The sequence below is a fragment of the Bos taurus genome, chromosome 14 (genome assembly GCF_002263795.3).
Source record: "Bos taurus isolate L1 Dominette 01449 registration number 42190680 breed Hereford chromosome 14, ARS-UCD2.0, whole genome shotgun sequence".
NCBI lineage: Eukaryota > Metazoa > Chordata > Mammalia > Artiodactyla > Bovidae > Bos > Bos taurus.
The window spans coordinates 12,714,983-12,787,071 of record NC_037341.1 but is presented as its reverse complement, the minus strand read 5'-3'; the positions used below and the strand labels follow the sequence as shown (position 1 = coordinate 12,787,071).

At 44.9% G+C, this 72,089-nt stretch overlaps 1 long non-coding RNA gene across 2 annotated transcripts; it reads right to left on the bottom strand.

Moving 5' to 3' along the window:
* Nucleotides 1-36,125: 36,125 nt before the first annotated feature.
* LOC132342184 (uncharacterized) lies at nt 36,126-66,173 on the bottom strand. Of its 2 annotated transcripts, none has more exons than XR_009490455.1 (3): nt 64,959-66,173; nt 39,179-39,457; nt 36,126-37,413 (listed from the first exon to the last, which is right to left on the bottom strand). It is a non-coding gene; the product is annotated as an uncharacterized lncRNA (long non-coding RNA). The 2 variants fall into 2 exon arrangements; XR_009490454.1 differs by having other exon boundaries at nt 65,435-66,173.
* Between the last annotated feature and the right edge of the window lie 5,916 nt (nt 66,174-72,089).

Genomic DNA, 72,089 nt, shown 5'->3' with positions numbered 1-72,089 from the left:
TCCAGTTGCAGACGCCAAAGCTGTATCTTCTATGAATGGCTCTGTGGCCCTGGAAAGGGGTTAACTGTTTAGCCTAGATTCTTTAACACGTGTTCACTAGATTAGTTAATTCCAGAAATTGACTCCTCAGTGATTAAAACAGGGTGGGGGAAGAGTGGAACTGATTTGGCTATGGCTTCCAGCCACTTGGTGGTGATTTGACTAGGTTAACACAGGCTGCAGCACAGAGATCTGGCCCCATGACAGGCTCCACAAGCTGCAGACATTCTGAGTCTCAAACTCCTTGCCAAAACCCTTGTTTTCCTGCCAAAGCAGAGAAACAAGAGGCTCTGGTTCTCAGCTGCTTGGTCTTCCGAAGGAGCCCAGAGTCCCTGCTCCTGACCACACAGTGTTTTTTTCTGTTGTCCCTGTGAATTGGGAGGCAAACTCCCCTGTGAAATCTGAAGCCAGAATCCACTAGGAAGTGAAAAAGTCAGACTCTTCAAACGGTCTCAGTGATGATGTTGCATTTTGCCTTCCCCATGAGCACCCTATGGAATGCTGCTGCCAAAAAAAATAAAAAACAACACTCAAACCAAATTCCCCTTCCTTTGCACTTTCCACCTGTTCATTCTTCTAATAGGCAGTTTGCAAATAATCTTATTACAGTCCCCCTATGAGATAATAAGGGCTTCTCACATGGCTCCAGTGGTAAAGAACCTGCCTGCAAAAGCAAGAGACATAAGAGACACGGGTTCGATCCCTGAGTTGGGAAGATCCCCTGGAAGAGGGCATGGCAACCCATTCCAGAATTCTTGCCTGGAGAATCCCATGGACAGAGGAGACTGGCAGGCTACAGTCCATGGGGTCACAAAGAGTTGGACACGACTGAAGCAACTTAGCACATATGCACATGAGATAATAAAGACATCTTTATCTTTTCCCCATTTCTTTCTCCCCCACCTCCTTTCCCTAGTACCCAGTTGAATATCAGACACATTCAAACATTCATTTACTCAGTAAGTATTGGTGAAACACCTGTTGTGTGCCAGACACAGCCCTTTACCCCCTGTGCAGGCTTAGAAACGGACACACAGATGGTGATCTACCAAGTGATCATTGTAGAGACCAAACTTATTTAGAATGCAGTTACACAAGTGAAGTAGTTGACAGATAAAATGTTAGCAAAACGCCAGCGGGCCATGGCCTTCTCATATGTCCTGAGTAAAATGTGTGATCCAATAGGAAAGCTGATATTGGTACTTTCCATCTTCATCATGAAAGGAATCGTAGCGTTCACTTAGTTCATTGGATTACATCTCTGGATCTCCTGGTGATTCCCAAGTACTACCAGGGTTAAAAATTATTCATCTAATCCAACCTCTCATCCATAACGCATGTCCCTGATGGGGCTTCCCATGGCCCTTTTTATAGAGAACCCAACTGCCTCACCATGGTGTACATGTGTCCTACACGATCTTGCCGCTGCCTGGTTTCATCTCCAACGGCCCCGTCCCTCTGCTCACTAAGTCAACCACACTGGCCTCTCTTCCTACTTGAGCCCATCAGTCTGGACCTTTGCCCTTGCTGGTCCTTCTGATCATCCAGGACTTAGCTCACAGTTTATCTCCTCAGAGATACTTTCTCTGACCGTGTGCTGTAAAGTATGATTCATTCCACACACACACAAGCACATACAACATACAGGCACACAGAAACACGCACACAGTCATCCTCATACACCCTCTTCTTTTACTCTTTACACCCTCTCTTGTAACACCCATCTCCAGCTGCAACTATCTTCATATCTATTTATTCAATTCCTTCTTGACGGTCTCCACCGTGAGAAGGGAAACTGCATGAAAAACTGCATGAGGAACACCACAAGAAACTGCATGAAAGCAAGGATCTTATGTCTTTTTCGGCATTGCATCCATGTATCAACCACATAGAAGATGCTTAAGAAGTACTAGTTAAATGAATGGATCGATCAACAAATCATTCCTTGAGCTGGAAGAGGGGGCTCCCTGGGCTGCTCCTTGCACACTTTCTTGCACATTCTAGACAGAAGCTTTTCTCTCCCACCCAAGGTAATCTCGCTTCCTTGTGGACCAGTTGAAATTGTTAGAAAAGTTTTCCCAACACCAAGCTGACACGTGCCTCCCTCTCACCTCCAGCCACTGCTGGAACTTAACTCCCTATAGCTGGTTCCCCCACCACATAACAGTCCCTCAAATATTTGAAGACTGTTAACTGTCCTCCCAGCCTTCTATTGTCCAGGTAAACGTCCTCTGGGAGATGTTGTCAAGAAATGCAGCCGTGTTTGCCCTCGATGACTGCGCCTATAAAACACTTCAGTTTCCTTCATCGGTCAATGGCCTGAGTTTTTATTTTTCAGAACAGCTGCCGATACATGCCAGGATGGGGCCGACACTTGCATTTTCCCATCTCAGAACTGTCACTGGTAAGGGTTCAGGTGTCCTCTTCAGAGGTCCCTGAGAAATATGCCTCTGGCTGTGTCAATTTTTATGAGAGGTTTTGGGGACTTCTAACAGAAAAACAAAGAGAAGGGTGTGGAGCAGAGAAGCCCCTGCAGGAAGCCCCAGCATTGTGGGTGTAGTGAAAGGAGAGTAGGATATGTTTTCCTTCACCCTTTATCTTGATCTTCTCCACCAGCCTTCCCATCTTCCTTCCCAAAAAGCACACACACCCCACCACTGCCGATCATCTATCAGCACTTTCCATTCAGCTCCAAAGCTTTATTTCCTTTACAGCATATGGCTCTGTTTACCTATTTGGTCTCTTGTTTGCTGTCTGTTCCCTTAACTAGAACAGAAGCTCTATGAGCATAGGGACCTCACCTGTCTGATGGAGCAAGGTATCACCAGGCCTGGAGTGGTGCCTGGTGCAACATCAGTGCTTCATAAGCAAAGAAAGAAGGAACGGAAGAATGCATAAGGGGTGGTGAGACCTTAGACACGTCACCTACGTTCTCTGAGCCTCAGTGTCCTCTTCTGTAGAATGGAGAGAAGGGACAGTAATTCCCTCCTCATCAAGCTTTTGTCAGGATCAACTCAGACGATGTCTGGAAATCCATCACCAGCTAATAACTTCATCAATGCTCATGTTTGTTGTGCTGTATTGCTCACACAGGGCTGGTCCTCTAGCACAGAAAATCAGTGGTTGATCTTTGAATGTGATTTGAAGAGCCCGATTGCCCAGAAAAGTTTGCTTTTCTAGTTTGACTGTCTGAAAACCCCACCATTAGCATTCTTTTCGGTAAAGGCAGCGTGTTTCCACTGAAACAGAAATTCTTCCCTCAGTTTGAAGACGGGAGGGTAGAGATAATGCAGGAGGACATAGCTTTCTTTCTCTTCATCTCTGCTTCTACCTTTCAGCTCCCAAGTCTTGCTAATTTTTGCAGCACTTCAAAGTCGGGAGCCTGGATTCCTTTCACTGCCAACTGTTCTTTAAATGGAGGAATCGCCCTGACTATCATCCACCTATCTTTCCAGCCTGGCTTACTTGGGAGGCTTTTTTCCATCTGGCTCTCAGTCCCCTCGCAACACACATTCCATGCGAGAGGAACCTCACCATGCAAGTGTTTCCTGCTGCAGTCCTGCCAAAAGAAAACCGGACTCCAAAGATGGGACTGCAGGCAGAGCTCTGGCCCAGACAGGTCAGGCAGGATTATCACCGTCTGGAAGCAGAGGCGGGGTATACCCCGTGCTTTCAACGGTGGCGGAAAGAGGAAAATGTGGAAGAAGCATTAAATCAACTCCCCAGGGGGACGCCCACACCCCAGTCCACCCAGCTGCCTGCCCTTCCCACAGCCGTCCTGCCTTCTCCCGCCTTCCGACCTCTTTGTGATCCAAGCATCCAAGGCCAGTCACTTTAACAAGCAAGGGTCCAGCTCCTGCTCTGATCTGGAAGTGCCGGGATGGTGTTCTCCAAGACCTCAGAGTCAAGCAAGAGGAACGGAAGAAAATGGCAGGCAGAAAGCAGGGCAGTGCAGCTATTCCTGGGGCAGAGATGTTCAGAGGATGAAAACTGAGGAGGGTGAGGCAGGAGGGTCTCAGAAAGTTCAAGGATGCTTATGACAAGAGGGATGAACTGAGTCTTAAAGAACAATGTGTGCTGTGCTAAGTCACTTCAGTTGTGTTCGACTCTTTGCAATCCCATGGACTGTAGCCCAACAGGCTCCTCTGTCCATGGGATCCTCCAGGCAAGAATACTGGAGTGGGTTGCCATGTCCTCCTCCAGGGGATCTTCCTGACCCAGGGATCAAACCCATGTCTCCTGTGTCTCCTGCTTTGGGAAACGGGCTCTTTACCATTAGCATCACCCGGGAAGCTCCAAATGTGCACCAACCCAGGACAGATGGGAAGAAGGGCGCTGCAGCCCCAGGGAATAGAATGTGCAAAATGAGAGCAGGATGTCTTCAGGGAAGTGAATGAGGCTGGTTTGGCTGAGAGAAGGGTAAGTATGAGGTGACAGCCAAGAGGGGCTGGGAAAAGCCACTAGGATCAGACGAGAAAAGCTTAGAAAGGTATGCTGAGAGGTTTGGGCTTATGTCATAAAGCAAAGTGGTGTGTCCCCTGGATCCTATAAAGGAAGTCACTGAAGGAATTTAAAATTGACCCGTGCTGCATTTAGACAAATTATCCAGCTGTAGTTTGGAGGATGGATTCTGAGGAAGGAGGTTTGATGGAAGAGTGGGAAAAAGGAAGGAGCTGTAATTAAAAAAAAAAAAAACAAAACACCTGAATGATGGTGACAATTACAATTAGGCAGTGGCTGCTGAGGGAAGGGGAAGAGCTGAGCTAAGAGCATCTTCAGAGTCAGATGGACTGGGATCCTTATCCTGGCAGTGCTTTGCCCACTGGTATGGCTCTGAGTGAGGCAACTAGCTTTCAACCCAGTCATTTTATCTGGAAAAAGAAGATGATAATACCCATCTTGCCAGATTCTGAAGATCTGAACTGCAAGTGCCAAATGTCCAGAACAGTCAGGCACACAGGAGGTCCTTGACATGCACTAGCTTTTATGTTTATCCCAACTGTTGAGGAATAGAAGACCACAATGCTGCATTGTTAATCATCTACTTTGGCGATGCCAAGTGCAGGGGTTATGGGCTACCCAACGTTGTGTGAGTCTTGGAACATCATCTGTCCTTATGAGGTGTGGGCAATTTATAAATAAAGGCACTGACTTAATAAGGGACCTGAGCCACCGACAGCCCATAGACATTCTGCCTGCCTGGCCTGGGACCAGAAACAACAGAGACCCAAAGAGCACAACAAAGTGTTGGGTGCAGCTCTTGACCTCAAGAAGTTTCTGGTCTCTTTGGGGAGATAAATCAGAAACCCATGAAACCACTGAAGAACAACGTCTCTTTTCAGTTCTTATCGTGGACTTCTTTATAGCCTTTGTCCCTCGTGACCTTGCCCTCCTTCCTGAAACTTACTTCACCCTTAATTTCCAGGGAACCACTCTTAATGCTGATGCATTTTTTTTTCCGTCCTCTTTTCCTAGTTCTTCTTCCGTCTGCTTTTAATGGTTGGTATTCTCTGGGGTCCTTCGGTCTTCTTTTCTTCTCACTGCACACAGCTTCCTACCCTATTCACAGCTACACATCCATGGGCAGCTACCTGGACCTCCGTACTGAGGTTAGAATGGAACTACTACCCCACCTTCTAGGTGATGATACTTGGGCACCCTACACATATGCCGGACACAATATTTCCAAGGCTGACCCATTGTTTTTCCCTCAAACCTGCTCCTCCTTCAGGCCTCCTGGCTTCATGACTTTACTGTCCACTTAGCTGCCCAAGTTTTCTTGACCAAGTGGTAGAGAGCACAAACTTGTGTTTAATTTGGTTAAAACACAAGTACTAGGACTAGGTTATCTGGGTTTAGTTCCCAGCTCTCCTTTCCTGATTTGCTCTGTGATCTGTAAGTTAGTAAACATCTCTGTCTCAATTTTGTCACCTTTAAATGAACACTGTAGTAGAACCTATCTGGTAGAATTGTTGAGAGGACAAAATGAGTTAACATCTATATAAAGTGCATTACAAACTGGTACACAGGGAGTGAAATATCAAGATTTACAATTATTATTACTGTCCTCAACATCATCTTAGATTCCCCCTACTCCTTCAAACCTCTACAAAGTGATTGACTCTCACCTCCAGCAAATGCATCCTGTTCAGATTCTCACTTCTGCAGTCAAAGTGCTGCTGTCTGTGTTCAGGTCTTCTTTATCTACTGCGTGTGTGTATGCTAAGTCAACTCAGTAGTGTCCAACTCTTTGCAACCTTGTGGACTGTAGCCCACCAGGCTCCCCTGTCCCTGGAATTCTTCAAGCAAGAATACTGGAGTGGCTTGCATTTCCTACTCCAGGGATCTTCTCAACCCAGGGATCGAACCCACATCTCTTAAGTCTCCTGCATTGGCAGGTGGGCTCTTTACCACTAGTGCCGCCTGGGAAGCCCCACTTTACCTACTGCAGGAGTTGTCAAAGTAGCTGCAACTCATCCCACACCTACCCAGTGATGGGCCTTAGGGCTTGAGGTCCAGGTGTCATCTCACGAAGCTATTGTCAAGACCTTCTAACTCTCAGGTTCTCTGGTTCTAGAGCCTGATGTCCAATCCAGGTAAGCATGGGTCAGTGTCGAGTCAGAAAAGCCCCCTCTGCTTTCCCCCAACGCCACCACTTAAATCCACTCTCCTATAAGCATTCTTCCTACTTTGCTTTTCTTCCTCCAGCCCTTTCTTTTTCCCTGGTCCTTTTCATTCTAAAGACCAGTGGGAAAAAGAAAGCAATCAGATCTTTTGACTCCCTCTTGCTCTCCCCAAGGCACCACTCCTTCTGAGTTGATAAGGCTGAGAACGGTCGAGCCACAGATAAGACTTCAGCTCCCCAGCAGCCTCCACTCCCTTGGCTCAGCTTTGAAGTTCCCCAAACACTGCCCCTGTAACCTGATTGTGTTATCTTGGAAGCCAAGGTAAGGGAGCCAGAATGACTTTATGGCTTCCCGTAAGCAGTCTTCCCCGGAGCCATGATTTCTTATAATGGGAGGGAAAGGAACTGGGGGCTGAGGATTGGGGAGGGAAGACCAGCAGCTTCTTAGCAATTAGAGTACTGGCTGGCCTGGACTAGGGCTTACCTGGTGGCTCAGTCAGTAAAGAATCTGCCTGCAATACTGGAGACCGCCTGTAATGTAGGAGACCCAGGTTCTGTCCCTGGGTCTGGAAGATCCCCTGGTGAAGGAAATGGCTACCTACTCCAGTATTCTTGCCTGGGAAATCCCGTGGACAGAGGAAATCATCAGGCTGCAGTTCACAGGGTCACAAGGGTTGGACATGACTCAGTGACTAAGCCACCACCACTACCTGGCAGGGAGTAGGGGCCTATGAGGGTTTAGAGAGTGGAAGAGAGGCAGGTAGCAAATACTCAATTGACGTCAGAGCAGCGGTTTTCAATCAGGATGACTGCACTCTCCTAGGGAAATTTGGCAAAGTCTGAGACATACCATTACAGCTTGGGGGATGCATGTCACTAGCATCTGGTGGGTAGAAGCAGGGAATTCTTCTAAACATTCCACAAAGTATGGAACAGCATCCCTCATCAAATACTTCTCAGGCTCAGAATGGAATAGTGTGGAGGTTCAGAAACCCTGCTTTAGAGATTGGAGGAAAAAGAAAAGGAAAGAGAGAAAGGAAACACAGAGATCTCACTTTTACTGCTCCCTTTTTAAAATTAGAGTGGGATTTTGGACGTCTTAAGAATGCAGATACTTGAAGATTAAAACAAGAGAACAAAAATGCCAGGGTAACTTGCCTTTATATTAGTAGAAAGATCTCTGTGCTTACACTCCATTGGTCAAAATTAGGCACCTGGCCACACCCAACTGCCCAAAGCCTAGGACAGGGAACCTAGCTGTGTGCTCCAAAGAAGGAGCAAATGCATTGGCATGAGGCCATGGCAGGTTCTGTCACAAGGGTTTGGTGCTCTGTATGGGGTCCTTGACTTTCAGAGTGACTTGGTGAGAGTCTGCCAAACACTCCTGTGGCCTCGAGAGGAGATCTGGCTGGCCCAGTCAGGATTCCAGCCAGTAGATAGAGGTCAAGGTCAGATTCCATAAGACTGGAGCTGGGATCCAGAGGAGCAAGCAAGCCAAAGGCTACTGGGTGGGGGAAAACTGAATTTGAATCTTGCAAAGACCAGAGTCCAGAGGGAGGAATTAAAGTTGAGTGGCAAAGCCAGAAAATCAAAAGACAGGAAGAAGAAGAGGAAGAAGAACAGGGAGAGGAAGGGGAGGTGGAGAAGAAAAAGGGTAGAAATTGGGAGAAGAAATGAGAGCCATTCCTAAGGGAAAAGGGGGGAAGGATGCAAGCACAATGAGCCCCAACTCTAATGGAGGTTCCTGGGCCATATTTAGAGGCCAGTGGCTGTATAGTGGGGACACAGGTTGGATTGGCTCAAAAATCTAGGACCAAGAACTTTCTGGAAGAGTGAGGAGAGGAGAACATAGTTGACTATCATGGTCTGAATTGTATCTTTCTCCAAATTCATATATTGAGGTCCAGACCCCCAGTCCCTCAGACAGTGACCTTATTTGGATGTAGGGTCATGCTATATGCATTAGTTAATTTAAAATGAGGTCATAGTGGAGTTGGTTGGACCACTAGTGCAATCTGACTGGTATCTTTATACAAAGGGGAAATTGAAACTCAGACACACATGTGGCAGGAACGTCATGTCAAGATGAAGGCAGAGATCAGGGTGAGACTTCTATAAGGCAAGGAATGCTAATGATGGCCAGCAAATCACAAATCACCAAAAGCTAGGTTGCGAGGCATGGAACAGTCTTCCTCACAACACTTAGGAGGAGCCAAACCTGACAACACCTTGATCTTGTACTTTTAGCCTCCAGACCTGTAAGAATATAATTTTTTTGTTTTCAGCCACCCAGCTTGCAGAACTTTGTTCCACCAATCCCGGCAAACAAATGCCTACGATGTTGCAGAGGGAGCGTCCAGGGAGTGCCGTGTATGCGCTAAGTCACTTCAGTCGTGTTCCACTCTTGCAACCCCATGGACTGTAGCCTGCCAGGCGCCTCTGTCCCTGGGATTTTCCAGGCAACAATACTGGAGTGGGTTGCCATTTCCTTCTCCTGGGGATCTTCCTGACCCAGGGATTGAACCCACGTTTCTTAAGTCTCCTGCATTGGCATGTGGGTTCTTTACCACTAGCGCCACCTGGGAAGCCCCACGGGAGTGCAGAGGAGGTGAACTCTGCCCAGAGTGGACACCATCTCTAGCCATCCTGGGACAGTATAGGACAAAAGAATGCTGGGGCAGAACCAAAGCAGGGCCACCTATTGCCACTGACTGTTACACTCTCTTTTCTATCAATTCACTTTCAGAATAGACTGTGCTCCCCGGATGTGCCTGGCTCCAAGGATCTAAGGAAAGAACACAGCTGGTGCTGTGACATCATCTTGCCAGGCGCATCCCCACTGAAGGAAAGCTGGCGTCTTCATAAAAGTTGTCATCTGAGCGTCTGAGTCAGCAGTGGTAAGCAGGAGGACAAGTACCAAATATAAAGAGGGGCTGAGTGAGTGGAAGGGAGATCAGAGGAGAGGGAACTGGCTGTGCCCAAGGCTGGAGGAAATGGGGACTGACCTGAGCCTTGAAGGTTGAGTTCATCAGGAAAACAGAGAATAGAGAGAGAAAATTCCAGTGCTGTGGACCTCTCTGTAGTACTCCTGCCACACATGGTACCACTTCTTCCTCCATCTCTGTTGTAACTATAACAACAGAGGATGCTGAACAAGCCGGCTTCATGGGGTGCAAGCTGAAAGTAACGTCATCATGCTCTCACTGTCCCTTTAAAGTATATTCAGGGACCTTCTGGTGGTGCAGAGCTAAGACTCCACACTCCCAATGCAACAGGTGACCCAGGTTCGATCCTTGGTCAGGGGCCTAGATCCCACAGGCCGCAACTAAGACCCAGCCCAGGCAGATAAATATATAAAAAACAAACTTAAAATGTATTCAGCTGGGGAAGGCAATCATGCTCTAGAAGAAAAACGTATACAACCCAATGAGTTCTCTGGTCACTCTTAGTTCATAAAAATGGATGTCCCTTTACACCACCAGAGTCTGTATTCAGATATTGGAATGTCTTGTCATACAAGGATTTTTACTCCAAATTGATTCCAAGTTAAATCATGTCTCCTTCCCGAGGTAAGGTTTGTGCTAGATGAGAAGCTTAGACCTGGGGTTCTCATTTTCTTCCATCAACCTGCTAAGAGGTTTCTTTCCCTCCAACCCCCACCACCCATCCAGAATCAGAGGAAGGGGAGGAAGGGAGGTAAGAAATGTGTGAAAATTCTTGCTTGTCTGGTGTTGCTGTAAACTGGCTTCATGCTATCTGAGCCTAGCAGATATTTAACTCTGACTTGTTTTCTTAAGGGATGCTTTTGTGAGTCCTTTGGTCCCAATTGCTGAGGAACCCTGGCTCATACCTCCCCCTTGATGCTGGAGATGGAGTGCTTTAGTTCCAGCTAATGGATTGTTCCTTCCACATGTCCCAGGAATATGGCCATAGTGTCAACTGAGATCCTAGGTAGCCTTCGGGAACAGAATCAGCTACGATCTCACAGCAGCTCTCTTGCGCATGTACCCCAGTCTGGTCCATGAAAACAGTCACGCTCCCTTATTGCTGACAACTCCCAGAGAGTCAGTCTTGGGTCCAGTGCAACCTCTAACTTCTAATCACTCTTCTGGTGGTCCTGCCATAGACCCCCTCCAACGATATAAGGTGAGGCAAAGCATCTTGCCCCTATCATTTCAGAGCATCACAGAGCTCAGCAAGCAAGCTGTTCCTGCTTCCTTCCCATTAAATCATCTCTTCTCACAACACCTTCATACCCTGATGTGGGTCAGGGGCTTAAGAGATAGCTAACTGACTCTTCACTGCACACTTTTTATAAATTCTTTGGATGGTGCATTTCAGCACATCATGATGTATCAGAATCTATTACCTTAGGGTCTCAACCAAAACATCCATGTTAATGTCCTCCTATAACTCTTCACTCTTCTGTAAATTCCCCACAAGCAAAGTCCCCATCTTTTCATCTTTGTAGCCCAGCCCCAGACACACAATTCAAGAGTCATTAGTTGAATGAATGAACTGATGGATATTGGAGACTTCTACAAAGCATGTTCCTCAAACATTAAGACAGCAACCTGGCTGAAGGAGAGAGTTTGCTTAGGAAGGATCAGGAGCTACGTTGGAAAGATTCAAAAATATTTGGAGCATAGAAAACTATAGATTGGAGACTGGAAAGCAGAGCAGGAAAAGCATGAACTTCAGGAACAAATGAATGCAACTGGACACAGCTCTGTTGCTGAGGTTAACTGTATACCGAAGGCAAGTTACCTAACTTCTGTGACTCTCAGTATTCTCATTGCAAAATAAATACTACTGTTCCTATCTGGTAAGGTTGATACGAAGTTTCATGGAAACAGTGGGTGCAAAGCACCTGCTGCGGGGCTTATCACAATAAATGATTGACATATGGTCATAATAACAATTTAAAAGCCATCTTTGAGTGCTTGCTATGGGTCAGAGACTGTGTCAAATGCTTTTCAGGCAGTATTTATTTAATCCTTATACAATACCCACAAGACAGGGAGCATGTTAGCCTGATTCTAGCATGAGGAATTGAAGTTCAGCACCTTGCTCAAAGTCACCAAGCTAGTGAGAAGCAGACTTGGGATTCAGAGGCACATGTCTCCTTCTGCAGAGCTGGCTGTCTGTCAGCCTGACTTCCTCATGCATCTTTAACTAAGGATCACTGCATGTCTCCCATTTAGAGACTCGAGGAAACACGTGAGAAATGGAGCCACATCTTAAGGCACAGACATGCTTCCGCCCCTACCCTAAAAGCAATTATGAATTCTCTTCTTTTAATTAAGAACAGATCAGTGATGTTGAGAAGGAAATGGCACCCCACTCCAGTACTCTTGTCTGGAAAATCCCATGGACGGAGGGGCCTGGTAGGCTGCAGTCCATAGGGTCGCTAAGAGTCGGACACGACTGAGCGACTTCACTTTCACTTTTCACTTTCATGCATTGGAGAAGGAAATGGCAACCCACTCCACTGTTCTTGCCTGGAGAATCCCAGGGACTGGGGAGCCTGGTGGGCTGCCGTCTATGGGGTCCCACAGAGTCAGACACGACTGAAGTGACTTAGCAGCAGCAGTGATGTTAGGACCAAAATACGTGTTGAAACTCTCTAAAGACAAGGGACAATAATAGTGTGATTGAACCACACCCTGTGGATAGTGGCCCCTGGAGAGGGTCAGGTGAGAAAAATGGGTTAAAATACTTGGAAATCTGTGAAGTGCTTTTAAAGAGGGAGGCAGAAGCTTTCCAGAAGATTTGGGAGAGCGAGGTGACTCTCCTGCAGGCTTGAGTCCAACTCTCCCATCAAGATGTTTCTCCCATTGAAAGTAGAAGTTAACACTAAGGAGAAAATGAAAGGCCAGGAGAGGGGAGAATATTGTGAGATTCCCTTTCCATGCCTGCTATGCCCCAGTCACTGTTCTAGCTGTAGAGAATACAGCTATCATTAAAAAAGCAATCTCTGCCTCAGGGGATTTATAATATAGTGGGTGCAGATAGGTAGATAGGTAATAAATACACATCAGGTTCTGTTAACCTCTGCGGGGGGAAAAAAAGTGATGAAAAGACACAGAGGAAACTTAAATGTATATTACTGAGTGAAAGAAGCCAGTCTGTAAAGATTACACCATATGATTCCAACTATATGCCATTCTGGAAAAAGTAAAACTATGCAGACCATAAAGAGATTACTAGTTGCCAGGGGATGGGGGTAAAGGAAGAGATGAATAGATGGAGCACAGAGGATTCTTAGGACAGTGAAACTACCCTGTATGATCCTATGATGGTGGATACATGGCATTATATATTTCTCTACATTCACAGAATGTATAACATGTACAGGGAACTCTAATGTAAACTTGGACTTTGGGTTATAATGATATACCAATATAGATGATATACCAATATATAATGATATACCAATATATTTAGATGTAATAAAAGTACCACTCTGGTGAGGAATGTTGATAATGGGAGAGGCTGTGTGTGATGGGAAATCTCTATACCTTCTTCTTACTTTTACCATGAGTCTAAAACTGCTATAAAATAGATGGGTGAACGGATGGATAGATAATAGATAGGTGGGTGGATAGATAGGTAGGTAGATAGAGCTGGAAAAGAGACTGAGCATGACAAAGAAAATAGGAAGTTCTTTCTTTTCAGGTGGGTGTTCATGGGAGACCTGCCTGACAGAGTGACATTTGAACAGAGATGCGTGAGACAGGGTGCTCAGGGCTGGTGCACTGGGATGACCGTGAGGGATGGGATAGGGAGGGAGGTGGGAGGCAGATTCAGGATGGGAAACACATGTACACCCGTGGCTGATTCATGTCAATGTATGGCAAAAACCATTACAATATTATAAAGTAATTAGCCTCCAATTAAAATAAATTAATTAATTTAAAAAAAAAAGAAAGAAGCCACCCACATGGAAATCCAAGGGAAAAGTACTCGAAGCAGAAGGAACTGTAAATGCAAGGCCCTAAGGAAAAGCAAGGAGACTGTGTGCAGAGTGAGAGCAGGAAAGAACCAGGAGTGATGAGATCAGAGGTGCAGCTGCAAGGGGTGTCCATCAACCCTGTAAACCACCAAAAAACTTTGGATTTTTCTCTGAGTGAGACAAGATGTTCTTGGAGGATTTTGAGCTAAGGGGTATGATAACTGAACATTTGTTTTTAAAATGTCATTCGGAGAATAGGCCACAAAGGGAGACAAATGGAAGCAGGGGGAGGAGTAAAGAGGTCACTGTAATAGATGAGGCAAGAGAGGAAGGTGGCTTAGACAGGGTGGTAACATCGAGGTGTGATAATTGGTCAGATTCTTTATGTATTTTAAAGACAGAACCTCTGAAATTTACTAATGGATCCAATGTAAAGAGAAGAAAAGTCAAGGATGACTCTAGATCGCCAAAGTGATCACTTGGAAGAAGGAGATAGTCATTGGCTAAGAAAGGAAGACTGGAGCAGGTATGGTCTTGGGAAAGATGGGGAGTTCAGTGTTGAACATACTATGTTTGAGATGCCCATTAGGCCAGTAGTTGGATGTATAAAAGTCAGCAATCCAGAGGAGAGATTCAGGTTTGAGATAACAATTCAGGGGTCATAAACATACAGATGACATTTTAAAATGTGCAACAAAGAGAAGAGAACACAGACGAGGCCAGAGCTCTGCTGAGGCCCTCTAACACTTAAAGCTCTGGAAGGCAAGGGGGAACTTACAAAGTGAGACTGAGAGCAGCCTCGGAGGCGGAGGAGGACCCAAGGAGATGGGGGTTCCAAGTGAAGAGAGGATTCCACAAAGAGAGAAGAGTCAGCTGTCACTGATGGCAAGCGAGGCCACTTTAAAGATGGAAGATAAAGCTGAGGCTGAGGGTGCTGAATCAATAACTGGATTGAACAATGCGGAGGCCACTGGTGATGTTGATAGAAGCTGGATTTAGGGGAATCATGTAACCAAGTTCTGCTTGGAATAAGTTCAGAGGGACTAAGAAGAGAGGAAATAGTGACAGTAAGTCTAGACAACTCTTTTGAGAATTTTTCCACAAAGGTTTATAGAGAAATGTGGTGGTTGCTGGTGGGCATCCAAAGTCAAGGGCAAACTTCAGTGTCTTTTCATTCCATTTTCCAAAGACAATAATTGGAGAAAAAAAAACAAAACATTAATTTCTAAGGGCTAGAAATGCTCTACCGATTGATCCATGCTGACTATTTAATTATCTAGGGGTCTAGACGAATGAGACAGTTCCCTGGATGAGACACACTGGACTGCCCATATTTATAAAGACCAAAGAGGTCATGTTGAAAGTGTCGCATGCTGAGGTGGGCACAACACCAATTATCTACAATATTCCTAAAGCGGAAGGCAGGAGCCCAGTTTTCCTTTGTTTTTTGAATGGAGCGAATATATAGGACTAGGAAACTATTAAGATCAAAATTCTGAAATTTTTATCAAATCATTGTTTAAAAAGAAACATTCTCCTCACCAATCTCCAGGCCTAAAACTAGACAAAGGGTGGACTCATTGAGTCTAAAAGCATCATTTAACATATATACACCATTATGTATAAAATAGATAACTATTGAGAACTTCCTGTATAGACGTCTACTCAGTGATCTGTGGTGACCTAAATGGGAAGGAAATCCAAAAAAGAGGGGATACATGTTTGAGTATAGCTGACTCACTTTTCTGTACACCAGAAACGAATGCAACGTTGTAAAGCAACCATACGCCAATACAAATTAAACAGATAAATAAATGTCTTTTACATTTACATCTGCTAACACATTAAAGCCACACAACAGCCTGGTGAGGTAGATTAACTGTTGCCCTGCATCTGCTGTGTAACAAGCAAGCCCCAGTGCAGGGATAAGATCACAGCTATTTTACTATACAAACAGAATCTGTGGGTCAGGACACACAGGGCGTAGGGTGGGATATGGCTTGTCTCTGCTCTTTATTGTCTGTAGCCTCAGGTGGGAAGATGCGTAGGGGCAACTCAAGGAGCTGGGGACTGTACTCATCTGAGGCTTATTCATTCGCAGGTCTGGCTGCTGGGCTGGGAGGACTCAAAGGTTGTGGACCGGAGGCCTCTTCAAACAGGCATTCTCATCGTTCTTGGTTTTCTTATATGCATCTCAGAGCTCCACAAACAAAAGTCCCACCAAATGAGACTGAAACTGCTTGACCTTTTAAATCCCATCTCGGAAATTATAGCCTCACTTCTTTTTTTTTTAAGTTATTTACTTTTTAACTGAGGGATAATTGCTTTCCAGAATTATGCTGTTTTCTGTCAAACATCAACAGAATGAGCCGTCACAGCCTCACTTCTGATGCACTGTGTTGGTCAAAGCCGTTATCCAATTCATCCAAATTCAATTCCCCCAATTCAATTAAACTCTGCCCAAATTCAAAGGGAGGAGACACAGACCTCTCAAAGAACTTGCAGCCATGTTTTGAAATGACCACACTCTATTTTTGCAGAGGGAGGAGAATTAACACCAGGTGCTTAAGTAACTTGCCCAAGGTCATAGATCTGGGTTAAGTCTATCTGAACTACGCACCGTACTCCTTCCTGATCTCCTCGTACAAAGCAGCAATCCCAGCCCTCTCCCCAAGATTTACCCTGGTTGCATCACTTTTTTTTTCTCCATAGCACTAATCACCCCAGACATGACCTATGATCACGGGGACTTTGTCTCATTTACTCTTACATTCCTGTCTACCAAGACAGTGTCTGGCATGTCTTTTAAAAATGATGCTTTAAAAAAAAGAGAGAGAAAAAAAATCTTTATATTTTACCAATACCAAATATTTAAGGAAACTCTAAAATTCCCAAGAGGTCAATCTTTCAAAATTAAGTTTTGCTCAACCACAAGCCTTAAAGATAAAGATTATAAGCCCTTCAAACACTCTAAGCTTTATCTCTATAGACTCCTGGACTCATAATACCGGAAGGCTGCATATTTATGGGACATACTTTTTACTACTGATAAAGAAACATAGTTAATTAGTTCAGTTGCTCAGTCGTGTCTGACTCTTTGCGACCCCATGAATTGCAGCATGCCAGGCCTCCCTATCCATCACCAACTCCTGGAATTCACTCAAACTCACGTCCATCGAGTCAGTGATGCCATCCAGCCATCTCATCCTCTGTCATCCCCTTCTCCTCCTGCCCCCAATCCCTCCCAGCATCAGAGTCTTTTCCAATGAGTTAACTCTTCACATGAGGTGGCCAAAGTACTGGAGTTTCAGCTTTAGCATCTTTCCTTCCAAAGAAATCCCAGGGCTGATCTCCTTTAGAATAGACTGGTTGGATCTCCTTGCAGTCCAAGGGACTCTCAAGAGTCTTCTCCAACACCACAGTTCAAAACCATCAATTCTTCGGCGCTCAGCCTTCTTCACAGTCCAACTCTTACATCCATACATGACTACTGGAAAAACCATAGCCTTGACTAGATGGACCTTTGTTGGCAAAGTAATGTCTGCTTTTGAACATGCTATCTAGGTTGGTCATAACTTTCCTTCCAAGGAGTAAGCGTCTTTTAATTGCATGGCTGCAGTCACCATCCGCAGTGATTTTGGAGCCCCCCAAAATAAAGTCTGACACTGTTTCCACTGTTTCCCCATCTATTTACCATGAAGTGATGGGACCAGATGCCATGATCTTCATTTTCTGAATGTTGAGCTTTAAGCCAACCTTTTCACTCTCCTATTTCACTGTCATCAAGAGGCTTTTTAGTTCTTCTTCACTTTCTGCCATAAGGGTGGTGTCATCTGCGTATCTGAGGTTATTGATATTTCTCCCGGCAATCTTGTTTCCAGCCTGTGCTTCTTCATAGAAGCCACCAAAACAGAGACCAGTTTGGTTAGCCTTTCTAAGAGCCTGTGGTTCTCTTCTACCTGCTAGATCATTTGCTGAGACCCTGTGACCCTGAGACCCTCTCATCCCTTCCCTGCATCCAGCATCAGTCTCTCATCTGTCCAACTCAGACCCAGTCATCCCCAAGTCCTTATAGTCCCCCAGAGATATCATGTTTCACCTTTACCAGAATGTGTTTCCCTCCACTCTTCCTTGCTTTCCTGGCTCAAATGAAGCATAGTCTTCCACAGTGGGCTGAATGGTGCCCCCAAAAAATGTTAGTTCCTAAACCCTGCAACCTGTGACTGTTACCTTGTCTGATTAAAAAAAAAAAAAATGCAGATGGGGATTAAAGGGAAGATTTGGAGAAGAAAGGATTAGCCTGATTTATTCACGTGGGCTCTTCAATGCCATGATGAGTATGCTTAGAAGAGAGAGACAAAGGGAGAACAGATACATAAAGAAGAGGAAGTGGCCACTTGAGCCCAGAGGAGCAAATCGGAGTCATGTGTTAACAGTAAAACAAACAAACAAACAAAATAGCAGCCACTAGAAGCTAGAAGAGGCAAGGAGGGATCCACCCCCGGGACCTCTGAAAGGAGCCTGGCTGACGACACCTTGATTTCAGCTCGGAGCACTTGATTTCCAACCTCTGGCTTCCCAAACTGTGGACCTCCAATCACAGCTCTGCCAGCCCCCAGCAGTTAGTTACCTTCGGCTCAGACTCCAGACACTGAGAAGTAAAGACAAGCCATCCCTTCTGTGTTCCTGCTCAGATTCCTGACCTGCAAAATCTCTGAGCCTAGTGAGATGGTTGCTTTATCCCCCTAGGTCCAGAGACAATCTGTAACTCAGTTTATAAGTCACGAGAACATGCTGCTACTACTACTCAATGCCCTCTGTTTCCCCCCAGTGACATGAGTGCCTAGATTAGCTAAATATTCTACTGTAAAAAATCCAGAGCGTTTCTTCTGATTTTTAAATTTTAGTGACTAGCCAAAACTTTTTCTAAAATTCAGTGGAAGCCAGAGAAATTCCATCTGCACTTCCCAATTGGCCCATGAGTCACCGGTTTGCGAACTCTTAAAGGAAATGACAATCCACTCCAGTGTTCTTGCCTGGAGAATCCCAGGGACAAGGGAGCCTGGTGGACTTCCGACTATGGGGTCGCACAGAGTTGGACACGACTGAAGCAACTTAGCAGCAGCAGCAAACTGTAATTAAGTACTACCTGTCATTCCCCCAGAGATTTGTAAGCTCATGAATGTTTATCTTCATGTCCCTCCCACTTTACAGCCTGAAGATGAGGTTAACCAGGGACTTGACCTCCAAGCCCTGGATGACGTCAGGAGACCTAACCAGCAACCCAACCTAGGGCTTCCCTTCTCTTCCCTTAACTGACAAGTGGGGGCACAAGTATCGACCTTCACTGCTTCGTGGGCTGCTGTGAGGTTAGTTATAAACAAGCATGTGTGTATAAAGAAGCAATTTGTAATGGATGATGTGCTAAGTACTTTTAATGGGTGCATGGTGGATCCCAAAAAGACGTGTCCTAATCCCCAGAATCAGTAAATGTGACCTTGTTTGGAGAAAAGATTTTGCAGAGATCAACCAGGCCCTAAATCTATTGAGAAGTGTCCTTATGAGAGACACAAAGGGAAACATACATGCGCACAGGAAAAGCCCACATGAAAATGAAGACAGAGATAAAACATGCAGCCACAAGCCAAGGAAAGAGAGAGACCACTGGAAACTAGAAGAGACAAGGAATGAAACCTCTCCCTGGAGGTTCCGGAAGGATCACAACCCTGCCGATACCCTGATTTCAAACTTCTGGGCTCCCGAGCTGTGAGAGAATAAATTTCTGTTGTTTTAAGTCACTGTTTGTGGTCATCATTACAACATCTTTTTAGAATACTAATACAGAACATAGCAGAATGGTCATGGCCTCACTATGGATTCCTTTGAGTGTTGCATCTTGTGGGCACTTTGTAATCCATTGGTCATCTGTCTGGCCACCCTAGCTCAAGGAGACTCCTCCCTGAAGTCACCCATCTGGTCATTAATCAGTAATGCCTTGTGAAATCACATCCGTTCTGGGAGGAATTACTCAAATCATGCATTGTTGTTCAGTATTATATTTTCTCTCCTAGTGAGAAGCTCCTGGAGGTGGTGAGTCATATAACACAAGAGACATCCTAGAAAAGTGGTCCCCAAACCACGCTCATCAGAACTGCCTGGAACAGGTCCTAGAAATGCTGAACCTCAGACCCTATCCTAGACTTAGTGAGTCAACTGCCAGAGGTGGGTAGGATAAGAGAGGGGATTGAGAATCAGTAGTTTGAATAAGCTCCCTAAGTACCTGCTATGCTCACTAAAATTTGAAAAACACTAACATGGGAAGGCGGAGAAGGCAATGGCAACCCACTCCAGTACTCTTGCCTGGAAAATCCCATGGATGGAGCAGCCTGGTTGGCTGCAGCCCATGGGATCGCTAAGAGTCAGACACAACTGAGCAGCTTCACTTTCACTTTTCACTTTCATGCATTGGAGAAGGAAATGGCAACCCACTCCAGTGTTCTTGCCTGGAGAATCCCAGGGACGGGGGAGCCTGGTAGGCTGCCATCTATGGGGTCTCACAGAGTCAGACACGACTGAAGCAACTTAGCAGCAGCAGCAGGAACATGGGAAGGAGCTATCATGGCCTTCAGTCAGATAGCCTGGGGCTGATTTCTAGCCCTGCTCATCACTATCCATAAAAGCTTAGGCTCTCAGGGACTTCTCTGGTGGCCCAGTGGTTAAGACTCCATGCTTCCAACACAGGGAGTCCAGGTTCAATCCCTGGTTGATGAGTTAAGATCCCACCTACCTCATGGCCGGAAAAATAAAACTTAAAACGGAAGCAATATTGTAACAAACTCAACAAAGACTTTAAAAATGGCCTACAACAACCAAAAAAAAAAAAAAAATCTTAAAAAATAAAAGTCTAAGGGTCAGTTTACTCCTCTGTAAAATAGAGATAGCCAGGACGGCCCATCGAAGGGTTGTGCTTGCATAAATCATGCATGCAAATTTCCTAGTGCAGGTGTTTAATAAACTCCAGATATTGTTAGCCATGATGGGGGTGGCGATGATGACCCTTCCCCCGCTAAGCAAATAGTCTGAGGTCGCCCATATTTAATACCAGGTGAGCCTCCTGAGTGGTCCCCTCCATTCAAATCCACCATTCGCCATCATGAGTCATTCACTGAAAGTTCTAATCTGATCCCATTTAACTGATTAAATTCGTATCACATTCTCCAAGAAAGAGGATGAATATAGTGATGATTCAAATCTCTCTCTTTTTTTATATCTTCTAAGACTACTATAAGTCTTTGGTATATGTTGCTGTGCTTAGTCGCTCCAACTCTTTGCGACCTCAGGAACTGTAGCCTGCCAGACTCCTCTGTCCATGGAGAGTCTCCAGGCGAGGGTACTGGAGTGGGTTGGCATGCCCTCCTCCAGGGGATCTTCTCAACCCTCAGTATATGTTCTTAAGGGTAAAAGAAGAACATCTTGACTCTGTCAGTCTTTTGCTTCAAGTCGTCTGTCTGAGCATAGCACACAGTAGCCCATGCGACCCCTTCAAACCACTTCCCCCATCTCATCTCATTCTGCCTTCTTCCTTGAAACATTTGCAACTTCTAAACCTGCTACAATCTCAACCCCCCGTGCCTTTCTGCCTTCTCTCCCCTCTACCTCTGATGCCCTCCTCCTTCCCTAGCCCTCGTCCATTCATCTGTAGCATTCGTATTCACTTTGCAGGGCTCAACTAAACCGTCACGTCCTCTCTGAAGCCTTTCCTGATTTCCCTATATTACTCCAATCATCCCCATAACTGAGCTCTTCTTTCCTTCTCTGTTCCACCCTCTTTCCAGTACGCACACTACATAGAACCTAGGGTCTCGGTTCTATTGCATAGAACCTAGGATCCCAGGCTAAAACCACAGACTACCTGTCTTTAAATCCTAGGACCATGACTTAGTAGTTAGTTGCGTGACCTAATCTTTCTGGGCCTCTGTTCCCTGATCCATACAATCTGAATTGTTGCAAACCTTCAATGAAGTGACTCTTGGTAATCATTGAACATGGTGCCTGACACATAGTAAGTAACTAGAAATATTTACCACTCTGGCTATTATACTTTGGCTTCATCTAAAAATATAAGTAAAGTCACCTCTTTCTTTTGCTTTCCAGACACCCACAGAATAGTTTTAAAGACCATCAGTGATTCAATGTGTGAGTCATAGAAGCCTGGGCTTGGAAGGAACCTCAGGGATCATTTGCTCCAACTCACTTTTAACCACAGTAGGTCAACATCACTGTCACTCAGGGTAGAAGCCAGAGGGCTCTGTTTACCTGACTGACGGGCCCAAGACAAAACAAAACACCCTGCGAACTTCACCGCCACAACTTCCTTGAGAAACAGGTGTGGAGCAAGGACTCAGAGCCCCAGTTTCTAAATGAAGAAACTGAGTCATGGTAAGGTGACCAGCAAAAGGTCACACAGTCAGCCAGGAGGGCCAGTTCCTAGAGAACCTCCTCCACCTATCAGTTGACAATCTCAAGACGAGGAAGTTGTTTGGGTCACAAATAATGTTCTTGTGGGAAACGAATGTGAGGAGATAAACATGAGGTTATGAGAACCAGAGCAGTAAGGGAACATTCTGGGTTGTTCTTTATTGAACATTTGCTTTCATTCCAGAAAAGCCTTGTAATGAGAATAGGCGAGGAAGCAACTCGGAAAGCAGTGTGGGCTCAGAGGAAATAGGGAAGAGTTATCATTAGACAGAGCTCTGCCTCAATCCCCACACTGCCTGGCACTGGATGGATGGATTTGGCCCCATCCTGCATGCTCTTAGAGCTTCATCTTCATCTGTAGGATGGCAGTAACGGTAATGCCTCCCTTATGGGGTTGTCAGTAGAATCTTGGATGATATATCTAGAACCCTTGACACATAATAGGGGCTCTAAAAATAGCTACTATTGCTGTGATTGGGGGTGTTAGGACACCTGTAAATGTAAACTCTTTAGAAGGAGGTGGAAAGTGCTTGAAAAGACTGATGAGTGTTAGTGTTAGGGAGTTAGTACGTCCAGGAAGTAAATATTTGTGGAGCACCAGCTATGTGCCAGGAACTGTTCTAGAACCCTACAAGTGTGCCTTCACATTTGTAACCTCCTCCCCAGGTACCATGCCTAGGAAGCAGTCAATAAATATTTGTTACTTATTGCATAAGTTGAAGGTATGAATTGAATGAACCATTCATTCATATAATCCTCACAGATCTACTAAATAAATATTATCATTTGCACCTTAAACATTTAAAGAACAGAAGCCTGGAGCAGAGAACCCACTTCTCCAAAGTCAGATAGTAAGCAGAGGAATTGGCCAGGTAAGGCCTCTTTCAAAAGTGTTTTTAACTAAAACCTCTGGTGGCTCAGACAGTAAACAATCTGTGTGCAATGTGAGAGACCCAGGTTTGATCCCTGGGTCAGGAAGATCCCCTGGAGAAGGGAATGGCTATCCATTCCCAAATTCTTGCCTGGACAATTCCATGGACAGAGGATCCTGACAGGCTATCATCCATGGGATCGCACAGTTGAATACAACTGATTGACTTTCACCTTCAGAAGGTGAGATGGATATAGCTAAGGCAAGAGTACAAGGAAAGAATTGTAGGTAGAGGAAACAGCCCACGTGAAGGCTGTGAGGTAAGCTGGAGACCAGCATGTTGGAGGAGCAAAGAAAATGCCAGTGCATCCCGAGCACAAGGAGTGTGGTCTAAGATGAGTTTGGAGGACTTCTCTCATGGTCCAGTGGTTAAAAATCTGCCTTGCAATGTAGGGGACACAGGTTCGATCCCTGGTGGGGGACTAAGATCCCACAGGCCACGGGGCAACTAAGCCCATGAACCACAACTACTGAGTCCTTGTGCTGCAGTTACTGTGGCCCAAGCACCCTAGAGCCCAGGCTCCGCAACAAGAGAATAGCCCCTGCTCACCATGACTAGAGAAAGCCACACACCGCAATGTAGAGCCCGTGAGCCACTACAAAGACCCAGCATAGCCAAAAATAAAAAATAGTAAGATGATTTGGGGGAGCAAGGTGGAGCTCAGAGCAAGTAGGAGATTATGAGCTTCGGTCAAGACTTTTGGATTTCATTCTAGGCACAAAGGGAAGCCTTGTCTTTAAAGCAGAGAAGAGACATGATTCAAAGCTCATCTTGGTGTTGATTAGAGAATGGCCAGGATGAGAGCCAGGAATAGACTCCAGCAGGTTGTCAGAGCAGAAGCCCAGCCAAGCACTGCTGTGGCTGGTCCCAGGTTGAAGGAGTAGAGATAAAGTGGACAATCGGGAGGAAGCCTTGGATAGTGTACCCAGTAGATCATGCTGATGGTTGGTGTGAATGGTTATGGGAAAGTGAAAAAGGAAACACAATCCTCTGGCCTAAGCCATTTTGTGAGACTCTAAAGTCTAAATGAAACGCAGATGGAGGGAAGATTAAAAGCCTCATTGGGGCATGTTAGGTTGAAAGGCTTGTGAGACACCCAAGTGGAGGTGATGTGATGAAACCTAAGGGTTAGCTGGAGACATGCCTTAGAAAGTTCTTCACATAGGGATGATATTTAAAGCTGTGGCAATCCATGAAACCACCTGGGTTTGGAGTGGAGGACAGGGGAGTTCAATATAGCATAAGAAGTGGACCAAACCCTGGGGAGCTTTCCTGGTGGCTTAGATGGTAAAGAACCTGCCCACAATGCAGGAGACCCAGGTTCAATCACTGGGTCGGGAAGGTACCATGGAGAAGGAAATGGCCACCCACTCCAGTATTCTCACCTGGAGAATTTCATGGACAGAGAAGCCTGGCAGGCTACAGTCCATGGGCTCAGAGTTGAACTTGACTGAGCAACACTTTCACTTTCAAATCCTGGGGAACCATAACAGGTAGAGTCTGGGAGGAGTGAGAGAAGGAAAATAAGAAGCAATTAATCACCAAGGAGGAAAACCAAGAGGGTCTGGGATGCTTCAGAAACCAGGGCCAGTAAGAACAGCCATCATCAAAAAGCCTACAAATAAACACTGGAGAGGATGTGGAGAAAAGGGAACCCTCCTGTACTGTTGGTGGGAATGTCAACTGGTATAGCCGCTATGAAAGAGGATCTGGAAATTCCTTTTAAAAAATTAACAATAGAGTTACCAAATGATCCAGCAGTCTCATCCTTGGGCATCTATCTGCAAAAGACAGAACTGTAATTCAAAAAGATTCATGCACCCCAATGGTCATAGTAGCAGTACTGTTTACAATTGCCGAGACATGGAAGCAGCCTAAATGTCCATCAACAGACGAATGGGTAAAGAAGATGTGGCATGTGTATACAATGGAATATTAGTCATAAAAAAGGGGAATATTGCCATTTGCCACAATAAGGATGGACCTAGAAATATCGTACCAAGTGAAGTAAGTCAGAAAAACAAATGTTAGACGATATTACTTATTTATGAAATAAAAAAATACAAATGAACTCATTACCAAAACAGAAGCAGACTCACAGACATAGAAAACAAACTTATGATTACCAAAGGGGAAAGGGTAGAAGGATAAACTAGGAGTGTGAGATTAACAAGGAAAAACAAGAAAGAAACCAGGAGAAACACTGGCACGGACTCAAAGGACACAGAAGCCTAGAATCAGAAGGTCAGGTCAACTCGCTCAACTGCCTTGTTGTCATATGGGAATCTGCAGTGCAGATAGGGGAAACGGCTTGTCCGAGATCACACAATTAGATAACCTCAGAAGAACTTTCTAACAATGATAACTATCACCCTGTAGTGAAATAGACTCTCTCTCCTCAGGCAGTGGACCCTTTGCCACAAAGAGAAGCGTCCCATGTCTACAGGGTAAGAGGTGGTGGTGATTTCTCTCCATTTTAAGGTTGTTAAATAAGTGACTCTCAAGTATAACTGGAAAGCCAGAGGTTTCTTGCAATGAATGAAAACTTCAAGATCCATAAATGCAAATAAATGACCTCTATTGATGAGCAATAGAATATTTGCCCAAATCTGTTTGCGAAAAGCATGTACCACAGAAGTTTCTGGCTGAGGCTAACGATGCCAGGAAAGAGATAAAAGGTATTAGCAGGCTTCCTTGTGGTTGTCATAGCAGAGATGGTTGGATGACATCACCAATTCAATGGACATGAACTTGGGCAAACTCTGGGAGATGGTGAGGGACAGGGAGGCCTGGTGTCTGCAGCCCATGGGGTCACAAAGAGTTGGACACAACTTGGCAACTGAACAGCAACCATAGGATTGTCCCCTCTGTTGGGGAATCTCTGGACCTGTACTATGACTGAAAAGTATCAAGAGCTTAGACATGGAAGACTGTGCATCTCCAGTGTCCCATGAACTCCAGAGGGGAATCCCAGATCCCACCACTCCTGGGAGCCCTGGTGCACCCTCCCCACCAGGGTTCACGGGCTGGGGCTCTGCAGGCATCTGGGGGAGAGAGCATGTTGCCTCTGTAAACCTTATCTTCCTAGCTTCGTCATCAGACAAGCCGGTGAGGCAACCCAACGTTTGGAGGGAAGCAGGTGAAGATAAGGCCACTGAAAGAACCCTCAGAAGTAAACCCCTCAAAAAAACCTTAGAACATTTTAGCCAAGGGCTTGGGGGGTGGAGAGGACTAAGCACCTCTCTCACTCTTCTTGCTTTTGTCACCACGTCTCTAGCCTTCCAACAGGTTTTCTCTTTTGCTCCATCTCTTCTCTCTCCTCCTCCTCCATTTCCTTCTCTTAGGATCCTGTGCTCATGTCATCTGGCTGCTCTGTGTAGTCCCAGGAACTAGGAGTAGTAGTTTCTGATATGACAAAGGTGATTTGGTCCCTGAAACTTAAAATAATGAGGCAAAGGTGGGTGTGAATAAGACATATAAACACTCTTGACACTATGTATAAAATAGGTAACTGATGAGAACCTATTGTATAGCTCAAGGAACTCTATTCAATGCCTTAACCTAAAGAGAAGAAAATTTTAAAAAGAGGGGATATAAGTTTAAGTATAGCTGATCTACTTGCTGAAGAGTAGAAAAGGACACAACATTGTAAAGCAACTCTGCTCCAATAAAAATTATTTTTTAAAAAAACTGTTTAACTGTGCAGGGGATGAAAGAACCAGAGAGAAACCACACGGGGCAGTGATTCTATTTTCTCACAAAGTAACAATACAGGATGAGGAAGCTGAATAAGAGCTACAGAGGAGAATAAAGAGTGAGAGTGGGCCGAGGTCACCACGAGGACTGTTAGAGGGCACCTGGCACCAGCTGAGTCACGATGCTGGGGAAGTGTGGTGGCACCAATCAGCCTAGTCGTGTATTTTGCTCAATAGTGCTCAGAAGTCAGGGTACAGGAGGCTGTACCCTGATCACAGATGGTCAGGCTGGGAGTTTCACTCAACAGTAGTGGCAGAAAACCAAGGAAGCAAAGGTGTTATGCAGAGAATCCTTCTGATAATCAACCAAGTGGTCCAGGTTGAGTGGGCAAGCAGCCAAGGTGGGAGCCACTGACTGACCGAGAGGAAAATGGAGGAGAAACCCGAAAGGGGCCAGACATTTGGAAGCCAGAGTCAGAGGAAGAGAGGCTGACGGTGAAGGTTTCAGAGCTGGAGCCCTTTGGCGCTAACGTGAGATGAGGTATGACTATGGGGTCGGGATGGAGCAGGTGTGAAGGCCACTGAGGTCAACAAGGTCAAGGAATGAGGAAGCAGTGATGCTGAAGGCACTGTTTCATTGCCACTGAGGTCAGTTGTGATGATGGGAAAAGTGAGATGAAAGGAAAGACTCTGAGCCAGGACCAGTCACCAGTGAATGGCGGGGAAGGGGCAACAGCAGTTAGAGGCTGGTGTGAGCCTCCAAGGAGAAGGCAGCATGATAGGGGAAGGAGCAGCAGAAGTCTGAAAGTAACAATGGGGAGCAACGAGGGAGCTGGCCCACCGCTATGAACCGCCCCCCCGCCCCCACTGGGTGATGGGTTCATGCAGGATTACTATGCGATTAGTCTCTCTGTTTTTTAATTCATTGGAAGTCTTCCATAATAAAAAGTTGGTGGAAAATGGATTTTGATGGGATAAGACCAACAGGAAGATATTTTAATGGGCATACATAAATTCTATGTTTGAGCTCAGAGTGGGAGAGGGAAACCAGGTTTCAAGAATTCCCATGACTATGGTCTGGAAATTATTTGGCCCCAAATCAAAGGGTCAGTAAAGTGAGGCATCTGTTACAAAAGTCAATCCCCCTTTTGGCCAAGATCCCAACAGGATCCTCTGGGTCTAGGTTTGCTAAAGCATGTTTGGGGTAGTATGCTCAATTCTGGACCCAGAACTTACAGGGGACATTGTCAAACTCAAAGCTACTTACTGCCAAGTTCAGCCTGGAGAAAAGAAGACTTGGTTAAGGACACGTAAGGACATAGTGGCAGAAGGAGGCAGCTTTGGGCTACGTAAAGGGATTTTTTTTTCCACATCAGGAAGTAATCTGGGACATCACAGTGCTGCTTGACAGTTTCCACTCTATCATCCCTAAGAACAAAGGAGAATAAATATATCCCTGGAGGTAGCAGCACAGACTAGAAATGTCTCAGAAATGTGTCTGGTCTTTAAAAACCATGTGGATTTGCATTCTATTCAATCTTGAAATGGCAAAGATGGTGATCTAGAACCTTGCCTTCACCATGCAGCTTCCTCTGCCACTGGCTCATGATCCCATAATGGGATGTAAGTGGTGATTTACCCCAGGGTTAGATTCATAGAAGTGTAGACAGAGCTCCTGCCCCTTCCCATCTCTGTGCTCTTGAGCACATGAGTTAACCTCTTTGAATCTCAGTTTTACTCTTCTGTAGATGAGATTCTTCATTCAAATGTCACCGGGTTTAATGAATGGATGAAAGATACCCGATGGAACAATTACTAGGGTTCTTCATTGAGCACTTACTGTGAATTCTGTATAGTCAGTTCTGCTACAGCACTTTTTTGGAAACATGAATTTGTCTCAGCACAACTGATGTATCAGAGAACCACCGGAGCGTGGGGCAGAGTCTGTTTTCTTATGTGAGATTTAACATAAGCAGCTGGATACACCCAGCTGAACCAGGCTATGTTGGAGTGCGACAAACATCTGCCAGTGATCTCAGTTGCAAATGCAGGGTGTGTGTGATGAGCTACACCTGTGCACATCTGGTATAACAACTTTCCTCTTGACTTCAAATAAGCCTCCTATCACTGCTCCATGGTAACTCACAAACGGCAGGGCTTCTGACACCCACTTAACCAAGTAAACTCTAGGTCTCTCTTAAGATAAAGTATCCTACTTATTGGGGCTTCCCAGGTTGCCCAGTGGTAGGGAATCTGCCTGCGAATGCAGGAGACATGCAGGAGACACAAGTTCGAAACCTGAGTCAGGAAGATCCCCTGGAGAAATAAATGACAACTTGTTCTGTATTCTTGCTGGGATAATTCCATGGACAGTGGAGTCTGGCAGGCTACAGTCCATTGGGTCTCAGAGAGTCAGACATGACTGCGCACACACACCCTATTTATTTTTATTTTTTTACAGTATCTAAGCAGTTCTTAGCCATTTAACGTGTAAAACTGTATTAACCGTTTTATTAGGTTTGTATATCTATCTATGTATTTTTGAGTGTTTTCCCTTAATCCTATTTTCCCACAGGCCCTGTGGTTTTCATTGTGTGATTTTTTGCATAGCACAGTGATTTTTAGGAATGCGTATGTCGTGTTACAACAAAGCTGGCTGTACTAAGCAATTTGCATGCTTTCCATTTCCACTAACTCAATGAGATGGATGCTATTATTGTCTTCACATTGTAGGTACTCAGTAAATGACAGCTGCTGGTATTACTAATAATAACATGAAGTACATCCAGGATTGTTAAAAAGCGCCCTTGCCAGCTGTCGTGGCACTTCCCCTTATTGATGGTCAAGCACTTGAATGATCAATGATGAATGATAATTTGGATGTCGTGGGCTCTTCCATTGCTCAGTCTCCAGTTTTGGAGCTCTCTGACCAAGGAGCCCTAATCAGAGGCCTCGCTGAGCCAGCCCCTTGGCTGCCACTCACCCAACAGACAGGTCAGGCAAGTCCATAGCCTGGCGGCTCTCTCTTGTTCAGGCCTGAGAAATGTCTTCCTAATCTATGCCTTCCTCTGTGATTCAGAACTTGAAAGATCAACTTGATCAATTTGTTGCAAGACCTTATTGCAAATCTGTCAAATACTTTCCATAAAATCTGCATGATTACTTGTTGCCCAGATGTCTGAAACATCTGTCACTTCCTGCCCTGTGTTCTCTGTGAAATGAAGACCCAAAGTGAGCCACTGGAAGATTCATGCGGGGGACCAGGGTCTGCTCCAGAAACCCGCCCAGGACCTGTAATTCTCAGTGTTTATGTCTACCGGCTACCCTTCTGTATGGCTCTGTTGGAATAAGTAACCTCTTGAAATCAAAAGCTAAGAAGATCGTCTGTTCATCAGTCAATACATTTGATTGAGAGCCTCCTTCATGCCAGGCTCCATGCAGGGTCCTGGGAATGGAGCTCAAGCAGCACAGCTGACACTGTCTACCCACCTGCAGCATACAGTCTAAGGAGCTCATAGGAATAATTCAGCACAGTCTACATATGTTAGGCATGTTTTCAATTTACACTGTAGGAAGGATGCCCACAACTCTTCTCTTCACTCAGATTTCTAGGGCAAAAAATTGCAAGTTTTAACTGTCAGATTTGTAGTTTTTCAGATGTATTACCTTGAATAAATATTTGGGTTATTCCATCTAAGCCTCTGTTTTCTCATCTGTGAGATGAGCCTATAGTGAAGTGCTGCTGTTTGAATTACAAAGTATATGGTATACGAAGCATCCTGCAGGGCTTCCCTGGTGGGGAATCCACTTGCAATGCAGGAGAGCCAGGTTCGATCCCTGGGAAGATTCCCTAGAGAAGGGAATGGCAGCCCACTCCAGTATTCTTGCCTGGAGAATCCCATGGACAGAGGAACCTGGTGGACTCCATGGAATCGCAGAGTCGGACATGAGTGAGCGACTAAGCACGCAGGTGCAAAGCATCCAGCACCATATTAGATGACATTGCAAACATATTAGTTTTCCTCCTCTTTCAACACAGTTGGCCCTCATCCTTTAGGGTAGCAGACAATTAGCACAGCGGCCTCCAAGCCGCATTTTCTGAATGTTCATCATGAAGGAGGGCTTCCCTTAGACTGGGAGCCTCAACCCAGCACTGTTTCTTGTGGATTGGGATTCAGAACAAGGAAGTAGCCTCAGGTTACATTTAGGAAAAGCAATTGGCCAAAACATCATGGCCTGAGATAGCCTTCCCACTCTTCAGCCTCCCCAGCTGGACCCCGGAAGAGCCTACAGTGTTCTGGATGTGATGAAAATCAACCAGTGGCTTGGACGGGAAACAAAGAAACAGAGGGACTTCCCCGGTGGTTGGACCTCTGCGCTTCCACTGCAAGGGGGTGCAGGTTCCATCCCTGGTCAGGGAACTAAGATCCCGCATTCCACACAGCACAGCCACAAAGAAAAAAAAAAGAAAGAAGGAAAGAATTTCACGATGGTGACAGCAGAACATTAAATCAAGTGTGGGACTTCTTTTAAAAAAGAGAGAGAGACAGAAAAAACAAATGAAAAGAAAGAAGCAACAGAAGCCATGGCTCTCCCCCTTCCCCATCTGCTTTTGTTCCTCTGAAACTTGAGTTCTCTTCACCCTTCTTAAATGGTTATTTTAATCTGTGAATCCACTTCTTACCTGTTTGCCACAGAAACGTTTAGTTGCTGACTCATTTTTCGCCAGGGGCTAAAGAGAGAATGAATCTGATAGCCATCAAGTTCACAAAAGATTTTGTTTTTGTTTTTCCCTTATGAAATAAATGATACCTTATTTTCCCAACATTGTCAGGAAATAAGTTGTGAGAAATTAACACCTGTTACTTACAAGCTGCGACTTTAGGTTTGCATCTAGGTCCGCCAACATGGGAGAAAATTCCAACAGCAGCGTCATCCCACTTCAGTCACTTTTCCTGAGGACTTACCAGTTCTGCATTAGAAGATACTGAGTGCACTATGTTCTAGAAACTTTCCGTACATTATCTGTAAGCTCTCCACAACCCTTGGGAATAAGAATGATTATTTTCAGCTTACAAACAAGGAAATTGAGGTCCAGAGAGGTTGAGACCAAAAAAGAAAAAAACGCTTACCAGCTCACTTCCTGGAACGAGTCAAGAAAGAGATGGCGTTTCTTGACTCTTTTGGGTCCCCAAAGAATTTGGGTCTAGCCCTCCCAACTATGTTCATATGATTAAACTCATTGAAATTGTGTTCAACAATCCATTTCGTCTCTTGTTAAATGCCCGTTTTTCTCCTAGTCAGCAATCTACATGGGTAAGGACGGTGTTTGTTTTGCGCATTTGGTCAACAACTATGTGAGCCCCCTGGACACCAAACTCTGGTCTCATTGCTGGGGGGTCAGTGGTGACCATGGTGGGGTTGTGTCCTCGAGACATTGCAGTCCAGCACTGAATGCTACAGCCCCAGCTCCCAGACCAGAACCTGGCGCACTGTAGGCTTTCAGTAAATACCCTTCAATTCATAAATGCCTGGAAGTCAGGTTCCCTGCTTGAGTCCTCATGTGCACACACCTTCACCAACGTGCCTCTTGGTGTGTCCTTCGCAGTCTTTTGTGATCTGACTACTTCCTCCTGCTTCATTCTCACCTTTTACAGCCCAGTAGTGCCAAAGCAAACAAACCTTAATCAAACAAGTCTCTCTCACATCTCTCTGCCTTTGACCATGCCATTCCCTCTGCATGGACTGCAAAACCCATCTGATCAAAAGTCCACCTAAAGCCACCTCCTCTCCGAAGCTTCCCCTGACCCTATGTTGCAGACCAAGCTTACTCCCCTATGCCCTCCTGAAGCGCCTGGTTTGCAGCTGCATTCAGGTGTGTATCACACTGTGCTGGCATCAATTACTGCTTTGCTACTTTTGCAACCAGGCTGTGAGTTCTTGGTGGATAGAAGGGCTCCACATGTTCCTCACTTTTGCATCATCTTGCATGTATTAGAGATAGTGGTTCAGTTGTGTCCGACTTTGCAACCCATGGACTGTAGCCTGACGGGCTCCTCTGTCCATGGAATTCTCCAGGCCAGAATACTGGAGTGGGTAGCCTTGCCCTTCTCCAGAGAATCTTCCCAACCCAAGGATTAAACACAGGTCTCCTGCATTGCAGGCAGATTGCTTACCGTCTGAGCCCATGGAAACCCTGGATGTATTAGAGAGCTTCCAATTATAATAGCCAGTGCAACTAAGTGGTGGAACAATGAAGACATTTCACAAAATAAGAAGCCTTGCAATAAGAGACAGCTTAATTCAAACTCTCAATGAACCCTTTAGGATCTTCTCCAAAGACCCTCTCTGTCTTCCCTATCAGAAATAGATCTCCTTATCATTACAGGATGGTGGTCAGAGCTTTGGCATCACACGAGAACACAGCAATGCCTGCAAGGGAAAATGTGGAGAAGGGGAAATACCACCCCCACACATGGATGTCTCTAAGACTGATAACTTTCTCAGTTATCCAAGCAGATTTCCCCTTATTTATAGGCCATAAATATGTCACATATGCATATCGAAACCAGTCTCTGGCCAGAACAAGACCACTCTGATGGCTGAAATAATTTTTTTCTCTCCTTCTGAAAGGTGAGTGAACAAGATTAGGGCTCTGCTAATAGGGAAGAAGGGATGGGAATGGATTAAGTTGGCACACCAGTACATGTCTGAAACACCCTTTATGACTCTTTACTATACAGATTCACTATTCTTTTAAATAACTCAGGTATGCTGGCTACAATGAAACTCTTGCTTATGGTGGCATTCATTTAGTCGTGAAGTCATGTCTGACTCTTTGCAACCCCATGGACTGCAGCCCACCAGGCTCCTCTGTCCATGGGATTTCCCAGGCAAGAATATTGGAGTGGGTTTCCATTTCCTTCTCCAGGGGATCTTCCTGCCCAGGGATGGAGCCTGCATCTACTGCACTGGCAGGAAGATTCTGAGCCATCAGGGAAGTCCATTTGCCTATAGTAGACTTAGGTAAGAACTGGCTGGTTTATTGGAGAAAGCTACCCAGTCCCTTCTAGTTAGCCTCCTCTATGCAGGCCCAACTCCATCTAGGTCCTATGGCTTGCTCTGGATTTGTGCTGTGAACTTATTTGTTTGTTAAGCAGAACTGTGTTGAGTTCCATCCTTGCTCATGAACAAGGTATTGGGGACTCAGGAAATAAAGTCACAGACTTGTCCTCAAGTAGCTCTGTCTATTGCTCAGTCTCATTTGATTTTCCCTCCAAATTATGAGATAGGCAGTGGAGAAGGAAATGGCAACCCACTCTAGTATTCTTAGGGGCAGGGAGTAATTGTGGATGACTTGGAGAAGAGAATAACAGCAGTGTGTAGGGTTATAAGAATGGGCTTGGAAGCCAGATCAACCTGAATTTGAGTTCAGCTCTGCCAGTGATTAGCAGGGTGATCTTGGGGGTGTTAGATAAACTCTAATCCTCAGTCCTTTTATCTGTAAAATGGGAATAATGGTGTCTACCTCATCAGGTTCTGGCAAAGATTTAATGAGATAACTCTTAGATTCTTAGGACAATACTTAATATAGTCAAATCCACAGTGAATGGCACATATAATCACGCCAGAGTTTACTTTGCAAACTAAATCTCATGAGCGCTTCTGATTCTTACCCCTCCTCACACCATTCTGACCTTCTTTGGCAAGTCTGCATCTCCTGGCCTAAAAGAGACTACTGGGTCCTCGGTGAAGTGAAGGAAGAAAAACAAAGGAAAAGATAACAAGCGACAGGTGTGACAAGCTGTTTCTTTGGGAGCTGCTTAATCATAGACAGGTCAACCCTAGTGACATATGCAAATGGCATGCCCAGGACAAGTAAATATACCTTGGCCTCCTGGTATCCAAATCTGGCTTTGGAAGGAGAAAAAAATTCTTTCAGAATTCAAAAAAAAAAAAAAAAAAAAAAATGAGGAAGTGGAGGCTTGCAAGGGGAAGGTTAGTATGGAAGCCTCCATATTCTCTGCTACCAGCCTAGGTTATGGGGAGGACAGGCCATTCTCACCCTCTCTACTCAAGGAGGAAAAGCAGCCTTGTTATCACAAGTTCTAATTGTTAGGGGCCCTGGCTGTGTGCTTCTCCTTCCTCTTTGATGAAGGGGGCTGGTTTCAGCAACATGAACTCATGCACTTGCAAACCACATCAAGGTCATTAGCAATGGAGAGGTTGTCTCACCATGTTCAGTGATGACCCATTGAATCTTTGGGGTAAGAAACCATGTAAGAAGCATCTTAGGGAGCCCTGGGACTCAGAGAGAAAGAGCAGGAGGTTCAGAGGAGGGGCTCTGCTTCTCTTGAGAGTGTCTGCATGAGGTTCTGCGTGTCAGGAGTCACTGAAGCCTCTGCAGAGCTATTTATCTTTCTGTGCCCTGCTGCTATGCGTGTGCTCAGTCATGGCTGACTCTTTGAGACCCCATAGACTGTAGCCCACCAGGCTCTTCTGTCCAGGGGATTTTTCAGGCAAGAATACTGGAGTGGGTAGCCATTCCCTTCTTCAGGGGATCCTCCTGACCCAGGAATTGAACCCTTGCCTCCTGTGTTTCCTACATTGCAGGTGGATTCTTTATTCACTGAACCATCAAGGAAGCCCCCTATCCTGCTTCTGCTGCTGCTGCTGCTGCTGCTAAGTCTCTTCAGTCATGTCCGACTCTGTGCGACCCCAGAGACAGCAGCCCGCCAGGCTCCCCCGCCCCTGGGATTCTCCAGGCAAGAACACTGGAGTGGGTTGCCATTTCCTTCTCCAATGCATGCAAGTGAAAAGTGAAAGTGAAGTCACTCAGTTGTGTCCGACCCTCAGCAACCCCACGGACCGCAGCTTTCCAGGCTCCTCCGTCCATGGGATTTTCCAGGCCTGCTTCTAATTCTGTCCAAATCCAGAAGACAAGGAATCTCTGCAACAGAGGCATTGCCTAAATGCTTACTGTGTGCAGAGCCCTGGGCTAAATCCTTAGAGTCTACTGTCTACCTGCAACCCCATGAGGTGGCTGCTGCTATTGCTCCCATTTTCCAAATAAGGAATTGAGGTTTCAAGAGTTGAAATAATTTGCTCTAGAATGTATATGTAGTGAGTATCAAAGCTATGATTCAAAGCCAGTCCATTTGACTCTTGCCTGGTGACTCAGACTGTAAAGAATCTGCCTGCAGTGTGGGAGACCCAGGTTCAATCCCCGGGTCAGGAAGATCCCCTGGAGAAGGAAATGCAACTCACTCCAGTATTCTTGCCTGGAGAATCCCATGGACATAGGCGCCTGGGGGGTACAGTCCCTGGGGTCACAAAGAGTTAGACACAACTGAGCAACTAACACACATACTTGTTGCACTATAAGGACTTGTGTGGTGGAGCCAAGGAGAGCACCAGCTGTGAAACCTGAGAAACTGTAGGAAATGCATCTCTTTCCCTGGGACCAGATAAGTCCGCGATCTGAAGGTAGCCCATCAAGTCACGTGGCTCATATGAAGAGACCCAAATCACCAGCAAGAGGAACAGATGGATAAGAAGCAGCATCCTCCCAAGTCGTCCTCATCCCTGCTCTATTTGCCATCTTCTGCAGTATCACCTCTGTCCCTCGCCAGCAGCTACAGTTGATACCATAGCCATAATAGCATCCACCAAGATCACTTAGGCAGGCCCCACCAGGACTGACACAGATCATAAGAAATACAGAGTCTCAGGTTCTAGAAGGGGCAAGAGGGGTGGGATCTAGACAAACAAACACAGAGATGCTCACAAGACAAAAGATAACCCTCTAGTTGCCATTCATCCCAATCTCTGTACTTAACAAGTGAACTTTCATCTGTATGAGATGTTCTTTTCACCTCCCCTTTATTACACTATACCTCTATCTCCCCCATTGGACGGAAAAAGTGTGTATTACAGGGAGTATGTTTTATTCATCTTCAGGTGCCTTGAACCCAACCCATTGTAGTACCTAGTGAGTGCTCTGTAACTACACAAATGAATACTATTGTTCAACAGAGTCCTGGAACTTCATATTTCTACAGCACTTTCCTGATGCAAAATGCATCTTTGTGCTTCTCAATAACTCTGCAAGTCAAGCAAGGCAGGTTGTATTCCACTTTTTCAGAGAAGAAATCAAGCCTTCAAGATGTCAAGTGACTCGGCCAAGATCAGTCAGCAAGGTGTACAGCTGAAAACCAGGTCTTGTTAAACACACAGCAGGAGCATAATAAATACTTATTGGGGAGATAAGGAAGAGAAGAGGAAAAATCAACAGAAAGAGGAAACACAGGGGTGATTTGGATCCAACTCCAGTGCAATAGTCTGACCATCTGCCCATGATAATCTGGCAATATCCATGTTGAGAGACTGAATCAATGATTGTTTTTATAGCCGGAGATAAGTGGACACATTTTCACTTTGATGGATTATCAAACGGCAATTTTAGTAATGTCGTTAGACTGCAGTAGAGATAGAATGCAATTTAGATATGCATATCCTCTTTCTAATCATCATTTATCCATCAGCCTTGGAGGTCAAGTTGAGTTTAATCTTCCTCGATGGCCGTACTTTCGGTTTCCGTCTCCCCATAGTCACAGAACCTCCTGTAACTTCCATTCCAGCACATAATGGGAAAGGCAGGTGTCCAGAATCTAGGAAGGTAGAATGATTCTTTAAAAAAAAAAAAAAAAAAAAGACAAGGAAGGTTTGTTTGTAACACTGGTTTTCCTCAGATACCCAGCCTTGTCCACACCTCCATAGATATACCCACTTGAATCTACCGCTGTATATTTTAGGAAACTCCTAATGGTTCTGCTAAAGGAGATGGCTGTTTGCATGGAGGTTTTCAGCAGCCTTGACAAGCATGATGTTGGGAATCTTTGGAATCATCTATTTTTTATGTGTAAATAAAGAGTGGGAGGAAAGGAGAGGCATCCATACAATTTTAATGAACAAGATTCTCATTGGTCATCAAAAGAAAACAAAAGACAGCTTAATGGGCACAAGGAAGCTATTTTTCTCATAATTTTGCTGCTCAGCTCTCCTGGGATGAGGAGTGGCTTCTAAACTAAAAAGAAAAAAGAATATATTTTTTTTCTGCCATTTCATTGTCTTTGATCTTGCATTTCCTAAGAAAGAGGCACTTAACCTCAAGTGTCAGATCAATGTCGGAAATGCATGCTTTATTTTAAGATCCTCTTCTAGTACCTAGAGACTCTGTGAATTAGGCCACATCTGTATCTTCACCTATGAGCTTAAACAAATTCAAACAGTGGGTGGCATTCAAACAACCAATGTGCTCCAATCTATTGACTGAATTCAGGCATATAGCTGGATTTTCCATCCACTCAATGAATTATTTTTGAGATAGTAACTATCTTTCAATAGGATGTATTTAACTAAATTTAACCAGTCAGAATGCTTTAAAACCAGTTCACATGTGAACACTAACCAAGTAGACTCTCTATTCACCAAAATAGCAGATTCTCCACCGATTTCTCCTGAAGGGAGGTGAAAGCCCCCTCCAGTTCCAGCAGTCTATCATGGATCTGTTTGAATTCCCTTTCCAAGTGAATGAAGTGTATTATGTTGCCAGAAGGATACTCCATCATCTATAATAAATATTCATCTGCATGTATCATGCACTTGAGCTGCATGACTGATGAACTCCAGCTCCGGAAATGAATGGGAAACTCACTAAGACAAATGTCACCTTTCAGTACTGTTCTTACAGATAAATTGCAGTTAGATTTAAACAAAGTCAGTAATTTCATGCTTTCCAACTGGTACCTGATTCAGTTCAGGCAGCTCCCAACGTGCTGTATAATGATGCTAACACCCAATTTGATCTGTTGGATTCTGGCAAGCTCTCCAGGGAATGGTCAACAATTTCTTCTCAGTGGTCTTATTATTGAAATACAATTATGTTAAGTACACCTGTCCATGTATTTATGCAATTTGGCTAGTCTAAAATTTGGGCAGTTTTCATTTATGGTTGGAAGGCAATGGCACCCCACTCCAGTATTCTTGCCTGGAAAATCCCATGATGGAGGAGCCTGGTGGGCTGCAGTCCATGGGGTCGCTAAGAGTCGGACATGACTGAGTGACTTCGCTTTCGCTTTTCACTGTCACGCATTGGAGAAGGAAATGGCAACCCACTCCAGTGTTCTTGCCTGGAGAATCCCAGGGACAGGGGAGCCTGGTGGGCTGCCATCTATGGGGTCGAACAGAGTCGGATGTGACTGAAGCGACTTAGCAGCAGCAGCAGGAATATACAGATGTACAGCTCTCTTGGAAAGAAATTTGGTCACCATGCCATAAAATTACATTCACCCTTTGACTCAGGACTCCCCCATGGGATTAAATCAAAGTATTTCTAATGGGGTCCACTTACCTCCCAGTCCTCTGGGTTCTTTTTATGGAAAGAAATTCTTACCCTAGAAGAATCTGCTTCTTCTCCTTTCTCGTGCTCTTCTTCATGGAAGGAGAAGACTCAGCTGATGGGTGCATTTGGGAGGCGGGTCCAATGAGACCCTTCTCACAAGTCACACTCCCTTTCTCCAGGCTGCCTTTCAGGAGGTTTGATTCATTCTATGCTGAGCAAGAAGAGATGTGAAGTTCAACTCAGTGGGGAATGTCTTAGGAAATCCACAGAGCTGATGTTTCTTCTTCTCTATTCATCTAACTCTAGCATCTCTCTCTTCTTGTGTTGAATCTTATGAAAGGAAGAGAAAAGTTTCATATATTAGTCTTCGTCAAACACCAACAAGCATTAAACGCAAAGACATCCACTGTGGAGTTGTTTATTAACTAACAATGGAAAAACTGTAGGAGCATGATCCACTCCAGGTAATGCACAATGTTAAGCAGCCATTGCAAATAATGTCAACACAATGTTTACAATTTGCTTTAAAATAATAAAGCAAAAAGTGGAAGGATGGATAAAACAATACTGGCAAAACATCAGTAATTGTTAAAGCCATGCGATGAAAATGTTAGTGCTATTCTATCCCTTCTAAAAATAATCAGTATACAAATGAGACAAGCATCATACTCATTTAACTTCTATGAAAACTATTTGAATATCTATTTTGAAATGAATTTTGGTTCATTTTTTATATACAGTAATAAGTGGTGTTCTTTACCTGCAGAGAAAGTTTTATAACTTGTAGTAGGACAGAATGGGCAAAGTTCACTGATGTGATTTAGTTCAAAACAGTGTGTACTGAACCATTCAGACGTGGAGAGTGCTATGGAGTGTACGTGCCAAGGTGTTCACTTTATTTACTGTTTCAAGGAAGTAGGAATTGATACCTTCACCTCCAGGCACCTCCCATCCTGCCCCCATTGAAATGTTTCAGGTGTAATTGTCCTTCTAGAAGTTTGTAGAGAACCCTTAAAAATAATGTGTATCTCAATTTAAGTTAACAAATATAAAAGTAAAACCTTACACACAATTTAACAGTTGTGTTCCTTGTTATCTACCCAAGTTAGTTGACAATTTAATGCTCACAAAAGCTTGCTTGCAAGTATTTATAAGCTGTATTCCAGCATGGAAGCAAATAAGATGTCCTTCAATAGATGAGTGGATAAATACACTGTGATACATTCAGACAGTGGACTATTATTCAGTGATAAAAATAACTGAGCTACCTACCTATGAAAAGACATAGATTAACCTTAAATATATATTGCTAAGTGAAAAAAGCCAATCTGAAAAGGCTATGTATCATATTATTCCAACTATATGACATCCTGGAAAAGGCAAAACTGTGGAAAAGTGAAAAATCAGTGGTGTGGCCAGGGCCTCAGAGGGAGGGAGGAAGGGATGATTACAGGACCACACAGGAGTTTTCAGGCAGTGAAATTATCCTGTTTAATACTGTAATAGTGGGTACGTGTCATCTGTTTGTCAAAACCTAAAATGTACAACACAAAGAGTGAACGCTAATGTAGACTGTGAACTTCAGTTTATAATAATATACCAACATCCGTTCATCATCTGTAACAAATATACCATACTAAAGCAAGAAGTTAATAATACACTATGAGTGGGAGTGGGGAGAAATAAGGAACTCTCTACTTTCTGCTCAGTTCCATAGACCTAAAAATGTACTTGAAAACGGTTTAGTAATTTTTTTAAGTGATAATTCTACCATGATGGCTGTGATATCAACTCTGCAACAAAACACAGAGAGGTGACATCAAGTAGTTAAGAGGATGATGGAGTCAACCAGCGTGACTATCAGAGCATTGCTTCTCTGATACATTCCTTTCATGGCCAAGGCCAAAAGAAGTCCTCAGTGACATCTGAGATTTTGCCTCCTTGGATTCTGCCACCTCCTCCAGTTCCTTGAACTCTGGGGAAAACGTACACATTTGGGAATAAGTCACAGTGCAAAGCATTCGAAAGATGTAAAACCAGACAACTCAGATATTCAACAAAAACATCTAATTGATGATACCAATATTACCTAGTAAGAATAAGCAGCGACATCAAACTGCTTACGTAGTACTGAATTCATAAAGGGAAACACAAGGACAGAAAATCTTCTGGGCATGAAAAAATGATGAGAGTGTGTTCTGAATTGAGTGTTAATATCTTATTCAGGACACCTGTGGTCCTAAAAAAATCATTATGTGTGCAATTTAATGGCAATTACAGTTAAAACTGCACTTGAAAATGTAACAGGGGAGAAAAAGAGGACAGGAAGAAAAATTCAAACTGAGAGTTGTGATGTCAAGATGCTGGGCTGTGTGTGATGACAGCATGTCAAGACCTGGTTTCGATCCCTGGGTTGGGAAGATCCCCTGGAGAAGGGAAAAGCCTACCCACTCCAGTGTTCTGGCCTGGAGAATTCCAGGGACTGTATAGTCCATAGGGTCGCAGAGTTGGACACAACTGAGCGACCTTCATTTTCACTTTCATACAACTTGGACTATTTAAGTGTATTTTGGGGGGAAGTTGATCATCAGTCATTTGATTGTTAAACAATGATTCTATATAGGCACTATGCATTCTTAAGAATTGAATCCTTTGTATGGCAAACATCTTCTATGTTTCAGGCTCAAATGTACCATGAGGAAATTAAGCCCAGAAGTTTGCTGAAGTCCTGTTGTTTGCAGAACCGGTACTAAACTGTAAAGCTCAGTTCTTAATTCTATTCTTGGGAAAACATTTTTCACACGTACTGCACCACTCCTCGTTGAAACACTTGTCTACAGACCCTACTAGATCGTTAGTCACGTTCTTCTGATTCATTTCTATGTCACGGTACTTAACATGGTCCCTGACATATAACAGTTGCCCAGTAAATGAACAAATGATTTCTATTCAGTAATACCCCTGTCTTGTCTTTGAGTCGATTCCTCATCAAGAACTGCCGAAACTTTGACATCTGGAATGATCTCACCTCATATTTTTTAGCATCTTCCCAAAAAACACAATACAAGCCAAGTAAACTGTCAATAAATTGATTGATGTTTGAAGAGAACTTTTAAAGCTGACCAACTTACCAATTCATTTGGCCTCATTGTCAATCGCTGCCCTTGAACATTTTAAACCCTACAGAATTATAATAATGCTTCACACTACTATGCTCCAGACTGGGGCATTTTATGTACAATTTCTTAATCATCACAGTTCCATGCAGTAAGTATCACTCATGCCTCTATTTCCTAGTTGAGTAAAATGAGGCACAAAAGAGCTAAATCCAAAGTTCACAGGAGCTAAAGTGTAAAAAAGCAATTCAAACACAGACCCCAGAGTCCAAGTTCATAGACATCCCTTTAGTCATACCTGCTCCTTACAAGTAAGACCTTGGGAGACACCCTGATGCTAGAAAAGATTGAAGGCACAAGGAGAAGAGGGCAGCAGAAGATGCGATGGTTAGATGGAGTCACTGACTCAATGGACATGAATTTGAGCAAACCCTGGGAGACAGAGGAGGAAAGAGGAGCCTGGTGTGCTATGGTCCAGGAGGTCTTAAAGTGTCTAGCGATTGAATAACCACACCAAGATCTTCCCTCTTGTAGAATTTTCAGGACAGGAGTAAAAATTTTATACACAAAAGATCCTGGTATGTTTCTGTGATTACCAGATAAATTTAACTGGCATTCTAGTATATTTCATCCTGGTTTCCATACAGCATGAAATCTGCCAACGTGCTGCCATACTATTTGACTTAACATTGACACAGAGAGATGAGAAGTCAGATCACAGAGGTAACACTGTCTTGATTTCCAGACAGACGAAGTCTGGCAAACAATATATTTTTCCACTCAACACTGACGCCAACTCCAAAAATTTCTGAAGCTGGCAGGAAAATGGCAAAACAAAATGTAAACATTGTCAGTGCTTTTAATAAATGATAGTTCATAAAACCTGAAAAGATTATAGCTCAGAAACTTAACCTCCTGTGTTTCCTATTATTTAATAATTTATTGTATGGAATCCATTGACCTTTCAGTGGGCTTTTTTTTTAGAGGAAGCTGGAGCGTTAATTATGGTTTAGCTACTTTATCGAGCAACATTAGCATACAAATAGGACATCAATAACCAATTACAATCTCCATCTTGGCAAAGTAGGTCTCTTCCAGAGCCTCTGTGACTGCTAAGTCAGCCACTTAAAGGTCTCAGAGCTTAATGATGGTGGTGTTCAGGGCACTTCTCAATTGACCCCCAGGGACTGTCTCCAACCTGATGTCTATAACATCCTGTTCCTCCCTCTGGCCAAACAGGTCCACCTGCTACAACCAAACAGAGTCTGTGCTCACCAGCCAGTTCCTTATCTCATGCTAACCCAGTTCATGCCATCTCTAACCCTTTGATTTTTTGGCTCCATGCACCTCCTTTCCCATTCTTCATTCATTCAACAGATGTTTATTGGATCTTGGCTAATACCAGTCACTGGGTGACTTTGGGGAAACACCAGAAACGAAGTAGACATGAGCCCTGTCCCCACCCATGGGCTACAGGTTCAGTGAAATTTCTCTCTAAAGAACTAGGTAGTGAATATTGCAGCCTCTGCAAGGCCATACAGGGTCTACCCCAACTACTCAGTTACGCTGTTGCGGTGAGAAAGTGGCCACTGACAATACATAAATGAATGACTGCGGCTGTATTCCAGTGAATCTTTAATTGCAGACAACAGGTAGGATGCTGGACTTGGCCTTGAGGACATAGTTTGCTAGCCTCTGCCTTAAAGCCTGGACTCTTGAGTCAGAGAGAGCTGGATTAGAAGTCCAGCCACGCTGCCCACCACTGTGTGACCTTCTACAAGCTGCTCTGTTTCTCTGCATCTCAGTGTTCTCATCTGTGAAATGGGAATAATGAAACAATCCATCGCAAGGGCCTTGAACAATGTCTTTCACCTGTGTCTCTTAACCTGTTCACAACCAGTCTTCCGTCCCTGACTCTGTTTCTACCACGCTGATGTGCTTTCTGAGCCCAGGGCCATCCTGATGTGGTCCCCAATGCCCAGGATTCTCTCCTCCCTACTTAGCACATGCTCAGCTCCCACCCACCAGAGTCCAATTTCCAGTTTCCTCTAAGGGGCCTGCTATGCCATCCCATCTAAAAGTCCCTCATGCACACAGGAAAATATGCCACCAGTCGTCTGCTCTCTCTGCCCCTCATTTCTCTCTTTTGGAGCACTTAACACAACTTGTGTTTGCTTAATTCTTCATTTTATGTCCGTCCACTAAAGTGTCAGTACTTTGAGCACAGAGGCTTCACCATTGTGTCTCCAGCATCTAACCCAGGGAATACCATGAATCACCAATCAAATAAATATTTGTGTCACTAATAAATAAATCAATAAACATCAGTGGGTAAATGCATCTCTGTCAAGGAAGTGGCCTGGTGTTTTCCCTTTCCCACTGTGACATCAAGCGTGGTAGACCACAACTTATGTTTCTTAAAAAACTTTATCTCCTTTAATATTGATTCTACCTTATTGCATGGCTTTTTTTTAGATTTCTGGAATGATTAAATTCCTGACTGCAGCATTTAATTTGAGTGTGCCCTCAACATCCCATGCTGAGTTACCTCTAGTGTTCCTAGGGCTATCTACTTATTTATTTCTGGTGAGATTCAAGGACCAGAAGGATCAAGGCATGAAAAGTGGAGAGCCCTAGGTTCTGCTACCAGCTCTCTCCAATTAGTTGCATGACCTTGGACAATTCAAGTTACCTCTCTGAGCTCTGCTTCTTCTACTCCGAAGGAAAACCATGGACAGTTTTAGCAACAACAGTTGAATACTCTCTGAAGCATCCTTGAGCTGTGGAGCCACTGGTGTGGGCAGATAAAAGTAAATAAGAAGAATATTTGAACACCCCTGCTTCTTAGGAACAAACTGATTCAAAGCACTTATACCAATGCTATCCACTCTTGTAGAGTTCTCAGCCAGAATGGACTTTCCGAGGCCAAGCCAGTCTCTGAAATGATTAATTATTGTAACAGCAGAAAGGTAGTTGAAGAAGCGACAGATGGCCTGTGTGAAATCGTCTAGAATCACCTGCTATGAAATTAATTCCACGTCTTGGAGGCTTGGGGCTCAGAACACTGTGCAAAAAACTGTGACTGTTGATAAATCGTGTGTGTTTGTGTGTCAGCCTCTCTGCAAACACCTAAATAATATATGTTGCGTCATGTTTCTTTCCCCCATCTCGTTTTAATACATTATCACTTATAGAAAACTGTGGGGAACTGTGGAACATCAATCAAGCCATTAATTCCTGAGATTATGCTAATGAGATGCCTGGAGTGTTTGTTTCCGAGAATAGCTGCTCCCCTGGGGGAAGGATGCTCTCGGCGTTCCCCAACTCAAGCCTCCCTGCTTCCATCAGGAGCCGGCGCCATGGTGTTCTTAAAAGGGCACCCAGCACGTCGGCGCTGGCATGGGAAGGGTTTACCCAGCCAGACAACAAAAGCCAACAGCTTCCCTGGCAAACTGCAGATGAAATGGGAACATTGGAAACACGAAGGGGAGAAAGATGTGAGAAAGCAGCTAATGAGCTTAGAAAACCTCTGCCAGTTTTGCTGGGGAGCAGAGTGGAGGAGGAAGACAGAAATGAAAGAAAGCCTCCCCAGAGAGATGCTCTGTCAGCTGGGATGGCAAGAGGGGACCACAACAGCCGTGAATTCTATCCATGCAGAAGTGAGAGGGATGAAACTGAAGCCAAAGGAGAAAATCTCAATTATATTGATAGTAACTGCCACTCACTAGGCACTGATTGGCTGCTATACCACAAGGCTGCATGTCGCTGCAAGTGCGTCACCCCTGCTTATATCAATAGGGATTGCAGGGTGATACAAGGTTGCCCGGCTGTGAGGAGCTATGCTGTTCCTCAAACTCAGGGATGCTGGAGTCCAGAGTTTATGCTCATTCTTTTTTGTGTATCATATACATATTACAGATGTGAGAGATGGACCATAAAAAAGGTTGAGCACCGAAGAATTGATGCTTTTGACTTGTGGTGCTGGAGAAGATTCTTGAAAGTCCCTTCGACAGCAAGGAGATCAAGCCAGTCAATCCGAAAGGGAATCTACCCTAAATATTCATTGGAAGGACTGGTGCTGAAGGTGAACCTCCAGTACTTCGGCCACCATGAAGAGCCGACTCATTGGAAAAGACCCTCATGCTGGGAAAGATTGAGGGCAAAAGGAGAAGTGGGTGACAGAGGGTGAGATGGGTGGATGGCATCACTGACTCAATGGACGTAAGTTTGAGCAAGCTCTGGGAGATAATGGAGGACAGAGGAGCCTCGTGTGCTGCAGTTCATGGAGTCACAAAGAGTTGGATATGGCTTAAAAACTGATCAAGAACAAGAGAAACAGAAAATGTATTTAATGATCAGCATCTTTAAAATGCTTCAAAAGGGAAATCACAGACTAGCTAAGAGCAGCAAAAGGGACCAGTGTGGTGAGGGGCAGTTCTCTATCTTGACTGTGGTAATGAATGAATGGAATCTACATATGTGATACAATTGCTCAGAACTGCAGATGCACGTGTACACTCAGGAAGGCAAGAAAAATGGGTGAAGTCCAAATAAACTGCAGGTTGAACCAATGTCAACTTCCTGGCTTTGATATGGTATTTTAGCTGTGCAAAATGTTACCGTCGGGGGAAACTGGGTGTTGGGTATAGGAAATCTCATTTGTTACAGACTGAATGTTTGTATTCCTCAAAATTCATATGCTGAAGCCTTCAGCCCCAATTCAAAAGCACCTGGAGGTGAGACCACCGGGACTTGATTGTGTTTTGATTAGGTCAGGAGGGTGGGGCCCTTGTGATGTGATTGGTGTCTTTATTAAAAGAGGAAGGCACACCAGAGCTTCCTTTCTCTTTCTTTTTCCCTCCCCACTTCGTTCTTTCTCTCCCTGCTCCCCACACCTCCCACTATGTGAAGACACAGTGAAAAGGCAGCCACCTATAAGCCAGGAACCAAATTTCTCAGCCACTTGATCTTGGGCTTCCAGAACTGTGAGAAATAAATGTCAAGTTTTCCTTTGCGTCAGCCTCCACTTATTCCTGTCCCCACTACTGCCTTTGCTTCCCTCTTCTTATCGGTACATAGATCAGCAGTAAGAATCACAAGAAATTTAATCTATAAATGCAAAGATGGTAAATTTGACTCCATAAAATATATTTTTTTACACAGACACCATAACCTACATGAAAAGATAATGCATACAGTAGAAGAAAAAGTTGCAATACATATAAACAGAATGAATAATCCAGAATGTATAATCATATATAGAAGACATGTGTATATCCAGAATATATGAGATACTCCTAGGTAACCAACAGGAAAATAATAAACAACCCAATCAAAACTGAGCAAAGAATAAGAAAAGTCAGTGGAAACACAATTGGTCAATAAACACAAATAAAATGTTCACCCTGACTAACAATCTTGAAATATGATTTTTTTTATTCCACTATAGTTGATTTACAATATTATATCAATTTCAGGTGTAGAATATAATGATTCAATATTTTTATAGATTATATTCCATCTAAAGTTATTATAAAACAAAGGCTGTATTTCCCTGTGCTATGTAATATATCATTTTAACTTATTTATTTTATACAGAGTAGCTTATAACTCTTAATTCCCTAATCCTATCTCATGCCTCCCTCCATCCTTCCCTCCAGTGGTAATTTCCCTCTAGTTTTTTGGTTATTATGCCACTTCCCTCATAGCTCAGTTGGTAAAGAATCCGCCTGCAATGCAGGAGACCCCGGCTCAATCCCTGGGTTGGGAAGATCCCCTGGAGAAGGGAAAGGCTACCCTACTCAGTATTCTGGCCCGGAGAATTCCATGGACTGTATAGTCTATGGGGTCACAAAGAGTCAGACGTGACTGAGCTGTTTTCACTTCACTTCACAGTCAATTAACGTAGGGATATCAGACAGAAAAATGCCAGGGGCAAAAGCATCCCACAGTTGTCGGGCTCAAACATATGCAACGTTTCATTTGACCTTGACTGTAACCATAACCAGTGAAGGTCATCGTGAGACCCACTGTACAGAAGGGAAAAAGTAAGATAGCCAGAGGAACAGTCACATGACAAGATACAGACCCATGAAAGGGAAGAGGTGGAACATAAACTCAAGGCTACTGACTCCAAAACAAGAGTCATTTCTTAAGCCTTATTACAGCAACTTCATTTCCAAAAGCACCTCTCCTTTCTGATCAATGATATCTTCCACTTTTTATAGTTCAAACAGTTGATTCACTAATAAGTTTCAACTTTTCCCCGAACCCAAGCAAGGACTTTTCTCCTTCTTGACAGCGGTGTTCAGCCTAGCCCCACCTAGCAAGCAAGATGCTTCTTTCTCCAGATCAATAGCGCAAACACACCAGTTAGGAGGCAGGTACTGTAGACTCCAGTCAGAGTTCCCTTATTAATCTGCTGGATGGCTCATTTCGTTCTGCCTTAGTTTCATCAGGAATCATCTCCAAACGGGAACTCCAGCCCTTAACCATCTCATAGGGTTGTTGTGAAGACAAACTGAGATAACATATGCAAAGAATTTTGTAAACATTACAAGCACTATACAAATTTAGGCGTCATTATTACAAAGGCAATAAAAGGATTGATCTGATAAATGGTGAGCATGTTTGCATTCCTGCGTAGTTTCCAAGAATGGCAGTAATTGCACTTGGCAGACAAATCCGCGGCAGTTAACCAAAGCCGAGAGTATTGGAGAAAGGCACAAGTTGGCCAAATCCAAATGATTTTAAAAGACTCTATAAAAATAAACACGTATTCCAATATAATTAATTCCAGTTCCGTCAATCCTGCCTGCTACTTGCAGCAATGTAGCTTGTTATGAAGCAATTATCCTTTGAATCCTTTTAATCCCTTCTGACCATTTTCAGCTTTAATTGTCTTGCTGGGTTTGAAAGTTGTTATAGTTCAAATACAGCCGATTAGCACAGGCCTGGCCATCTCGTGATGATTCTCGTGTAAAGAACACTCCTTGAAATCCCTGGTGGACTTCACTCCAGATTTATCCGAGTAACCAGAGTTTACATTCTCAGGTGCTGTTTGGGGGAGGAAGGGCCAGTACAGACTCAAGAGAAAGCACCAGGAGCAGTGGGCCATGTTCACTGGGGCTCCACAAAAGTGCACAAAACCCCTATAATGCTAGTGTCCCAGGGTATCTGGGCAGGATGCAAGCCCTTGTCACTGGAGATGTTTAAGCAGATGACAGGGGAAGGATCTGAGCATCTAGTTTGGGGTGTGGAGAAGCAGGAAGGTGCCCCTAATGATCACAAACATTTCTCCCTTCCCTTAGGGTCTATGATCCAATGTGATTTGGTGAGGCAACAAATATAGCAGAGAAAAATGGTGGAGAGCTTAATAAGAGTCTCAGCGTCAGATCTGCCATCTACTAACTGAAAACGTAAGATTCAGAGCAAGAGGGTACATCTCTTCAGGGTTTGTTCCATTATGATAGGAACAGGTGGTATTTAACCTCTTCGTGCCTTAATATCCTCATCTGGAAAGTGATAATAGTAGTATTCACGTCGTAAAGTGGACCTGAATATTGAATGAGTGAGAATATGTAATACATTCAGCACAGTATCTAGCACCTAAGTGCCCAGTCCTGAAATCATCTCATCGCCATCAATCTATTCTCTCTTTCAGTGGCATTATAATTGCTGTTCCTACTTCTGGCCCAGCCCCTGGCCCCCTGCCCTCTGTCCTCCACATTGCTGCTGGATGCTCTCTCTAAGTACAAGTCCAATCCTCTTCTTCAGTTGAATAAAGCCCTTCTGTGGTTGCCCAGCACCTACAGGATAAAGCCCATGTTCCTGCCGTCGTGGTTCATTTGCTAAATAGTTGTCCAGCTCTTCAAGAACCCATGAACTGCAGCATGCCAGGCTTCCCTGTCCTTTACTATTTCTGGGAATTTGCGCATGTCCATTGAGTCAGTGATGCCATCCATGTTCCTGAGCCCAGTGGATAATGCTCTTGAGTAATGCCCCTCTCTCATCATTATCATTCCTTCCCTCCTTCCTCCCACCTCCCTTGCAGTTTTTTTCCCAACCACTCATTGCTCTCCAGGTCTCCAGTGCCTGCCACACAGTAAGCGCTTAATGCATGCTAGCTGTCTGGTTTTTAAGTCAATAATCTTGGCACATCATTGGGATACTTACAGAAGGAGTTTAAGTATTAGGAAAAGTATGAGTCTAAATCTCAGTTCTTCTGGGTGGCACTGGAAAAGTGTCTTAACCATTTTGAGCTTTCATTTCTTCATTAGGAAGAGATGGGAATGATAATTCCTTTGTCGTAGATTAATGATGAAGAATATGTGGGATAACCTGTGTGTTGGTTCTACTGTGATGCTTGGCACACAGTGGGAGCTCTGGAACTGCTGGCTTCCCTCCTTTCATTCAAGTCTTCCCTGGAGCCAATAAGCAGAGCATCACCAGGAAAGACCTAAACACCCAGAGCAGCTTCACTTGGCAACAGATTTGACTGTAGAAATACTCATTGGTCAATGACCGATACAGGCACTGACACAGACGAGGAGCACAGATGGGGCTCCCGTTTGGGGGCAGTTTAGTTGCACTTGAAAGACCTCAAGCCAGACCTGAAGCAGGCTATCACTGGCAGGCTCTCAGAGGGCATGAGTTTGAAAATCTAATCCTTCCCCAAACTGGGGAGAATTACGCAAGCTTGCCATTTCCCTCACTAAAAGGCCATCAAGAATGAGGGAATGGAGATTTCCCTGGTGGGCTAGTGGCTAAGACTCCTCACTCCCAACGCAGGGGGCCTGTGTTCAATCCCTAGTTGGGGAACTAGATTCTACATGCTGGCACAGCCCAATAAATAAACATAAACAAACATTTTAAAAAAGAATGAGGGAATGATGTCAGTGACCCCTTCAGGGACTTCCTGATGAGTGAAGAAATTCAGACCACATTGACGAAGGACATACTCTAAGACATCACCCTACATGCCACCCTAGCCAGCTATCTTATTCAAATCTGGAATAAAGAGCAAATTATAAAAAGACTAATGCTAATGCTAAGTCACTTCAGTCATATCCACTCTTTGCAACCCTGTAGCCCGCCAGGCTCCTCTTTCCATGCGATTTTCCAGGGAAGAATACTGGAGTGGGTTGCCATGTCCTCCTCCAGCAGATCTTCCAGTCTCATGGATCAAACCTGAGTCTCCTGCATTGGTGCTAACCACTAGCACCACCTGGGAAGGTGATATGCTACTTTAAGGCACCACCCTACATGCCATCCTACACAGCTATATTATTATTCAAATCTGGAACAAATAACAAATTATAAAAAGACTACTTGCCTGATACTTTTGGGATCACTCCAGGTTGGTGGCATCCAAGGGTGCTATGTGTTCTAAATCCATCATTGGCCACAAACCCACCCTTACCATTGGGTGCACCCACTGCCCCACCCTCTTCCAGATCCTTCCCTCCCATTGTATGTATGTTGGATAGACTCCTTTTCCCTTCAAGGTTGATTTTGACATAGATTTTAATTTTATTTCTCCTGGTCATAAGTATTATATGGGAGAGCATGAAGCTTGACTTGTCTACATTACAATACTCCTGGGGGCTTATGTGGTACCTGAACTCCCATTCCCTTTCCTGAGAAAAGCCTGGAATTTGGGGAAATGGAAGAGAGAATGGGTGAGAGAGTTAAGAAGAAGAAGAAAGGAAGAAATGAAAAGGACAAAGCAGGGAGGGAAGAAAGGGGAGGAGGGAAGGAAAAAGGGGAGGAAGTTCACCGAATTTTGACTCTGAGGCAAAGAGTACCACATGCACGTAAGTCATTGGAAGCTCTTTGTAATGGAAATTCTAATAATATTGTTTGACTTTCATAAACAATGGCATATATTAATTGAACTAAACTAATATACAGTTTTAACTGTCCAGACGTGACTGGGCACCCATATACAGATGCAGACACTGAGACAAAGATGCAGCAACTTTCCTAACACTCCACCACTGGATGAAGAAGCAGGGAATCTAACCCAAGTCTTCTGAGATCAGGAGTTTAGCTCTTCCCTCACCTAGAAGAGGGTATTTGTGTGACTTCTTACTTGATCTGCTGCCTCGTTCCCAAAAGGATTTAATGCCCCTTCTATAGCTTTTTCTCAGTCTCAGAATCCCAGATTTTCCCATTGCGTCATCCCTGCAAGGAAGAGCATATGATTGCACTCAAGGTCAGACCACTTGATCCCTGTGTAGAAGGAGCACCCCTTGCTGAGGTCAAGGTTGCCACCCTCAGACACTGAGTGGGGCCCATGTCAATGTGACCATGAACATCAGAATGTGGGGCAGAATTTCCCGAGTCCCTTTCTGAGCTATTTCCTCCCTGATTCTCCTCCACCTGGAGTCACCCAGAAGGTTTCCTCTCCAGAAGTTAAGACTAAAATTTGGAAGAAAAGAAGATAGAGAGAGATTATCGGGAAGATCCACCAGCATAGAAAATAACACCTACTCCAGTATTCTTGCCTGAGAAATCTCAAGGACGGAAGACTCTGATGGGTCACAGTCCAGGGGGTCAAAAAGAGTTGGACATGACTGAGTGACTAAAATAACAACAGCAATTCAAAAATCTACACTGGTAGTTCTGAAACCCCAATATCCATACAAATACCTGACATCTTGATAAAATATAGGTTCTCATCCAGCCCATCTGGGATAAAGCCTGAGATTTTGCATTTCTAATAAGCTTCTAGAGCTTGGATACTGAGCTGTGAGCCAAAATTTGAAAAGCAAAAGTCTACACAACTCATGATTATTTCAATTCAAAGATGCCCAGTAGACTTCCATTTCTGGCCAGGGACCAGATTTACCTTCCAAATGTAAGTTAAAAGAAAATAGGCAAAGCAATAATTTTCAAGATGTTGGCTATCAGGCAGTGAAGGTCAGTGATTCCTGGGAGGTGGAAAATCAACAAGGTGAGGCATTGTATTTGCCCCAGCTTATTGCCTGGAGAGAGCTTCCAGGTCCTAGTGCATGGAGGGACAAGCCAGGTGGAACCTGGTGCCCCTCCAGAGTTGAGAAGATGGAGCCGAGAATCCAGAGAGAACAGGGTGGCTAGACTTTGCAGGACTGAGGACCAGGGAGGAAAGATCTACACAGAGTAAGAAACCCAAAGGACTGTACAGAATTCCCTGTGAGTATTCAGCAAAATATAATTTAGGTCTTGTTTAAGGAGACTCCCCAAGTCCAGGGGAAGAACCACTTGCAAAGACTGGTGGGAACAACCCACAGCACACAGCGCTCTTATGGAATCAGAAAAAGTGCCCATTAGCACCAGCCAGACTAGAAAACTCCATAACTCATGGGACATTGTGTGGAATACTCAGAAAGGTTTTGCTTCACTGGGGGAACATTAGCCCTTCACTAAATACAGCTCTAGTCCCACCTAAAAACTCTTAAAAGCTAGACCTAAAAGAATCAAGTTATTTCCAAGGAACTTAACTGCATCCCAGGACCACACTCAAGAGTATTTATAGTAAAACAAAGCTATCCAACACAGAACAAGGTAATACTACATTCACTATGTCTGGCATGTGATCAAATATTATCAAAAATTACCAGTCAGACAAAGAAGCGGGAAAATATGACCTCTACTGAGGAGAGAAAGCATTAAGTCGAAGCAGACCCCAGGGACTTCTCTGATGGTCCGCCTACCAATGCAGGGAAAATGGGTTCAATCCCTGGTCGGGGAGGATCCCACATGCCATGGAACAACTAACCCAGCTGTGCACTGCAGTTGCACAGAAGCCTGACTGCCCCAGGGCCCATGCTCCACAGCAAGAGAAGCCACCACAATGAGAACCGCCCACAGTGAGACTAGAGAGCAGTTCCCCTTTACCACGACTAGAGAAAGTCTGCATGCAACAACAAAGACCCAGCACAGACAAAAATGATTAGTAAATAAAGAGTTTTTAAAAAGCAGACCCCAAACTGACACACATACTAGAATTAGCAAACAAGAATATGAAGGATTTCAGTAACTGCACTCCCCTTTATGTAAATTTTTAGAAAATGCAAACTAACACCAAGTAGAGCAGAGAGGAAAGAGAGGAGAGACTCCAAGGAGACAGGATATCTGGGGGACTGATGGATATGTTCATTACTATAGCTGTGATGATGGTTTCATGGACGTAAGTGAAAATGTAACAAACGTATAATCTAACTGGGCCAATGTATTGTGTATCAGTTATAACTCAATAGAGCTGATTGAAAAAGAAAAGATGACCCACTGGAAATAGTGTCAGATGAGAAAAGAAACGAAAGCAAAGAGATACATAAGATCGTGTAGGGGGAACCTGAATCTTGGGTGCAGAATCCTGCTCCCCAAACCCTTTATCCTTTATTGCCAGAATCAGACTTTGATCTGCCAGAGTTCAGCAGAAACAAAGCAGACTGAGAAAATGCTGAGAACAGATCAATGTGCTATAGCCTCAGGTAAAATCCAAAGTATCCGGGCAGAGCCGGTCTCCTCAGAGATGTGTATGACCAAAAAATTTGGATGACTTATTTAGAAGAAATACATACACACACCATACACACACACACACACACACACACACACACACACACACACATACACACACACAAGCTTAAAACAGTGCCAGCAATCCGTGTGAGAAGATGAGAATACATTTAAAACCAACCAATCATTCTGTGCCTCTGATCCTACTGATATGACAGCCAGTGGCAGGTGGAAGATAGAAATGTGAGTTGAGAAACCAAAGAGGTCTCAGTGAGTCAAAGGGTTGGACCAGAAAGAGGACAGGAGAGGAGGCTGAGCGGGGTAACAGCAAGGGAAAGATCGAGCAGACCTGTGTTCATTTCACTGCCCGGAGGTGCTGCTGAAACGACCAATGGACGAGCATCCGAGGACTTCCCTGGTGGCCCAGTGGTCAAGGTTCCACCCTTCCACTGCAGGTAGGGCAGGTTCAATCCCTGATCAGGGAACAAAGATTCCACATGCCTCCCAGCCAAATGAAACAGAAGAAGGGTATAATTTGCAAAGCATTTTCACATCCATGGTGTCATTTGATTTTCATCTTTTGCTGCGCTTAGTCATGTCCAACTCTTTGTGACCCCATGGACTGTAGCCTACCTGGTTCCTCTATCCATGGGGTTTCTCCAGGCAAGAATACTGGAGTCGGTTGCCATGCCCTCCTCCAGGGGATATTCCCAACCAAGGGATCGAACCTAGGTCTCCCACATTGCAGGCAGATTCTTTACCGTCTGAGCCAGCAAGGAAATCCAAGAATACTGGAGTGGGTAGCCTATCCCTTCTCCAGGGGATCTTCCTGACTCAGGAATTGAACTAGGGTCTCCTGCATTGCAGACAGATTCTTTACCTGCTGAGCTACCAGAAAAGCCCTTGGTAAAATGGTAGAAAACAAAGAAGAACTAAAGAGCCTCTTGATGAAAGTGAAAGAGCAGAGTGAAAAAGTTGGCTTAAAACTCAACATTCAGAAAACTAAGATCATGGCATCTGGTCCCATCACTTCATGGCAAATAGATGTGGAAACAGTGACAGACTTTACTTTTTTGGGCTCCAAAATCACTGCAGATGGTGACTACAACCATGAAATTAAAAGACACTTGCTCCTTGGAAGAAAAGCTATGACCAACCTAGACAGAATATTAAAAAGCAGAGACATTACTTTGCCAACAAAGGTCCATCTAGTCCAAACTACGGTTTTTCCAGTAGCCATGTATGGATGTGAGAGTTGAACTATAAACAAAGCTGAGTGCCGAATAATCGATGCTTTTAAACTGTGGTGTTGGAGAAGACTCTTGAGAGTCCCTTGGACTGCAAGGAGATCCAACCAGTCCATCCTAAAGGAAATCAGTCCTGAATATTCATTGGAAGGACTTATGCTAAAGCTGAAACTCCAATACTTTGGCCACCTGATGCGAAGAACTGACTCATTTGAAAAGACCCTGATGCTGGGCAAGATTGAAGCCGGGAGAAGGGACGTCAGAGGATGAGATGGTTGGATGGCATCACCTACTCAATGGACATGAGTTTGAGCAAGCTCTGGGAGTTGATGATGGACAGGGAAGCCTGGCGTGCTATAGTCCATGAAGTCTCAAAGAGTCGGACATGACTGAGTGACTGAACTGAACTGAGAGGAAAAAAACACAGTGTTCTGGAAAAATGAAGCATGACCTTCATCTTAACATGCTTCATTTTTCTCAGAACTCTATGCTTTTTTTCTCTACCATTTTGCTAAGGTATATTATTCACAGGTAAGGAAAAAGAGGCACCGAAAGCTTTTGAGGTGTCTTAACCCAGGTCACTGGAAAAGGAAACAGCAACACACTCTAGGATTCTTGTTTGGGAAATCCCATGGACAGAGGAGCCTGGCAGGCTACAGTCCATGGGGTCACAAAGTGTCAGACATGACTGAGCAACTGAACAACAGCAAGCCCAGTTCGGATGCCTGGTTAGCCACAGACCCAGGACTTGTGCCCCATTTTCCTGGGACAGCTCTTCCTTGCTTTCACTTATGTACAACCCTGTCTTTCTACCCACTGCCTTCACAGAAAGCTGAACTGCAGTTGTTTGCCACTTTACTAAGGTTGGTGAATACTGGAGCACTTGCCCAACTTAAAATAATCCCTTTAATTTTTTCCACCCCCTCCCATCCAAACAAAGGGCTCCGACCAACCATACTTGATGCTTGCCCCTGCCTTGGTGAATTGAACCAGCTATGTGCTTCTGGCTCAAGCTGAGCTGATCAGATTCTCTGCCTTAATAATTTGGAGTTACACTGTGCAAACATCTTTCCTCCGTGTGGCCAGAGCTGTCACATGTCTACTTGGAAGCTTCGTCGTAGGTAATAATAATGTGGAAATCGTCACAGTGATGCTTGCCAAGTATTTCCAGCTCCCTGATTTTGGGGCAGGAGGCAGGATTGCATTTTCTAGGCCCCTTGTGATTGGGTGGGTCCCTGTGCCTGGTGGTGCTGATGAGTCGTGAGTGGATTTGCCGCTTGTACTCCTGGGCAGGCTCATTTAATCACCACTTCAGGACCTTCCAAATTTCTCTCTCCCTCTCTCTCAGAGGCCAGAAATATTTGGCTGCTTTTTCAGCCTGGGTTCCAAAGCAAAGAATTATGGGGTGGAGCTCCCAGCCAACTCACAGTGGATATGCAGTGTGAGCAAGTACAAAACACTTCTACAGATAAATCACTAAAGCTTTGGAGCTGTTTGTTAATGCAGCATAACCTAGCCCATTCTGATGGATAATTATAGAAATAAGAGTAACCCTCATAAACCAATAAGCTTTGGGGGTTGAAACTGCAGCATAACCTAGACCAAGGGATAGCAAAGTATAGCTTGAGGGTTGTAGTTTTAGAAATAAAGTTTATTGCAACCCAGCCATGCTGATTTATTTACATATTGTCTATGGCTTCCTTCTGGAGAAGGCAATGGCCACCCACTCCAGTACTCGCCTGGAAAATCCCATGGACAGATAAGCCTGGTAGGCTGCAGTCCATGGGGTCGAGAAGAGTTGGACACGACTGAGCGACTTCACTTTCACTTTTCCCTTTCATGCATTGAAGAAGGAAATGGCAACCTACTCCAGTGTTCTTGCCTGGAGAATCCCAGGGATGGCGGAACCTGGTGGGCTGCTGTCTATGGGGTCACAGAGTCGGACACAACTGAAGCAACTTAGCAGCAGCAGCAGCATGGCTTCCTTCATGACATAATAAAAGAACTGAGGAATTGCAAAGTAGGCCTAATGGCATGGAAAGCCTAACAAATTTCCTATCTGGTTCTATCTAGAAAAAGTTGACTGATCTTTGACCTAGAACATCCTGATGACAATTTGTATGTGCTCAGTCATGTTCGACTCTTGGATCCCATGGACTGTAACCCGCCAGGCTCCTCTGTCTATGAAATTTTCCAGCCAAGAATACTGGATAGGTTTGCCATTTCCTCTTCCAGATCTTCCTGACCCAGGGATCAAATCCGTGTTTCCTGCTTCTCCTGCATTGGTATGCGTGCTTAATCACTCAGTCATGTCTGACTTTTTGTGACCCCAAGGACTGTAGTCTGCTAGACTCCTCTGTCCATGGGGATTGTCCAGGCAAGAGTACTGGAGTAGGTTGCCATGTCTCCTCCAGGGGATCTTCCCAACTCTGGGATCGAACAGAGGTCTCCTGCATTGCAGGCAGATTCTTTACAGTCTGAGCCACCAGAGAAGTCCCTACAACAACAGTAGCAAATAGTTTATATGTACTGTGACTATGACAGGTGCTATTGTATGCATATGACAAGAATTAACTCATTCAATCCACACACTTAAAAAAAAAAAATCCACACACTTACCCTGGCTTCCCTGCCCCCAGGCTTCCCTTCCTTGGCCTTCTAACATCCATTTATGGAAATCAAATCATGTGGCTTTAAATTCACTCAAGATCACCACCTTCTACCTGCTATTTAAAAAAAAAAAAAGAAATCCTAACTCCTTCTTTTGCATACGACAGCCTCCATAATCTGAGCCTCTTTTCTCTCTCCTGCTTCATTTTTACCACTCTTGTCATGAATTTTATCCTCAATACTTTATGCCCATTCTGTGGATTCTTCCTGGAGCATCTTTCCTTCCCCTCCTTCTTGGCATAATTAACTCCTCAAGTCTTGGATCAGATTCTACCTTCTACCTTAAAATCTTCCACACTAACCCCTCCAAGACTGGCCATGTGCTCACACTCCGGGCCCACATTGTTCTGTTTATCTTCATCTTAAACACTTAAAACATTCTTTTTAAAAAACTAGTTCTTTACCTAGCAACCCCTTGGTGGACTGTGAGCCCCCTGAGGGCCAGCTGTGTCTTGTTCACATTTGTGACCTGAGATCAGGCACAGGTTCTAGCTGGGAGTAAGTACCTGCTGAAATAATATCCATTTTCTTAGAATCCATTTTGATATTTATTTCTATGATTATTGACTTGAGGAGGAGAGAGAGGCATTTCCTTTCCGAAGTTCAGAACTAATGGAGAAATAAGACATAGAAAACCCTGATGGAGATCAAACCATCTTCCAGATGGAGACGTGTTACTGATAAACCAAGTAGGAGATAAATTAAGCTTCGGAGCTATAGTGTTACAAGCCAGGGTGCCGCTTTAGCTCCCCGAGTTAGGCAGATTTACCACCCGTCCTGGCTGAGTTGGAAAATTTGGGGTGTCCCTAGAGCAGGCAGAGAGTGCCCCAGTGAGCTTACAGAGTGGAGGACGGAGAAGGTGGGTGTCCTAGGCGGGCTGCCCCCAACAAGGCAGAAAGGTGCTAAGACAATGCTGCTCAGACCTTCTTCCAAGCTGCCCTCCTTAGTGAGTGTGAGAGAGGCGTGTCCAGGAATTCCCTCCTCATGCAAACAGGAAGCCTGGGAAATGGGGATCCCCAGTGTTATTATTTGCATCTACAGAGAAATTTGCAAGTAATGCAGTGCTATGAAGTACACGATCTCTTCTGCTCACAAATAGTGTAAACTGGGGTGTGCCTGTAAGTGGATCCAGCATAATTCTTCTTCCAACCATAAATCGGTTAGCTGAGGGGTGGCTGCGGCTCCTATGTGGCCTGCTGGCATGGATTTAGTAGACTTTTCCAAAAGTGGTGATGATGTCAGCTGGCATTCTAGCCTTCAGCATGACCAGGGGCAGAGGGAGCAGGCAGGGGCCTTTGCAACATTCCCTGTTACCTGCCACCATGAGATCTGGACAAGATCTTCAAAGGCTGAGGAGCTGAGGGGCGGGATTTGGGAACATGAGAGAACCAAGATTAAATCATGGCACTGCCTTTACTGGCAGTGCGTGCCCGGGCAATTGACATGCTCTCTCTGAGTCTGTTTTATTTTTAGCCAAACCATTTCACGGGTTACTATGATTGTTTCAGGCAGGAATAGTGGGAGTCAGAACTAGGACTGTGATGGAGAAAAGGGAAAAAGTTTAAAAAATACTTCAAAGTAAATTCCACAAGATTTTGGTGGTTATGGTGAAGGTGAGAGAAGAGAGAAGAGTCCAGACTTCAAATTGGGAGGATTGGATGGATGTGACTCTGTGCTTAATTAAGATCAGCAGACAAATTCAAACTGAGGTATAAAAAACAATTTGTTGTTATTCAGTCAATAAGTTGTGTCCAAGTCTTTGTGACCCGTGGACTGCAGCACATCAGGCTCCTCTGTCCTCCACTGTCTCCCAGAGTTTGTGAAAATTCCTATCCATCGAGTTGGTGATGCTATTCAACCATCTTATCCTCTGTCGGCCCCTTCTATGAAGATTATTAATTCGGCTTGGGGCATGCGGAGTTTAAGGTGCCTGAGGACATCCAAGTAAAGGTGTCCAACAGACAGATGACCCTAAGGCTTAGGAAAGAGGACCAGGCTGGATATGGGGGAAGGCGTCATCATCCCCATGTGGGATTTACAACAATGAGTTAAGTTTCAATAAAATATTTTAATACAGTCATCCCTCCCCCAGATCCCATTTTATTGTCTTCATATCATTTATTATCACTGATAGACTATATATTTTATTTGAATGATATTATTATTTGCCATCCTCCACTATAGAATGGCTCAGACTGTGAAGTGTCTGCCTGCAATGCAGGCGATCTGGGTTCTATCCCTGGCTCGGGAAGATCCCCTGGAGAAGGAAATGGCAACCCACTCCAGCACTCTTGCCTGGAAAATTCCATGGACAGAGGAGCCTTGTAGGCTACAGTCCATGGAGTCACAAAGAGTCAGACACGACTGAGCGACTTCACTTCACTTCACTTCACTATAGAATGTGACCTTCAATGGAGTGAAGATTTTTGCCCAATTGTTCACTGCTACATCCTAGTATCTGGAGAGTTACCTGGCACATAGTAGATGCTCAAGACTTGGGGTTTTTAAAGACTTTTTTTTATGTGGACCATTTTTAAAGTCTTTATTGATATTGCTTCAGTTTTATGTTTTGGTTTTATGGCTCTGAGAAATGTGGGGTCTTAACTCCCTAACTAAGGACTGAACCCACATCCTCTGCATTGGAAGGCAAAGTCTTAACCACTGGACCATCAGGGAAGTCCCTCAAGACTTTGCTGAATGCATATATAAGCGATCCTACCATGGAAGTTCACTACTGTGTTAGTTCAGGAATGTAACAATGTAGCTACTGTAGTAATTCTCAAAGTCTCAGTGATCCTATTGACATTTTTGTCCATATGCTATTTTGGTTGTGGGATGTATAGCAGTATCCCTAGCCTCTACATACTGGATGCCAGTAATATGTCCCATCTCCCATTCGTGACTCCAAAACGTCTCCAGACATTACCAAGTGACACAGTTTGCTTTTCAGTCACACCTCAGTTCCTTGTGTATGGTCCAGTAGACTCCAGGGTACCTATTTCAAGGACTAAGTCTCCTTCCATCCTGAGGCTCCACCATTCCCTAGGGCCTCACTCTTCCTTGTGGGATGCTCAACATTCAGCCAGAGAGGCGTAGAGGATTACGTGAAAGCCAAGCCTAGAAGCAGCATCCATCATTCCACCCACACGCCCCACCTACCTGCAAAGAAGGCTGGGAAATGTGGTCTATCTCTGTAATGGAAAGCAAACGAACTTGACTAAAGAACACTTGTACTTTGTTAGTGGAAATGTAAATATGTATAGTCACTATGGAAAACAATAAGGGGATTTTTCAGAAAATTAGCAATAAAACTACAATATGATCTAGCCATTCCATTTCTGTGTATTCATCCAAAGAATGCAAAACCACTAATTCAAAAATTATAGATACACCCCTATGTTCATTGCAGCATTTTTTACGGTAGCTACAATATGGAAACAGCTTGTGTCCATCGACGGATGACTGGATGATGTGTTCTATACATATACATATATGTACACACAGTGGAATACTACTCAGCCATACAAAATACAGTCTTGCCACCTGTGACAACATGGATGGCCCTTGAAGATTTTATGCTAAGTGAAATAAGTCAGAAAAAAACAAATGCCATGTAATTTCACTCATTTCACTCATGTGTGGAATAAAAACAAACAAACAATAAATGAATCAAACAAAAATAAAAACACAGATGACAGAGACTTGAGTAGTGGTTACCAGAGGAGATGGGCGAGTGGACACAATGGGTAAAAGGCGTCAAAGGATGGTGACGGATGGAAACTACAGTTTTGTGGTGGGCACACTGCAGTGTATACAGAAGTAGAAACAGAATGCTATTACACACGAAACTCATATAATGTTATAAACCAGTGTTAGCTCAATCACTTCGGAGAAGGCAATGGCACCCCACTCCAGTACTCTTGCCTGGAAAATCCCATGGGCAGAGGAGCCTGGTAGGCTGCAGTCCATGGGGTTGCTAAGAGTCAGACTCGAATGAGCAACTTCACTTTCACTTTTCACTTTCATGCATTGGAAAAGGAAATGGCAACCCACTCCAGTGTTCTTGCCTGGAGAATCCCAGGGACGGGGGAGCCTGGTAGGCTGCTGTCTATGGGGTCGCACAGAGTTGGACACAACTGAAGTGACTTAGCAGCAGCAGCAGCTCAATCAATTAATCTATCTACCTATCTACAGTCCATGGAATCACAAGAGTCAGACGTGACTTAGAGACTAAACCACCACCAACCGTCTATCTATCCAGCTTTGATATACTTGTTGCTGAAGAATTCAGCAAACACAATGCAAAGGATTCCTGAAGCCAGCCACTGTGTAAGGCATGGAGACCTTTCTGTCTCTAGAAGTATTCATTCTCCCTAGGTCCACTGCAGGCTGTTTTTAAATTAAGGTGGATCATACACATACAAGACCTACCTCAAAGTTCATTATTGGATTACCGCCCTTGGCATCAAGGGAGGAACCACACTGGTTAAAATGATCTGGTTTGCTCCACCTAAGAATCTCCGGGGTTTTATAGTTGACCTCCAGGTACTATCTGACTTATCTTTAGAACTCTAGTGCTTCCTTCTCTAAATCCCTTTACATTTAACAAGTAAAAAAATACGTACTGGCACAACATGCCAGTACCTAGTAGGGCCTCAATAAATATTTATTAAATAAATGAATGTTTATTATTTTCATGCCTAATTCTGACTTCTGAAGACAGTGCTAGGTGTATCTCCTACTTCAGTCCATAAAGAAATATTGAACATCTCCATCTGCTTCCCTAACCACATGAATGCCATCAAGCAATTCCCTCTGAAGCCGTTCCCACTGCTAGGATGCTATGAAAAGGGTTGTTCGGCTCACTATGTGGTAGCTGCTGTGTCATTTTTAAGTAATGTATGTTCTGAATTTCAAAGAAAACGTGTTATATAAAAAGGAACATTGGGTCGTGAATTTCCTCCAACATTATCGTATTTACCTTTAAACTGGTCTTATGTGTTTAAACTTGTCTCTGGAGTCTTAGTCACTCAAAACACCAACACATACTTTGCAGAGAGAGTTTGCCACTCATAAGATCCACAGGCATTTGATGATTTTTTTCTTTTTTTTTTTTCTTAACATACACTTTCCTCTTCTGTCACTCTAAGCTTAGTTTAGTTGTACCTACGCTCCCTTTTGAAATGCTATCTCCATGAATCTCATCTTGCTCATTCTTTCAAGCTGCTGTCTTTCAAGAAGCATCTCAAAGGAAATACACCCTGAACAGCCTCATCAGGCCTCAATGATGTCTTCTGATTATACATTCAATCAGTACAGACTCCATTTCTCTCTTCTGCTTTCCTCGTCACAGTAACTACAGTCTCTCCCAGATAACATCAACACACCAGCCTCATAGGGTCATAATGAAGAGTCCTTTCAGGAGATTAGACCAAGCATCTCTAGTTGGTCTGAATTTCATGACAAGAAGCAGAGAAGAGGAGAGAGGGTGGGAGGCTGAAAGCACCCAGGACTCCTTTGAACAGCAGCCTGGGGCATCACCAGGAACAGGGACATGGTTGCCTGGAGAGCACGGGGTCCATCCCCAAACACAATCTCTGTCATTGTCACTTGTAACCCATTTTGATATATGTTCATTCCCACAAAACAACAGAAGCAGATGAAGTCTGAGGCTCAGAGAACAGTAAGATAAGGGAAGTCTAACTAGAAATGCAAAGGCAGATTAGGGAGGCCAGTGGAAGCTGGTGAACACAAGTCATCAGGCCACAGAGAGCAGCAATGTTACACAAGGCTCTGGAATAGGGAGGAGGGGACAAAGTGAACAAGGATACCCAAGGGAACTTTGCGGTTTTGTAAAGAATTTTTGATGTGGACCATTTTTTTTTTAAGTCTTCACTGAATTTATTACAATATTGCTTTGTGTTTTAAGATTTGGTTATTTGACTGCAAGTCATGTGGGATCTTAGTTCCCAGACTGGGAATCAAACCAGCACCCCCTACATTGAAACGCAAAGTCTTAACCACTGGACCACCAGGGAAGTGTCCCCCGGCCCCGCCCCCGCCCCCACCGCGCTCCATGAGAACTTGTAAATCGTGCAGAAATGTATATTGCTGGCCTGGGACACTTACCCAGTTTTAGCCTTCTCAAAGACAGTGCCCCTATGTCACAGGCATGAACAAGGATTCATTTGCCAAACTGGGCGAGAGCAGCAGGTGCTTCATCTAGGGAGTTGGGAGGCTGGGTCTTAGGATGAACATCCTGATATGACTGGTAGAAAGATGAAGGACTCTTACCCATCTGGATAACAGCACAGTGAAGGGGCATCGAGGGCTTCCTGTGGGCCTCCATGCAGCAGTTTTGTTCAGACCTTGCAGCGACCAGCTGAGGTCGATGTCTTTATCCCCACTTGATAGATAGGAAGACTGACACTCAGCCAGGTTAAGTGGTGGCTGGAAGACCACCTAGCTAGGGAGTGGTTGCCTGTTCTCTCCTGCCCTGTGTCCTCCTCGGCTGCCTGTGACACATGATGCGTGAGAAAACATTTTGATATGTGTTTCTTCTTCTTCAGTCCCTAAGTCATGTCTGACTTTTTGTAACCTCACGGTCTGCAGCACGCCAGGTTCCCCTGTCCTTTACTATCTCCCAGAGTTTGCTCAAACTCATGTCCATTGAGTCAGTGATGCCATCCAACCATCTCATCCTCTGTCATTCCCTTCTCCTCCTGCCCTCAATCTTTCCCAGCATCACTGATATTTATTTAATGCCTTACAGGTAGAAACACAACGATCACTATTCAGAACTCCAACGGCCAGAGGGGTCCGCAGTGAAAACGGCTGCCTCCAAAAGTTGTCTATTTGCCCGCCCCTCACTGACAGGTCACAATACGGAATGTGACCTCCGGAGGTGGAGCAGGTACCGTCATAAACCCACCTCACTCTCCTGTTCCATCCAGAATGGTTTGACTTCACCTGTGGTTCCTTGCTCCTCACCTCCCCCGCCCCGCCCACCATGCCAAGTCTCACGTATCTCTTCCTTCTCTCTTCTTAGCCCCTCCACTTTCAATCACTCTGCCTGGAGTCTCCCCACTCACTCCTACTCTGGGCAACCTCCACATATCCATCTGGACTCAACTCAGAAGCCCAAAAACTCACCATGGCTTCCAACGGTGGTGTCACGCCCCCTCTGCCCCTCTACCCGTGTGTTGGCATCTCTCTCTCCCCGCCACTGGGCAGTGACTGGGGACGCTGGGACCACATCTCACAGGTGTATGCCCTAGTGTCCAGCACAGAGCTGGCCTCGTCAAGACTGACATGCTGATTTTACACTGAATGCACAATTACAGACAGAACTCAGGCAGTCCATGCTCGCTCTGATGTCTCTTCTCTCTCAGCTCCACAATTCTACACCCAGACTTTTGATAAAGATGATGCCAACAGCAAACTGCAGATCTCTTCTCCTCATCTGCCACTCTTCCAGAAAAGTTCACCTTCTGCAAAGTCCAACTTGCAGAGTGGTAGAAACAGGGAGATTCACAGCCAGTTCCTAGCTTTGGAAGGATCTGATGGAGCCTGAGGAGATGGTTGGGCTCTTTTTTCTTCCTTAAATAGAATTTTTTTTGTCTGAGGCCAGAAGTCTCCAGCTGGGCCCTGGTTTAGTCAGGCATCTCCCAGATTTCCTCTTGTCCCAGGGCCCCTTTGAGATTTCACATGCAGTCTGCATATACACTCCTGGAGAACTTCAGTCGAAACGAAGCAAACTGGAGAGTCCTTCCAAGGTGGTGGTGGTTTAGTCTCTCAGTCATGTCCTACTCTTTGCAACCCCATAGACTGTAGCCTGCCAGGCTCCTCTGTCCATGGGATTTCCCAAGCAAGAATACTGGAGTGGGCTGCCATTTCCTTCTCCAGGGGTTCCTTCCTACCCAGGGATTGAACCCACATCTCCTGCATTTCAGGGGGATTCTTTACCAACTGAGCCACCAGGGAAGCCTGTTCTTCCAATTGGCTTAGCCAAATAATTAGAAAAGTTGGTCTGGAAACACTTTGAACATTCTGACCTTTATGTTATTGGAACAAGCAAGAAGGATCCAGACTTCTAAACCTGGAGAACCAGAGAAGGACATTCCCAAAAATGGAACATGAGCTATAGGTTCAGTATTCTACCTGGGAACAGAGACACAAAGAAAACCACAAGTATATTCCACATTTGTAAAGTGAGATGAGAGGCATGGGCTGTCTTTGGAAGGTAGAGAAGTAAGAAACTGTCCTTTCCCTGGAGGAATTCATAGTAATTTTAAAAGAGGAAAGTCAGAAGAATTACATAACTTAACATCCTAACTCCAGGCCCAGTAGACTTTCTCCAGCTTACATACTTATCAGATGTTCATTCACCCAGGGCCTTCCACATTTTCCACACTGTGGACCACTTCATAAAGGGCAAAGACCATGAACCCCATCAAGAGCTATAGGAGAAAAAATTACTAAGAGGGCTGGGATAAACTTACTTGCAATGTTAGTGAATGCTTTCTTCTTTCTGTTCATGTTACAGTTGAATTAATTGTTCACACTCAAAGCCAGTATGACAAGAGGCCAACCCAGAGATCACCAAAAAGACTACAGTTGGAAAGCATTCATTTCCATTTCTCCTTCCAGACTCATGTGAGATTTCACTTCTTCCAGGAAGCCTTCCTTGATTCCCTGCTTTATTCAACAGAATGAATTCCTCCTTACCCTTTGAACATGCTGTGCCATCATTTCTCTTTGTTTATTTGTGTATAAGTCCAGCCTTGAACCGTGAGCTAACTTCCCAAGGGCCGGACTGTCTGCCCTTACCACATCCCCAGGATTTATCACTCTGACTAATGGCATCCATGAGGCCTAGTAATGCTCTGTTGAATCAAACTGACATGTGTATAGGAACCCAGTTCCTATGAACCCAGTTCATAGGTTGTCAGGTCTTACATATGAACCATTTGAATGCCTTACCCTCTTCCTCAGCACAAGTCAAGGTGCCTTGGAAAATCCATTAACCTGGAAAACATAGGCCAATTAGAGGGACATGTTGCCTTGCTGAGCCACCAGCTGAAATGCCAGCCAGCCTTCACCCCTTTGAAATCACCTACCTGCGTGAAATTAAATTTTCCACTTTGTTGCTGTTGTTTAGTTGCTAAATCATGTCTGACTCTTTTGTGACCCACAGACTGCAGCTCTCCAGGCTCTTCAGTCCATGGGATTTCCCAGGCAAGAATACTGGGATGGGTTGCCATTTCCTTCCCAATCCAGGGATCAAACTTGCATCTCCTACATTGGCAGGTGGATTCTTTACCACTGCGCCACCAGGGAAGCCCAAACTCTTCACTAAGAGCATGGCAAAGTCCGCTGAGTCATTCTTGGCCGAAATGTGGTTTCCAGTAACCTAAACTTCTGCCACAAAGAGATGATCCATCACATACGCAGGTTCCTAATTCTCTCATGGGGAGTGTAAGAGATTGGCTATTGACCAGAGAAATCATTCAATTAACCCTCCCGCTCAGACCTGATTCATGCCCTATGACACCTGCCAGCGGGTCCCCTGACCTGGTTCCCAGGGGAGGACAGGGCAGCCTAAAAGAGCGAGGCAGGGAGGCAGGGCGGGGGCACCACTTGCCAGCGGGGAGGGAGGCTTCCCTGGAAGAGGGACATAAGCCCGGCTCCTGGCACACACAGAGCCTGTGTACCTGGGAGCCTGACACTCCGTGTTGAAAGAGTTCCTCCACCAACAGATTGCAGCCTGCAGATTACTCAGCAGCAGCGTGGGGGAGCCTGAGGGGAAGCAACAGCCTTCACAAGGAAACCAGCCCACGCCCAGGTTGCACCTTTTACCCGGGGAACTCGCCCAGGGCCAGTTCCTATGCCTGCTGCCAAGACAGCCAGGTTGGCCTGTGCGCAGGGAGGCGGAGCTGGCTGGCAGAGCTTCTGCAGGCTGGTGATTTATGGCTCATCCCTTCTCCATTCTCCCTCCACCAATTTCTCTTACATCTTCCTAAGGTCTCCCCTACTGAGAGCCCAGGATGAACCAACAGAGATAAGAACGGAGGTCCCCACATGGAACTGCTCAATGTTATGTGGCGGCCTGGATGGGAGGGGAGATGGGAGGAGAATGGATACGTGTAATGTTATGTGGCGGCCTGGATGGGAGGGGAGATGGGAGGAGAATGGATGCGTGTCTTTTGTTGTTGTTCAGGCACCAAGTCAAGTCCGACTCTTCTTGACCTCGTGGACTGCAGCATTCCAGGCTTACCTGTCCCTCACCATCTCCCGGAGTTTGCCCAAGTTCATGTCCATTGAATTGGTGATGATATGTATATAGGTATGACTGAATCCTTTTGCTGCCTACCTGAAACTATCGCAACACTGTTAATTGGCTCTGTTAACATTGTTAATACAAAATAAAAAGTTTCAAAACAGGAAAGTGAAAGTTGCTCAGGTGTATCCAACTCTGCGACCCCATGGACTATACAGTCCATGGAATTCTCTAGGCCAGAATACTGGAGTGGGTAGCCTTTCCCTTCCCCAGGGGATCTTCTCAATCTAGGGATCGAACCCAGGTCTCCTGCATTGCAGGCGATTCTTTACCAGCTGGGCTATCAGGGAAGCCCTCAAAACAGGAAAGGTGGTCCCAAAGAATGTTTTCCCCAGGGAAGATCACAGCAGATGCTTGCAGCAGCCTTGACTGCCCTTGCCCTCAACCCCCATCTTGCATCATCCACTCCATCTTCCTCGAAGCTCCAGAGTGAATTCTCTAGAAGGCTCATCAGAACCTCTCGCTCATCTTCAAGGACAGCTTCAAAAGTTCCTTGTTTGCTCTCATCAGAACTCATTAGCAAGACAGACACCGCCTTGTCTGCCTTCAGTCTCCCCAGATTTGTCTCCAAGTTCAAAGGAAGCCCCGAGGAGCGAGGGGGAGCTGTGATCCCATCGCCTCCATTAGTGGCGCCCTATGCATGCATGTTTGGTCTTTCTCCAATCTCACGTAGAAGGCTGTGCCCACACAACTTCATGGTCCTCTCAGCTACCCCACAAAGCCCCTCAGTACAGAGAATTTGGACCCCTAAAATGCCTCATTGCATTTTAGGCTCCAGTTAACATGCACTCCAGTTAACAGTCACTCAGTCATGTCTGACTCTTTGTGACCCCGTAGACTGTGATCCACCAGGCTCTTTTGTCCATGGGATTCTCCAGGCAAGAATACTGGAGTGGGTTGCCATTTCTTTCCCCAGGGGATCTACCTAACCCAGGAATCGAACCTGCATTTCCTGTGTCTTCTACACCGGCAGGCGAATTCTTTACCACTGAGCCATCAGGGAAGCCCTTCAGATTCCAGAGTATAAGCCAATTTACAGTTTCCCAAACATACCATGCTGATTTTTAGCCATCAGATAGCAGTGTTTCTGGAGCGAGGCACTGGCAATACCATCAGGAACCACAAGCAGACCCGGTGTTCTCAGATTCCCCAGAAGGGAAGATGATGCTGAACAAGCAGCTGTACCTTTGCCTACCTGTTCCCTCTGGCTGGGGTACCCTTTCTCCTCTGCTTCCTGGCCAGGTCACAAATTCCCACTCCTTCTTCAGGAGAGTCTAGGGACTTCCCTGGTGGTCCAAAGGCTAAGGTTCTGGGTTCCCAATGCAGGGATCGATCCCTGGTCAGGGAACTATTAATAAATTCCCACAAGCTACAACCGAGAGTTCGTATGGCACAACTAAAGATTCTGAATACTGCAACCAAGACTGAAGATCCTGCATGCTTGCAGACCAGCCGCAGCCAAATAAGGGCTTCCCGGGTGGCGCCAGTGGTAAAGAACCCGCCTGCCAATGCAGGGGGTGTAAGACACATGGGTTTGATCCCTGGGTCAGTCCGTGGGGTCAAAAAAGTCAGAAACCCTGGGTCAGTCTGTAGGCTCGAAAAAGTCAGACATGCTTCACTGACTGAACACTCAGGCACGCTCAGCCAAATAAATAAATATTAAAAAAGAAAGGAAGACAGCCTAAATGCTGTTCAGTGTAGGTCATTCTTAGCCTTCTGCCTTCAAGATTCTCATCCTATCTTGGTCCACTTTGCTGTGTGTCTCTCCCTGTTAAGAAGAATGCAACCTCCTTGGTGATAGAACCCACATGACCTCGTTTCTGCCTTCTCATGATACATGCCCAAAAAATACTGGTGGGTTGACAGAGCACCATCTTGTAGCCTTCCGGATTACCTTCCTCCACCCCTTCTGCTAGTGTCCAAGGCCCCCTGGACCTCCTCAGCCACCACCTCCTGGTGTCTCTGCTTCCGGTCTTGATCCCTACAGATTCCCCATACAGAGGCCAGTTCGACCCCTTGCAGCATAAATCCCATCACATGGTTCCCAGTTCAAACTCCCCCACACTTAGTCTTACCCCAGTCACCACCACTGTCCGCAAGACCCCATGTGAACAGGGCCCCAGGTTATTCAGGTACCTCCCCTCATGTTGCCCCCACTTCCTGTACCTTGTGGCAGCCACCCTGACCTGCTTCTGAAACCCCCCAAACCTGCCCCACCTGCCTGCCTTTGCCCTGCCATCTCCACTGCCCAGATACATTTCCTTTGACACCCTCACACCCCGCTATTTCCTTTCCCCAGTTCTCAGCGGGCTTCCCTGGCTTTGTATCTGAATCATCCCATCAGATGATGCGTGTCTCCATCATCCCACCACCCTGTCCTCTGCTTCACTACTGTGTTTCTAGTGCATCTCATCCTCATCGCTAGCACCAGCCTTGCTGTATGTGCTCATTGACTTGCTCTTGGCTGTTGCCCACACTCCATGCCGTTGGAGGCCTGAGGTTTGCCCCAGGTTATTCCTGCAGCAATACTCTGCTACATCCAATCACTGGACGCCCTCAGTGCCTCCCCCTGGGGGCAGACACTAGGGGATCTGAGGTGGGTGAGACCACCTTTCCTTCTTCCCTGTTCTGAAGCCACGATCATGGAGCAGCAGAAAGGCTGGAGGAGGCCACCTGCAGCTTGCCGCTAGCCCTCTCTCACCCCGCGGGCCCGCTCGGGAAGGGGGAGTGTAACCCAGATACCATCCGGCTTTCACAAAATCACACTCCTCAAACCATTTCCTGGCAGAATATGGGGCAACTTGAAAGGTAAGGACTACACAGATTCACCAGTGTCTACACGGCAGCCAGGGCCAGAATCTGGTCACCATCTTCCTCTGCTTGACAGCCCCAAAGAACCCCCGCCTTTGCTTCTTTCTGGGGCTTCCTGGAGCTGACAAGACTTTCCAGATATGGCTCCTGACTTTCCACGCCCAGCTGTCCGCACACTCAGCAACTCTCCCCAGTTCTGACATTCACTCCTCCATGCTGTTTACTCCAGTTCTCCTAAGAACTATGGTTCCCTGAGGTTCCAAGCTCTCTCAAGC